The 72089-nt window shown below is 42.9% G+C and overlaps 1 protein-coding gene across 1 annotated transcript; it reads left to right on the top strand.

The window, feature by feature from the left end:
* The first annotated feature begins 26390 nt into the window (after positions 1 to 26390).
* Positions 26391 to 59605, top strand: pamr1b (peptidase domain containing associated with muscle regeneration 1b). Its single transcript, XM_080761815.1, has 14 exons — positions 26391 to 26614; positions 39050 to 39226; positions 42033 to 42158; positions 43116 to 43230; positions 47757 to 47974; positions 48289 to 48396; positions 52858 to 53031; positions 53398 to 53589; positions 53975 to 54883; positions 54993 to 55175; positions 55376 to 55442; positions 55908 to 56134; positions 56414 to 56772; positions 58479 to 59605. Exons 1-14 carry the CDS (start codon positions 26455 to 26457, stop codon positions 59052 to 59054), a joined length of 3591 nt encoding a protein of 1196 aa, XP_080617941.1. The 5' UTR covers positions 26391 to 26454; the 3' UTR covers positions 59055 to 59605.
* Positions 59606 to 72089: the final 12484 nt, after the last annotated feature.

Here is a 72089-nt window from a genome sequence, read left to right as displayed (position 1 = left end):
CACATGGTCTTTATAACACACTGCACATGGTCTTTATAACACTGCACATGGTCTTTATAACACACTGCACATGGTCTTTATATCACACTGCACATGGTCTTTATAACACTGCACATGGTGCTTTAAATAAAGAGGAGGGGGGATGCCAACAACACATAACATTACAAACACACAAAATGTTTCTGCATTCACCTCCAGGAATGTCATTACTTTACTTAAAACCCAATTTATAGTAACTTGATATATTAACGTTATTATTATGTATTTCAAGTATGATTAAAAATAATACAATAATATGATCCTCCCCAAAAATGTATGTGAGTGCCAAGTATTCTGATACCTTTGAAAGTCACCCAATGCTTAGTTTATGGTATGTGTTATGATTAGTGTTGTAAAGCGTTATGAATATATATGAGTGTAATCATCCAGTATTATGAAGATTATATAAAGCCCAACACACACCGTCTGTGAAGCGGGTGCGCAGCGACGCGGCACAGTATTGCAACGTGTCATAGCCGCACAGCAACACCCACAGGACGCGGCGTGCTACCGCGTGGCCCACGGATTTCCGGATGGACGCCGTGTGGCAACGCCTGGAAAATAGAACAGCGGCGTATCGGAGCGTCAGGCGAGGCGTGAACGCGTGCCAGCGAGCGTCTGACGCAGCCTGTGTGGGATAGGTTCACTGAAAATAACGGAGGCGGCTGTTTTGACGCACAGCGTTCACAGACGGTGTGTGCTGGGCTTCAGATTACTGCATGTTTATAGTGAATTCTAGCCATGGGCTTCATAGAAAGTGTTACCAAACATTTGAATAATTCACTATTACTTAAGGTAAATTGGCAGCAGTGCAAGAATGTTAAGCCCAACACACACCGTCTGTGAACGCCGCGCTTCAAAACAGCCGCCTCCGTTATTTTCAATTAACATCCCACACCGGCGGCGTCAGACGCGCACTGGCGCGCATTCACGCCTTGCCTGACGCTCCGATACGCGCTGTTCTATTTTCCAGGTGTTGCCGCGCGGCGTCCATCCGGGAATCCATGGGCGTGGCTGGCCAGCTGCGTGGTAGCACACCGCGGGGTGTTGCTGTGTTGCTGTGCCGCTTCGCTGCGCACCCGCTTCACAGACGGTGTGTGTTGGGCTTTGGGCTTCAGGGGGACATTGGTGTGTAATAAGAATCCCCAGAAATGACATGCATGAGTTAATGGGACTTTAAATACCGCCATATACTGGTAATAATTATTGTTGTAGAAATAATGTGTCTTTTGAGGCAAACTTGAACTAAAGTGACATACATTGAATATACAGGAAAATATTCTTTCCATTAATGATTAGTGCATATATCTTCGTCAACTGTCTCACTGTATACAGTACATGCGTGTGCTTGTAATGCCACACGTTTCTGGCAGGCCTACTAGTGTATTAGATTTCCTGCTTCACCTTGAACCAGTAGAAGTTGCCTCTCCTGTCACTTTTCACATTGGAGCACCGTAACAATAAGGTGTCAAGATTCCAGAGTCCAGACATGAGGAAATGTAGAAGGTTTGTAAGTGCACTGTTGGAATTCCGTCTGGCGGGTTTAATGCTTTTTAGGGGGTCTGGAATAACCCTATACCACCACCATACTGACTCGCTCAGTCTGCAGCAGCATTTGTGCTGGTGTCCCTTTCCCTCTCCACTAGTGCAGACATGTTCAGATATCAAGCCTATCTGTTTCCCTGCCATGTGTTATCTGCAGGTCAGTGCGCCTCTGAGCCCCTGCCTGTTACATTCCTCCCTCGGCTTTACTCATAAAAGACCCACGGGAGTCCCAGGAGGGCTGTAAACACAGGGCAAGATTCTCTCCACCAATCAGTGGCCATCTGCGGTCAGCGTAACTGTGACACGGGAGAGCCCGCACTGTCCGTCATTCTGTCCCCAACGACACAGTACACTCAATGCTGCACCGTCAGGCCACCAGGCCACAGCTGTGATGAGATCTCGGGTTCATCCGTGTGATGCCTGTCTGCCACTGTTGGATAGACAGACAGAGGGAGGAATGGAGGCGCGTGGAATGATCAGAAGAGGAGAGAGTGCGGTAGGCTTCCATCACTTCCCTCACATTCTTAAGGTTAGCTCACGCTGAGCCATAACTCATAGGTCCCCCGACGCTATGCAGCACTCTGGTTCCTGGACTGAATAATGAATGTGCGGGCCCTCCATTAGCGTTGAAAGCTCCGATCATTTCACAGGGGTCTGACAATTACTCACGCTCAGAGAATCAGGGACAGCGTGGATGGTGGAGTGGAGTGGGGTGGGAGGTGGGGGCACTGGAATAAATTCATTCTCTCTTGCTGTGTGCTATCTGTATGATAAATATATCTGTGAGCTTGCATGTGTGTAGGTGTGTGCATGTCTGTTCCCTGGACATGTGTGCGCCCCTCTTGTTTATAGTGTTGGGTTGTAGCCTCGAAATTGAGCCGTGCAGATAATATCAAGAACAAGGAGGGAAGGTAGGAAATGGTTTAATGTAGTATTCTAGTGGTGAATACCTATGCACACAAAACTGTCTGTATAGCTACCTTAAATTCACACGGCATGATGTTGCCATCAAGGCTGATAGAATTTGGCCGTGCTCTGGAAGTAGTATAGTAGAAACAAGGATGCACACTTAAACTAGAGCCTTCAACTAGCTGCACAGTGACTCAATAATGAGACATGTCCTGTAACCACTGGCGACATGGACACAGAGTGGATGTTACAAGGCCAGTAGGCCACGCTTCGGAGGAGATGACAAGTTGTCATCACTTATCTCAAGTCTGCTCGTGAAGCTTCTGAATAATGCATCCATGACAGGACCTTGCAATCATTTGTCTATATTACACACGTACTACTACTACTTACGTTTATGTCGGAAGGCGTATGTTGCTGATGTTGTAGAAACACTTCATTGTTGGCTCGACCGCAACAGTGAGGCCAACCCAGTCTGTGGCCGAGTCACTGACTCATTGTTTAGCACAAATTTGGAGTTGGAGTTTCCTCACTGGCCATTGGTCTTTCAAAATGATTCAGCACTAGCGTTTCAATTATGTTATCAGTATCTTCTGTTTTTCATGCAATTATGTCCTTAGTGTCCTTACACGGTGTATACAGCAGATCCATTCAGTTAATTCACAACTTATTACACATCACAAATACTTTGCTCAATAGTATGAGCTGAAGACCAATGCAATATTTCTGACCGGCAGAGTGTCGCCACTTCCTCTGCCATTTCAAATTAAAAGCTCTCTAGCGTTTCGGTCCAACCATAACAATACCAGGTTTTGTCAGTTTTGTCTGTATCAGTGTGTCTGAAATGCAAGAAGTTATTTAATGTGGAGCCATAGCTTTTCTGTGATAGCGCAGCTTTATAATACAGAGATTTTAAAGTTGTACAACTCTCCACCTCCAGTGTTATTATCTTTATAGAAACTCAGCACCAAGGGGTAACATGCAGAAACAAGCAGCCTAGGCAGAATCAAGAATCAAGAGGCTGATCTTCAAACAGGAAATTTGCTGCTCTGGTGGGACCTGAGCATGGCATACAGCCACCAAAATCACACGCTCACTGCAGTTTCATTAGCTTGCCGTTGCCAATTTCCTGAGGCCGATTACGGCTCCCCGATAAGCAGACTCGTGATTCTCAGAAATTATTTTCTACCCACTAATTGCTAATGAATGGGTGATTGTTAATGAATGCTAAATCGCTCTGTCAGCCATTGTGGAAACGGACACTTCAGGCTGTCTGATATACAGTTCTGCAACTCCTCATCTCCATCTGGTTTAAAGTTGTGGCAGTTGAGATAGGATTTTGTGCTCCTCAGTCTAATCAGCAGGAGAGAGAAACATTGAAATGCAATGAGAGACCTTCTCATCCATCCATGCCAGAATAAAATGCTCAATGCCAACATTTTATTCTGGCAATTGAGAGAGAAGGGGGCAGAGAGAAAGAGATACAGAGAGACAAAGAGAGAGATTGAGAGATAGAGAGGGAGGGAGGGGGTGACTGTCTTGCAAATAAATTAAAGAATCAGTGTCCAATCTCCTGGATTACACCCCCTGACCTGACACAGCAAATCCTCCATTAAATAAGTCAAGAAATCATTTTATTTTGTCTTCTAACTGGCTTAGACTCCAGTGTGCTCGAGTTTTTGTGGAAGGAAGGCTTTAGTTAGGTAAAGTTAGCTTAAGTTGTGGCAATTCTGCAAAAAAAAAAGCTTACACTAGCTTTCTTCACAAAGGTGTCTACTGTCTTCATAAAGGTGTCTACTATCACAGAAAAATGTGTTCCAACCCAACCCAACTTTGTGACAGCTGCTGAAAGTTGGGGAACCATTATCAACCAATATAAGGCAAAACATTCCAAATTTCATCATACTTGAAGTAGCATGTGACATGTCAAACTAGGGGGTTTTCAAGATTCTGAATCCATTGCAAGCCATCCATTGCAAACCATTTGCACAAAAAACACTCCTTTGCCTAAAAATGCCCATAGCATCATCACAAATGTGATGAGGTCAGCACATTTGGGCACATTTGTGCAAGTGGCTATGGCCGAAATTAGCCCAAGGAGTATTTTTGTGCAAAACTAATGCTTGCAATGGATTCAGCATCATGAAAACTCTCTAGTATGACATTCTTACATACTTAAGGTATGATGACATTTTCCCAAGGGAGTTGGGTTGGAACAATTTACTTCTGTGATAGTAGACACCTTTATGAACACATGTGTGAAGAAAGCTAGTGGTAAGCATTTATTTTGCAGATTTGCCACAACTTAAGCTAACCTTACCTAACTACTTGCCTTTATTTCAGCTAAAGACATTTTGCCAGTATGTGACTCAGAGACAGACTATTATTACGGATTTATTTATTATTTTATAGATGATTAGACAGAGCATACACCATTGATCTTGACCTGGGTCTTCCATGGGTCACACAGCCAGTTAAAATTATTGTAATTATGTGGTTGAATGGTGTTCTGATGTTCCAAGTGAAGAGTTACTTCACTCATCACGAGTTTCAACGGCTTTCAGTTTAATGGGCAAGGCAGCCTCAGCCTGAAATGTTCACTCTCATCACATCACATTGAAATGATTTTACATGGAAGGGAGGAGGGTTGTGGTTAGTGTACCCTTTCCTAACTCTCTCCCTCGTACACACATCACACACACCACCCAACCAGCCCAGCTCTTTCAGACGAAGTCACCCCAACCACTAATGAAAACCATTTAGTGTTTTTAGCCACATGAGCTAGATAGAGGGAAGATGGAGCCTGGTTGGGTTCTCTTAAATCTCTTGAATATGCGATGTGTCCAGATGTTCAAACGATGCCTCCCTAGGCAATAGTTCTTTAAACAGTAAAACAAATCATTAAAAAATCACAAGATAACCTTCAACAGTTTGTTAGTCTTTTTCCCGTTCTTTTATGTAGCGGTATATGCTCAGATATGTTGTGGTTAACCACCACGCTCCAGGGACCCAGGCACTTTTGTATTGCCTCTGCTTAGTGCGTCACAAAGCTTATGAATCGCAGATGTGCTCTTTGCACTAAATGCTTACCCTTTAAGGTTACCATCAGATTTTGAGGCCAGCAGAAGCCTCTGTACATTAATTTCTTATCTGCTTTCTGTATAGAAAGGATCCTAAAACAACAGAGAAGATGAATTAATTATGCAAAAAGATAGAAAACCAATTAAGAAAGAAATGTTAGTTATAATCACTTTGACAATGGCATTGCAATATTATTCTACCTATCCTGTCTTATCTCATTCTATATTATTATCTATTACTATTAGCTGAAGCATGACAAGCTCTTTCACAGCAAGACAGTCCCTGCTTCACAGTCTTGCTTTATGTACTGTAGTAGATTCACATGCTAAGAGAGGGGAGAGCATTTCTCATTCACATTTTCCCAGCCAGTCTGGGGATTCTGCCTTACAGTCACAACAAGCCATCTTGTTTTTAAGCTACGTACTGTCTAACAAATTATAGGCAAACGATCTAACAAATGATCATCTGATCATCAAACAAGGGACTAAATTATTTTCGCTCCTATGCCACCAAAATATGGAACGCCCTACCAATAGTCATTAAGACACTTGACTCTTTCAAAACCGCTCTCAAAGGGCACCTACGGACGGCTGCAATTCGAAACTGGCCACCGTAAAATCTGAATGCTGAAAATCTGAAAAAAATCCCATCCACTTTGTTCCTTGCTATTTGGCATACATTTATAACAGATTAACGCCTGCATCCTCAGCCGTGTCAAGTTTAGAGGGAAGTAGAAAACACAGAGAGGTCAGAATCCCTGGACACAAGAATGACCCTTGACATTCTGACCCCTTGGGTTAGTGGTGTTGACAGAACCCTGGTGGGGGAAGGTAAACAAAACAAGCTTCTTTATTACAAAGTTCATCTGTTGGAACAAAAACTATACAGAACTATACAGACTTGTATTTTCCAGAGCTTTAATAACTTTGGTTTACCACAACACTGGGACTGTTTGAAAGAATTGTTTGATATACATCTTGTGCCGCTCAATTTGAATGCAAATCTATTCGTAATACTTGTTGTGTAAGCTTGGCAAACTGCATGCAAATCAGGAATAATCCCTTAACACTTTATCTCTTAATCTTTGTTTATTATACTTATAATCCATGCTAATCATAACATCCTGCAGGTTGTTGTTGTTGTTGTTGTTGTTTTTGGTAAGGGTGGGTGAGGGGCGTCAGGTATATACAGCGACGGCTCCAGAAAATTGTGACTGGGGGTGCTATGGGGGGGCTGGCTATTTAGAGGGGGGGCTAATGAATCTTGGATTACATAGAAGTCATTCAATTGGGATTGTTTTGAGGGGGGGCTAAGCCTCCACCAGAGGGGGCTAAAGCCCCCCCCCCTGGAGCCGTCCCTGGGTATATAACAAATGGGATTGTCAAAAGCTCCACAATGCCCTGGCCATTTGATGTCAGCTGTATTTCACTGGGAGCCATCTTAACGGTATACTGTATGTATGCATAGGCTTGATTTACAGCTGAGCTCTGGCTTTGTGGAATGTCCATCTCCACATAGGCCTTATTGTTACTTCCTTGTGCTTCACTAATGCCCGGATATATTAATGTTGTGAATAAAACGACCACCACTGATAGATTTGTGTCCCCTGGGAACGGCTTGTATCACTGTTGGCTGTCAGCACATACATTACACCGTTTAAGCGAGAATGATCACCCCCATTAACAACAAAGGAGGCCCAATTGAATAATTTAATGTGGTAGAGGGTAGTGGCAGAAGCGCATTGCTGATAAAAAAGGAAGAGCAGAGAAAACGATCAAACAGTCACGCTTAGCTCAGTTGGGGGAATATAAATAATGGAATGAGATGAAAGTGATCGGTTATGGTGGCCTGTTCCACCCCACTGCCTCCTACTTACACTCCTCTCCTGCTGAGTGTCTAGCTGTGGACATCTTGATTGCACTTTGCTGCTTGCAATGGCAAATCAATATGTTCCATTACGGATTGAAATGCAACAGCATAGGATGTATTTCACGTGAAGTCATAGAAATCATTATGTTGTAGAGGTGAGGGGTAGTGGTGCAGAATTATTCATTCGGTCTGTATTGATCTGTGTGAGCAGGCCACAAAAGTTAGACGCGAATGAATGTGGAATTTCGATATGATTAGGCCAAACTACAACCCTTAATGGCTACGTCATCGTGCAACCGCATTGCTTGATGAATATCATTTGTGAAAATCTGATATTTACGATGAGCAACAAGGTCGTACAAGAGGTATAAATTAGGATGAAAACTATGATGAATTCATCACATGCAATGCCTGCAAGACTCTTTGGATTATTAGACTATGGCTCCCTCTAGAGGGAGACCACTATACTAACAACAAGCCTATTTCCCAAACCACTGTCTCTATTATGTTTCATGCAAATTTGAACTCTTTGACTCATCAAAATGTTTCTTTAACTTATTATTTTCTTCTCATAGAAAGGAAAGGGCACTTTGCTTCTTTTCTTCTTCAGTTGTAATAATAGTCTTACTGCTTTTCTGGCTGATTAGACGACAGCCTTTGCGATAAAGCGTGTTTTAATAGCTTCCACCTTTATAAAAAACATCAGCCTGCATTAGCTATCTGTCCCGTTTCAATACCTTTTAGTTTGGTACTGAAATTGTGGCTCTAACTTCCTTCCTTATTTAATTTTTGTTCATGTTGATTTTTGTTAATTCTTAGCTATTTCTGGTTTTCACTGTTTAGTTCAGTTTATTCGTTTATTAATTTCTTAGCTTTATTACACTTGCAAAGGCCTTCATTTGTGGATTGTGGCACATAATGTTCTCCAGTTGAATTCTGAGGCCTCATTCACACGTACCAAACACCAATCAAGCAAATGTTTGGTCGTTGTTTTGTTTTTTTGGGCCACCACAATGCTTTTCCAATGGGAGTCACATGGTTTGACCAAACATTTGTTTGATGAGGGGGGAGGGGCAGAACACCACCAGCAATCAAACACAAATGTTTGATCAAACCATGTGACTCCCATTGGAGAAGCATTGTGGTGGCCCAAAAAAACTACATTGCTTGATTGGTGAATGAGGCTAGCCTGGCTCCAGCCCCTGGTAACGCTCCCGAAGGAGGTCTCAGACTCGGTTGGAAATCTGTACGACGAATCAGCGTCGTTTCAACTCGATGACGTCAAACAACAGTGCCGTCCAGACACAAACAAACTGGCTGCCCCCACTGCGGTAACTCACGACCGTATCAATCTGGCTATTAAATCGACGTATGATAAATAGTTTCTTTGAAGACACGAGAGGTTTTATAAACATCATCATCCGACATATTTTACCGCTTTTGTTTACATACTAGTAGCGCTCGTTGGCTGTGTTTGTTTGGTTAGCAAACGGGTTAGCCATAGCTACATGATTGACAACAATGCCATCTGCTTTCCTACTATTCTGATTGGTTGGTATGAACCAATCACCGAAGACTGCCTCTTTGGCAACGCCCATCACAGAAACGGTTGTAGTAGGGAGGGCTTTCAGACTGAATAATGTGTCAGGCTAGAATGAGGCCTGATAAAAACAAATTACTTAATTAGTTAGTTAATCATTAAGCATAATTAAGAACACGCCTCTAACAGCCTGATCTCCCTCATGCTGTCTGGGAAACGGTTACCATCAGATTTTGAAAAACAAAGTTGTCCTTTAACAATACTCAGTTATCATCCTATCCTATGCTACTATAAATGTGCATAATCTCTGTCCATGTGTGCGTCTGTAGTTCACGTATCACAAGAACCATCTGACAGACTGACTTCAAACTCAGCATTCGCATCGGCAAGGACCTGAGGGAGTGCCGGCATCAAGTCAGTCGGATATAGGGGGTTGTCAAGAATCTCTGGTCCGACCAATACTCATGGGCATGACCATATATGAGCTTATGATGAAATCAAGGACCTACATACTGTACATGGGCATGAAATGGAGACAGACAGACATACAGGTACTCTGACAAGAGGTACAACAGGTATTGCATAAACGTGCGGCATGCATTCTGAAATTGCATCGCTCCCGACTTACATCTCTCCCGATTACTGGTTTCACAAAATACAGACACAAAAATGCATTGCTATTCATTTAGGGTAGGCTAGTTGACATTAACCTGTTGTTGCCACAGAAAGGCCAGGACTCAGTTTCCCATTTCTCACACAGACAGACAGACGAATACAAGCAGCCGGTACTCTAAGACGCATACAATGGGTATTATATAACTGGGTAGACATGCATTTCCAACTTTCATTGTTCCACCGTCTAGTCACTAGACTCTAGTGCCATGTAATGCCAGTGTTTATACTTTGATTCCTTTTTGCATCCAATTAGCATAATGCTTGTTGAGAAAAACATTCGCACACCTAGAGTAAAAGCTTAAGAGCAGGTGCATAGGCCGGAAGTTATGGGGAACGCTAGCCGCAATTTGCAACGCTAGATTTTTTAATAATGGGATGAATCTAGAGTTGCAATACCCTCCATTTACTCCCCACTCATCCAATTTGGTTTGCGATCTGCTTATCTTAAACGACGTTAAACTCACCAACATTGCAGCTGTAGTCCAAGCTTGAATTATCCTCTTTCAATCTGCCGAGCTTGTTTTTCATAAAAATCCACCGTAGAGATGTTATGAGCTACTTTCTGTCAAGACATCCTCTGCAGGTGATTCTTTTTCCAAGTGTTGCAGTTTGGAAGCACTCGTTTGTGTTAACGGGTCGCGCTGCTGCCTCCTGCATGTGCAAATTCGAAACAGTTGGTACGCAGGGCCGTTCAGTGACATACGACGAGTGCTTCCAAACTCCAGCACTTAAAAAAAGAATCACCTGCACAGAATTTATTGACAGAAAGTAGCTCATAACATGTCTACGGTGGATTTTTATGAAAAACAAGCTCGGCAGATTAAAAGAGGATAATTCAAGCTTGGACTACAGCTGCAATGTTGGTGAATTTAACATTGTTTAAGACAAGCAGATCGCAAACCAAATTGGATGAGTGGGGAGTCAATTGAGGGTATTGCAACTCTTGATTCATCCCATTATAAAAAATCTAGAGTTGCAAATTGCGGCTAGGGGAATGCCTGAGTGTCAAAAAACTACTTTCTGGACAGAAAGGTCCAATCTGATTGTATTAAATGACGTTAAACTCACCAACATTGTAGCTGTAAGGAAAGCTTGAATTATCCTCTTTCTGATCTGCAAAGTTTAAAAATCCACCATCGACATGTTATGAGCTAAGTGTCAGACTTTGGAAACACTTTTTTTTAGTAATGCAACGTCCTGCTGCAAACTGGATTATGTGCAATTTAGGTGGGACACAGGACCTCTGAGTGAATTCCAACGAGTGCTTCCAAACTCCAATGTTCCATGCTGCTCAGTGTTTTGCCACTTAGTCTAGATGAGGGGGTGTGTCCCGGTGGAAAAGTGATGCATGTGTGCATACTCTATAATAAAATAATATGCCTGCACACTGCCAAACAACTGCACGGTACAGGAGCACATTTATTGAAGGAGAGGCAACGGTTTGGTTCTTCAAACATTTTGCATAATGCAAAACTGGTCCTGTTTCTGTCATCTCAGGAACATTGTAAAGATATGCCCCATCCTGTCATTTCAAGACGCAGAGAAATTTAGTCACGCCTTTGACACATGTTGTTTAAATTACAAAAATGTTCTTTCTCGGTCGTCTTTAAATCGACTACAGCTTGTCCAAAACGCTGCAGCCAGACTCGGACTGCTAAGTCTGATCACATTACTCCCATCACAACCTTCGTACACTGGCTCCCAGTATGTTTTAGAATACATTTAAATTGCATTTTATTGATTCTGGTCTACAAACTCATAATAGGTGAGGTGAAAATAGTTGATCTACAGGCTCATAATAACGCGTCGTATTGGCTTTTTGGTGATTTGGTGCAGGGGAGAAAAAAAAGGGGGCCAAGTACAGACCCCCGAGGGAGCCTGATCCACAAAATAAATAAGGTTTAAGTGGTTAAAACCCTACAATTAAGGTCTTTTAACTGTCATTCCGGTTAAGCTCAGATCAAAAGGAGACCAAGCATTTCCACTCATGGCTGCCAAGCTATGGAACAGTTTACTGTGTACCTGATATGTTGCAATGGCTGAAATCTATATGTTTTTAACAGTTAACAACTTACCTCTATAATTGCTTAACATCTTTTTATGTAATGTTATAGTACTTTATATTTTATTGTTTTATTTGGTCATATATTCCTGTTTAGGAGGGGCATGAGGCATGAGTCTACATTTTTTAACATGTTGCACAAAATTATAACATGCTTTCATCCACTGTTTGCCTGTATGTTCTCAATGTGACCGGTTTTCTGGTGTGTAGCTCATTTGGCTCACTGAAGGAAATATACAAGTAAAATGCCTGTCAAGTTGGGTCAATGACACGCTTCTTTCCTATTATCCCACCCATGGTCAAAGTTTGCCAATGTTGAACTCTATGTTATAGACACGTTAAAGCAAATGTGTGACTGTGCGGGGGTTATAAGACAGAACTGCACTCACAGAACTTCACTGACAGAACCCAAAACCATATAGACAAAAAAGGTATCTTTCCTTCAAGTTGTACTGCTTGATTCCAAAGGTGTAAATTGCAGACTTGAAAAGAAAAAAGGAATCCAAGACACCCCGTCTTTGGTGAAAAAGGTTCATATAATGTATTGATTGATGAGCAAGGCAAATAAAACAGGACCTATGCATTTCGACCAAAATAGAAAGTGATATCTAACGAGCACTTCCAAACTCTTGACACTTATTCAAGCTTTCCGTACAGCTGCAATGTTGGTGAGTTTGATGTGGTTTAATACAATTAGATAGCACTTTTCTTTGTGGATGCATGGGCTGTCTATGGGAAGTTGCACCTAGTTAGCACCTTGCTGGCAAGATGGCCGCGGTCTGAATATCGCCAGGGGCTGTAACAGTTAATCAAACTACTTGATTTACTAATTGTTTTAAAATTAGTTCGATTTGCTTTTTGTGTTGCGTTTTATGATAATATAAAATAGTCATGTGATTAATCTCATTAATGAATGTAGTAGATTTACTAGATTATCAATCAAATCAAATATCCATGAGAATTGTTTCATGTTGATTCAATAAAGTTTTTTATATGAAAAAACAAGATTCTCGATTATTCGACAGAACTAAACTCCAACTCTAACCTATCAGTCTATCTAGTGCAGTAGGTAAGCCTGTGTAGATGTGTGTGTGCTACTGTGCTAGTGCAGTGGCCACTGGCCAGGTGTTTTACCCATACACAATTATACTTGGCCACAAGAGGCTGCTATGATGCCTTGTGGTGTATAGAAAGCTTCATTTATCATTGCAATGCTCTGCTTTAATTGGAGAAGCTAAGAGTTGAAGTGATTGTTCGAGATTTCACTTACAGGCAACATACACAATGCAGATTTCTTATGTGAACTGTCCAAAAATGTGTCCAAAATTTGTCCAAAATTTTAATAGCAGATGTTCTGTTAACAGAACATCTGCTATTAAAATTTTAATAGCAGATGTTTGAGGTGGAGACCAAAACACATGTGTAATGAATTCCCCTTAATGTTGGGGGATGGTACGGAATGGCATGAGTAAATTGCGTTTACAATACATGGTTGGATGCAGATCATGGATAATGGATCATATCACAGTTAAGGTCATCGTAATCAACTTGCATGTCTGTGTCTTTTGATACCCCCCATGATACCATGCCCCTCTCTGTTTCAGTCAGTCCAGTTCGGGATTCCCCCAGCCTGGAAAATAATATAATTAACATGGAAAACAACAGGCAATGCTGCCTTTTGCCAATTTTCTTAATTTTTTTCTTTTCTGATAAATGGTTTGCATGATCTCAGTGTTTGACATATTTTCCCTGTGCCGATTCACATTTAATTGCACTGAAGCATATACCACACTGCCAAGTTTGCCAACCCTAATATTTGGCATGGAACAAAAGGATACCACCCTGGATACACTGTTATTTCCATGGCTGTGGAGCAACGAAACCTCCCTGAAACCAAACCCCCAGTTTAAGTAAAAGTAAATACAAACTGATCAAGTTGGAGATTGGTGTGCAATGCATACATCCACACCCCTCTGTCTCCACATCCTGCTCCATGAGCACTATCCTGCTCCGTCTGACCGTCCGTCTCTCCCCCCCACCAACCCACCCCCGCTCTCTCTCTCTCTCTCTCTCTCTCTCTCTGAAAAGTAATTGCCTCTTGGAGTGTTCCACTCCTCTACCAAAAGACCACATGTCAAAGTCAAAGACTTCTGGTTGAAGTTGGGTAATGATGGTAGTTTTATACAAAGAACAGAAGTGATAGCGTTGCTGCAAAATGGGCTCTGGTTGAATGTTTTCCATTTCAAATCGGATTGGTTTCTATTCCGCTTTCTCACCCTCTCTCTCACCCTCTCTCTCTCTCTCTCTATCTCTCTCTCATAAACATAAAAGGCTCTTTCATGTACCTGGCCAAATTATTTCCACTGGAATGACACAGTTCCGGTGCTCCGCTGGATACAGAGAATGGGATGACGGGGGGCAACAAAATAGCAACACAGCAACTTTGTTGCTATGGCAAATGAAAACAAACTCTGAGAGTGTTAAAGTTCTGTTTACATCATAGCCTGTGGGAGCTTTTCAGCACAAAGGGACAAGAGTAACCGAGTCACACACTCATTTAAATATAAATATTAAACACGGGTGCAAAATCGGACCCCTACAGTGATCAAAAGCTGAATTATCTCACTGAAGGATAAAGAACTGGCTGCAACTGTCAATGTAATTGTAGTTTTTAAAGATGTGGTTACAGTTACACTAGATTACTAGATTAGGCTACTATAGTTTTTGATTAATCGAGAAGTGTGTTGTGTTTTAAAGAGATTCCAATAGATTTTTTTATAATCAACTAAATTGATTAGTCTTAATTAACCACTTAAGTGCCAAAATGTTATACTATATGTCGTACAAAGGCGCAGTGCATAAATAGAGTCATTTTCATAATGTTTGCTACTGTATTTAAAAAATAAAATGAATACAATTATAAAAATTGATTGAGTTCAATTATTATTTCGATTGCACACCTAGAAAGTACCGCTGTGGAAATGATACACTGCAGACACTAGAGCTCCCGTGGCCTGCAGCCAGGGGCTAGGGCAGATGGAACGTCTTCCTCTTCCTCCTGCATACTACACTTTTCCTCTGTCTGTCTCTCTCTCTCTCTACCTCTTTCTGAGGTTTCCATTACAAGACATTTTGTTTCCCCTCCGCGTGTTCCTGTCTCGCAGGCAGGGAGCTTGGTCAGCAGTCCTGCCATTGGAGGAACTCCCAGTGCTACTGCTTCCAACTGCGGCCCCCATTTCCTCTTTGACCGTTTGCCCCTCAGAGCATGGTGGTGAATACAGTCACACGAGACCATGCTTCAGACTTGTGCTATATGTGGCTGTAGTGCAGAGAGATCTGGAAGGAAGATCCACCTTAAAACTGAAATCTTCCTTTGATCATATAGGCTTTTAGCCGTTCGGTCATCTAGTACGGATGCCTCCTGAGCGTCTCCCTAGGAAGGGTCTTGATGCACATCCCACTGGAAGGAGACCGCCTGGCAGACAAAGGACCAGATGGCCTGGGAATGCCTTGGGATACCCCAGGAGGAAGTGGCCAGTGTTGGCCGGATAAGGGAAGTATAGAGCTCTCTGTTTGAACGGTTGCCCCCGCAACCGACTCCGGATAAGTGGATAATATCCAATATTTGGCCCATATTTTACACACTAGGGTGCACAAAGCAAATTAGATTAAAAAAAATAGTTCGTTCTTCAGTTAGTTATACTGTAATAGCATACTCTACTGCTTTAACATTGTAGTTGTGCAGGTGTTGTGCAGGCCCACTTAAGAGATATATATATATATATATATATATATATACACACACATCATTTTTTTTTTTTAGGTGAAACTTAACCTACCAACTGCTCATGAAACGCAAGTGACCTTGTGATGATTGGCTGCCCCCCCATGCCGCCTATAAGTCAATGGAAAGCTGCCTAAACGCCACCTAAGCCAATGGGAGCCGTCTAAACGCTGCGAGCCAACGCTGCCTCTTAAGCTATGACACGGGCACGGTGGAAGTCAATGCCCAGACCACACTCTCAATCATAGACATAATTAAATAAACACTGCAGCGTCTGATAACACCGCCTAATGTTATGAGCAAACTGGAGGAAGCAGGAAAGACGGAGACAGCGTTTGTTTCACCTGACCAATATGACTATGTAATATTTCTTGTTTAGTTGTTTACCCACACAAATGTATATATTTTAGTTTTATTCAATGGACTGATCAGTCATTTCCAATGTTCCTGTATTTCGTGTTCCTTCTTAATTGCGACGAAGGTCGCCTTTACTATGGAATCCTGCATCTCGCGTCCGTCACACCCCCATATATGGTTGCCAATCCATCATGCCTTGTGACATCACGTGACGTCATGTAGACCCTTAATACCTCCATATATGGTCACGTCTCATGACATCACGCCACCATATAGGGCCATCTCCATATCATGACACTGACCTCATCTAACCCTGGATAACCATACATGGAGAAGACTGGATCATCCTAGATCTGCATATATGGAGCCGGTCAACAACTCTTGTTGATCTGACCTCATCAAACCCTGTACACTCAAGACACGCTCCATATATGGCCAGTACATAATTAATTCCATAATGTTGATCTGACCCCCCATACCAAAGCACCAGTGCTCGCCCAGCAGTCTGCCGTCACCCAGGTTACGGCCCTCAGGGCATCTTACTGGTATAGGCTAATGTAATGTATGTGTAAAACGTCTTACGTGTGTGTGTGTGTGTGTGTGTGTGTGTGTGTTTTGGAAGTGGCATTTGACCACAGTCTGGAAGAGGCATACCTTACCACGGTGCTTAAGTACCAGCGTCGTATGGATGCTATTATACAGCTTGGCTACAAATGTAAACTACTTGTGTTTATATTTGGAACCCTTGGTAATGTCCATAAATCAGTTGTGAGGGGCCTGCAGATTGCAGGAATGCCCAAGCGGAGAGCTAAGGCATTGGCAAAATTCTGCTCAGTGTCTGCGATAATTGGCAGTCGCCATGAGGCTATGCTTCCTGTACCCGTGATCTGAATACTGAGGCACTTGTTATTTTTCCAAGTTTGTGCATCTACTGTTTGTCCATCCATCCATCCATCTATACGGGTATATGGCTCGGTGAGCTTTTTGCAGATAATGTGGTCCTGATGGTTGGACCAGCTCTCACTGGACCGGTTCGCAGTCAAGTGTACGGCGGCTGGGATGAGGATCAGCATCTCCAAATCTGAGGCCATGGTTCTCAGCAAGAATCCGATTCATTGTGTAGTCCAAGTAGGGAATGAGACATTACCCCATGTGAAGGAGTTTAAGTATCTCGGGGTCTTGTTCACGAGTGAGGGGAGGACGGAGAAGGAGAACAGCTGGGGAATCGGAGCAGCAGGGGCAGTATTGCAGTCGCTTTACCGCACTGTTGTGGCGAAAAGAGAGCTGAGCCAGAAGGCAAAGCTCTCATGTCTACCGAGCAATCTTCGTTCCTACTCTAACCTATGGTCATGAAGTGTGGGTCTCTCAGGTGGAGCCGTTGCCCCCGCGACCCGACTACAGATAAGCGGTTGAATATGGATGGGAAAAAAAGAGGTTAAATGTGTGTGCGTGCGTGCATGGAGGGTCAATTAACTGGTATGAACCCTGACTAGCAACAGCATCTGTACAAGTTTACAGTTGCTGTAAAGTAGAATAATTTAAAGGACCGTACTGGTGTTCTGGCATGTTTAGCCCCTTGACTACGACTCACGCTGACATTTACTGCAGACCATTTTCCAAAGCATACCGTGGTTTGTTTACTGTAATTTCCGAGGAAACCATGGGATTCCTTTCATTCCAGTATACTAAGAAAATGTACTTGCAGAGACTTGAAACTTGCTCGAGATAGGTAATTAGTCACACATTTGTCACATTGCATGTTATTTGTCAAAGTTACATTGACTAAATCATTGTGTTTTAATGCATTTAAAAAAATAGTCTGGGGAACAGTTTGGTTTATGAATATAACTTCAGCCAACATTGACTTAATTATTCAGCAAATTTGGTGAACAAAGGGAATTATGAAATCCAAAAATAAAGCCATTGATGGCAGAATTGTCCGTTTATGTACAATATATTGCTGAAGCTGTGAATAGACAATGACTTGTATTGACGCTAGTATGGTCCTTTAAATGCCCAATAAATGACAATATCAGTCAGGGACATAAATAGGAGCAGTTGCTTTATAGCAGTTTATAGCTTTAATAGGCTGCAATTACTATCAACCAGACAGTTACACTTCATTATTCAGTCTGCAGCAATGTTCCAAGATAGGCCTTGCCGGAGAGGGATTTGTTAATTCCCTAGAAAATCACAACAGTCATATAGCATAACATAAGCGACACTTGTCATCTAGCTAGCTTGCTAATTAATTAACTCTAGCCAGATACATTCTATCTATCCAGTAATATTACCAGTGTCATTGTTGTTCAACTCTCCTGTGAAGTTTAATTCCAGCTTTGCATTCAAAGGACTGGTCTTGGTTGGAATTCTAACCGAGGAAATCACACTGGATGACAGGATGACAAGACCCTGCATTCCAAGATAAATAATTTCTTTAATGGGCATGACTAGCGTCGATTCCGGGGCTGGAGCCAGGAAACTCTCCCAAAGCTCAAACCGAGCAAGAATCCTTTTAATGATGTCATCAAGACAGAATGGAAGACTGATGCTCTACAGCCCTTTTCCCATTATGATCCAAGGTGAAGAATATTGTTGTTCACTGTTATGTCTTTATATTCAGTTAAGGGTGTTCCTAGCAACACTCAAGCTGTCACCTCCTTGTGTCTATGAACCACCTCAGAAGGTTCACATTGAGCTCGTAACAAGAGAAACAGCCCTTCCAGTATGTTCAATAACACTCATATGGAACGGTTCACACATGTCGGATGTTCTTGGGTGTGGACGTTGTCGTGATGTGTGTGTGTTCCGAATCTGTGTTCATACTAACAGTGAGGTTTTCAATGTAATGAGTCCCGGGATGCATGGGTGGTCTTTTAGATGAGTCCCATGCAGGGACATGTTATGAGTCCCACTTCAACAACGTTAGGAGTCATATTTTTGTGATGCAAAATGCACCCTATTTGAATCTCTGTACTAAGTGTGTGTGTGTGTGTGTGTGTGTGTGTGTGTGTGTGTGTGTGTGTGTGTGTGTGTGTGTGTGTGTGTGTGTGTGCACGTGTGTGTGCGTGTGTGCACGTGTGTGTGTGTGTGTGTGTGCGTGCGCGCACACGTGCGTGCAGCATATAGTGTTTGCGTTCAGTTGTGGGTGTGTGAACCCCAACCCCTATATCATACATCCTTGAGCATGCTATAATAATCTGAGCTATAATGTGGTTCTGGGCTGTGGTAGTCTCCTGCAGATGGACTGTTTGGTGTGGCTTTGGGTGTGTAATGAGAGGTGAAGTCTTTGTTGAATTACAGCCAGGGCAGCTATTTCTGCATTGCTTCATGGGGTGGGAGTTTAGGAGGAAAGATTTAGAGCTCCACAAAATGTGCAGTGAAAATAGCCTGATATTAAGGAGGAAAAAAATTCAAAGCCAGGCTACGGAAATGGGATTGCCTCTGACACAGAAATATGGAACTCTAATGGGCCTTCTTGAGCTTTTTAAGTATCTGGTGTTAAGAGTACCAACAGCAAATTTGTGAAAAGTAATGTTTGGGCCATTGCATTTTTCATTTGATGTGAATTGGCTTTAATATGAAGTATGAAGTATTTAGTATGAAGTATGATGTCAATATGAGGATTAGAAGTCTGTGGGTATGAGGTCTTGATGCCAGAACAGGGCTAGACGCTAGACAGTACAGAAACTCATTTGATTAGTATCTGTATGGTAGAGCAGTGGTTCCCAAACCCTTTCATGTCAAGGACCCCCAAATTGACACTAGTTAGCCTGCAGACCCCCATTTGAAAAGATATGCCAGGGACCCCATAAGAGAAGAGTTTTACGGCTCTAGCAGTGATTCTCAACCCGTTTAATTTCAAGGACCCCCAGTTTGACATGCATATTAGTCTACAGACCCCCATTTAATGGCATTTCTATCTCTGGGACCGAAATTTATATTGTAAAATCAATGTTAATTTAACTCTGAGAGTGTACAAATGGAAGAGTGTACATTTATAGACTCTCAGAGTTACAGACCCATAAGGGTCCATTTGGTTCCAAACTATCATTTAGCTGGGGACCCCCTGGAACTCCCTTAAGGACCCCACTTTGGTAACCACTATGGTAGATGTATGTTAATCAAATATAAGTAGAACATTTTGCAGTGGTGCATGGGAGGTGTTAAAGAAATTTAGACCTAAGTGTTTGGAGGATTCACCTTAATGGCAAGATTCTTGCTTGCAGCGCACGCTTGCAACCAGCAGCAATAAGACCTGCTGTAAAACCAATTGCCCTTCAGGGACACTAATAAATAACCTTGAACCTTGTACTGGTCACTAGCTGCAATGTACCATTGACAGCCCATACATTCAAAGTCCAAAGTCCTATCTGATTGAATTAAACTATGTCAAACTCACCAACATTGCAGCTGTACGAAAAGCTTGAATTATCCTCTATCTGCAAAGTGCAGATAGGTAAGTGCAGTCTTACCCATTGTTGTATACACATTACACAGTATCTGTGTTGTATCTTGTTTTTGTCTTCCTCTCTCACATCGTGCCCATTTCTACCTCCTACTATAACTATACCCCTCTGATTATTAATGGCAGGAATTTGGATATTCGCAGTTGAGACAGACTCCTGCTTTGCCCTGGGGACCGATCATTCTTGCACAAATACAGTGGCTGGCCAGTAGTGGTAGTAAAAATGAGCTACAGTAATACTGACTTTAGAAGTGCAGTGTTTCCCCCTCTGGGGAGAGCACATTGGCCTCCTGTGTGGCTGTACCCTAGTCCCGACTCCCTACATCAGGTTCCTAAACTGTCTGCACCTTGTCATGGGGAGCTTTGTGCCTGGCAACGATAGTCAAAAGATATGCAAAAGACCAGTCCAGGCATCTGTCTCACCTGTGGAGCAGACAGCGTAGTTTCCATCCAGTGGAGACACCGGGGTCACTTGACCTTGCCATGATAGAAGGTAAGGCCATTAACAACTGGAAACAGACGGCTCTGAGCCCAAGTCCCCACGTTACCTTGTGTCCGTTTCTATGTGTAACCATAGAAACGAATAAAAGAAAAACTCCATCACAAGATTCTACGATTATCTTTCTTGATATTAAAACCACATGGTTCCAGAGTCAGACACCTTCATCTTGACTATGGCCTGACGAGAACTCTGTGACCTCATGCAGGGCTGTTAAATCCATTAATAACATCTAGAAGCATTCCACACACGGGTATTGTACTCCCTCACTGTATGCCATGGAGTGCACCAAGATCCTCTATATCTAAGTGGTGGACACTTCAAACAGCGGCATTCGTTAGTACAACAAAATAAGTTCTTACTCATTAATTACAAGCGTTTGACACTTTTAATGATGCCATGGTACATTTCTTCCGGACTTTAAATTAAGTGTTAATTGTTAATTTGCTGCCAGCCACCTCCACCCCCTGCCATATCGCATCCTTTGTTTACTTGCTAAAACCCCAGGCATTTTGGGGTGTTGTACGTCGAAGCCCGCAGTCACTGTGGCGCTAACCGATTAGACTTAAACAACAAGCCCCAGCAAGCTCAGCTACAACTCTGCAGGAGCTTCATCGTTGGGACATGAGACACATTATTTACTCACAGGAGTGTCTCTGTGTGGTAAACTTAAACTTGCAACTTGCAAGATGGATGGATGATAGAGGGAGATAGGATTTTGCTCAGCTCCTGCTTGTACAAGTGAGGACAGCAGCAACACTTACAATGAAGTAAAGCTGGTCAGACAGAGACAAATGCAACAGCAGCCAGTGTCTGCTCTTCACCAACAGTTTTATTTGATCACTTGCATTCTTACTATTCTATAGCTGCAAAAAAGGGAACATTTAACTTGAAAACAATCTAAAACCCAGAGCACAAACTCTGTCTGGTATGTTTGAAAAAGCTAAAGTGCATTGTTGAAACCCCTTAGCTATTCTACAATCTCTGTAAACCACAGCCTTGTGAGGCTTATTTCTTTTATAAAATAGTTGCTACATATACTGTACTTGTCAAGGTGTCCTCCAAGCAAAGTAGTTCTTCAGTGACATTTAGGAGAATGATTGCCAAGCAACACAATTTGGTTGCCGCAGCCAGTAATACTTATGTAATCCGATCACAGGGGTGTTTATAGAGTATTTTACGAGGGGTTCAGCCAATCATAATCACATGTATCGGAACAATCCATTTTATAACTAGAACAATTAAGTGCTCTTCTGGGCACAGGTCTCCACTAGGAGGATAGGAGTGTGTGTGATGTATGGCAACATGTTTAGGAGTAATATAAACATTTTTGCAACAATTTTCTTCATTTTGTTGAGGAAATGCAGAGCCAGATCACTCATAGCATCTCTGAGGATAGAATTCTGGATGAGCAGGACGTGTGCAGCATTTTGTACACAACGGGCAACTCCTGAAAACTTTGGAAGGCAATCTTAGCCAATCAGTGTAGAACCTGAGAAATCCAAAAGGCTCGTCTTGAGCACATGACTATAGAGATACTGTACCGATTTGTGGGAATTTTGGACAAAACATGGAGGATTAATATAAAAAAATGCTGTGTGACGGACGGACACACGGACGGAAGGGAAAACATACTCTCTCCACATGCCTTCGGCCTGGTGGAGACAACCATACTCTCTCCACATGCCTTCGGCCTGGTGGAGACAACCATACTCTCTCCACATGCCTTCGGCCTGGTGGAGACAACCATACTCTCTCCACATGCCTTCGGCCTGGTGGAGACAACCATACTCTCTCCCCATGCCTTCGGCCTGGTGGAGACAACCATACTCTCTCCCCATGCCTTCGGCCTGGTGGAGACAACCATACTCTCTCCCCATGCCTTCGGCCTGGTGGAGACAACCATACTCTCTCCCCATGCCTTCGGCCTGGTGGAGACAACCATACTCTCTCCACATGCCTTCGGCCTGGTGGAGACAACCATACTCTCTCCACATGCCATCGGCCTGGTGGAGACAACCATACTCTCTCCCCATGCCTTCGGCCTGGTGGAGACAACCATACTCTCTCCACATGCCTTCGGCCTGGTGGAGACAACCATACTCTCTCCCCATGCCTTCGGCCTGGTGGAGACAACCATACTCTCTCCCCATGCCTTCGGCCTGGTGGAGACAACCATACTCTCTCCCCATGCCTTCGGCCTGGTGGAGACAACCATACTCTCTCCACATGCCTTCGGCCTGGTGGAGACAACCATACTCTCTCCCCATGCCTTCGGCCTGGTGGAGACAACCATACTCTCTCCCCATGCCTTCGGCCTGGTGGAGACAATAATCATTTAAAACTGTTGGATGGAGAGCTTACTGAGTGATATGTTTGTCCATCACTGTTGGTGTGATATACTCAGGAAGACGTGCAACTGAGTGCAGTTCACATAATTACTTCACATCAACACATGACTTACAAGAAAAAAGAAAAGAAAAGAAAAGCAACATTGTTGACACTTTGTAGCCATACAAGTTTCGTTCTCATGTCTAGAAATGTATGTGTTGATGTCGAATGAGAAAAACAAAGCCAGTGTTGAGATTATCCCAAAAAGCCTTTGGTTCCCACATAATAAACAATTAAGCATCCGGACAAACAGTATGAAGGCGGTGATGAAAGGTGCAAGAAAACAGCAGTGAGATGGTATGTAGGACCTTTTACACAGCCTGTTAAAGCAGAGAATGTTGCGCCATCATTCCACCTAGCCGTTCATATAAAAGGTACAGAATGGGGGTATTCACAGAGACAAATCAACAAGCTGTATAAAAGGTACAGAATGGGGGTATTCACAGAGACAAATCAACAAGCTGTATAAAAGGTACAGAATGGGGGTATTCACAGAGACAAATCAACAAGCTGTATAAAAGGTACAGAATGGGGGTATTCACAGAGACAAATCAACAAGCTGTATAAAAGGTACAGTGATCTGTGCACCGCTATGTGCCTCAAACCACTCCCTGCTTCTCTTCTAATTCTCCTCCAATGTATTTTTGATTACACAAATATTCAATGCATCTATTTTCACAAGTTACTCAACCTAATCAATTTATTTTGTGAGAAATGGGTAAAAAAAGAGTCCTGGCCTTTCAGTAGCAACAACAATAGATTTAAGTCAACTAGCCCAGGGGTTCTCAATCTCAACGTTGCTGGCTGGGGACCCCCAGGAATGCTTTGGCCATGTCTCACGCATCGCATTGGCAAATCGAGTGGCAAATTGAGTGACAAAGTGGATTTAATGTTATGTTGTTTAAAGTAATGTAATGCAATCAAATAGGACTTTTCTGTTTAGATGTATGGGCTGTCAAGGCCAGAAAGTAGTTTTTTGGTAGGCATTCCCGCATAACTTCTGGGTATGATGATGATGTCACATGCATACCCTCTATAAATGCTACTGTACTACAACAGCTGTGAATGAGGCTGATGCTGTCGTGCATGTCTCTGATTCCTGAACGCTGGCATGGCATGTTAAAGGCAAGCACAGGAAGGCGGCTTTGTTTTTGTATTTTAGTTTCTTTGTAAAAAAACCAAAAACAAAGCTGGCGATACTACTACTGATTATCTGCATAAACATGGCTAATTCTCTCTCTCTGCCCTACTAGAACTAAAGAATGTTGATTGAACCAACACACTATTCCTAAAATAGACAACAGCTGGCGAGATTTCCTTGGAATGGAATTTGCTGTGCATCTTTATACTCCCCAGGGCTCACAAGTTCAAAACTTTTAATCCCTAACTCTAAACGGATCAGATTTGGATTTTGAGGAGTTCAAAAGCAAAAAGCTGGATTGGGATCACTCCAATATCCGATCGGATCAGGAAATCCAATCCAAACTGTCATCTGGATCAAATCTTCAAAATGGGTACTGTAGTTCAAAACAAAAATGTAGGATTTGGATAAGTTTGATCCAAAAAAAATCATCCCACTGGAGGGCTGGATTTGTAGTTTACAATGAATTTAAATGTGTGATATAAACAAGATGGTAAAGTGAACTTTTATGGTTGTTGTTTTTTTCTTTTCTTTTTGTCACTTACTGTATGCATGCAGACAGCAGAGGGCTCTGGCAACCTCTCAGAACGGTGTATTCAACCAAATAAAGAGTTTGTGATCATAAAAGTATCACCATATCGTTCAAAAAAATTATTATTAATAAATGGCTCTAACCTGCTATACTGTCCGGCTCCCTAATTTTGCTATTCATATCCACTAGGTGGCAATAGGTAGGATTAGATTACTGATATTCAGGATCTGGTCATCTTGAAAAATCTAAATCTGGATCAAGATGATCCTGAATTTATTTGATCTCCTGGGACAAAATCTGGCTGGATTTTCTGATCCTGGATAACTAAATATAGGATTTCAAAATTTGATCTGATCAGATAACTCATGGGCCCTGGGTGAACTTCCAATTCCAATTAAAAATTACCGCTTGTAAACGAATATCTTAAAACGTAGGCAGATTGCCATGAAATATGAAATGGAAGGATGAACTTAGCATTGTTTTGCTCCACTAATGAGAGGACAGGGCCCTAAGGCTGGCAATTCCCAGCCACTTTGGTCTGGTTGGGTGCAGCTAGTGAGGCTTCTAGAGGCTAGCTTACATTTACTTCTATGCCCACTGACTCCACCATCACTCTCCTTCATGTGTTTGGGCCTCTATTTACTCTACTCCTTCTTTTACAGTGTGTCTCTCCTTTATTCCCTCTCAGCCACGATGTGCACACGCAGAGTGGAACGCTGCCCATATGCAGCTGCTATCATCTAAATCCTGTTGTTTTTGGAAACCTAGCCAGCGATATTTGAGTCCTTTACGCTGCATCTTTGATCTGTGCTAGCCTGTTAGCTCTTGCATGCAGTGTGGGGTCCCTCTGGGAAAAGAAAACAATAATCAAATTAATTCCAGGGCTACAGTCAGATGTAATTGAAAACACTCAAAGGGCTCACAGGCGATTTCAGGACAGGTATAAAGATCATCCTTAATTGTTTTGTGATGAAAGTTTGAAAGTAACCAGATGCTTCATTTTCAGACTTGTTCCACCACCTCTCATCAAATTCCATCAAATGTGTGAGACATTCAAGTAAATATTCTTTGCTGTTCGAATGTACATGCATGCCTCCGTTTTTGCGTGCGTGCATGTGTGTGTGTGTGTGTGTGTGTGTGTGTGTGTGTGTGTGTTTGTGTGTGTGTGTGTGTGTGTGTGTGTGTCTACCACTGTTTACACATGAATGTTTACAGCTGTGCGTGAGAATAATGACACACACACACACACACACACACACACACACACACACACACACGCACACACGCACAAAGTTGGAACCTGGTTTCATTCAGGAGCAGTGACGTCGTTCACTCAGTGGTGCAAAGTGAGTAAAGTTACAGGGAGAACACTCCAAGTGGAACTCCTCATGAGGCTGGACTGTAACCTGAAGCCAGAGGGAGAGAGACAGAGAGATACATGAGGAATAAAGTGAGAGAGAAGGAAAGACGGGGAGGGAGGGGGGTAGGGAAGGACTGAGTGGAGTGAGAGAGAAGGTGATGTCAGCTGAGTTCAGAACGTAAACAGAGTTCCAGGCTGCAGCATGCTGTCTGCAGAGTGGGGACTGCAGCTGGGGCGAGCCCACGGGGGGACCCGCGCGCTCCCCGGTACCGGCACATCGACCCCCGGGAGGCAGGGCTGGTACCTCTTCATCTCCCTCTTCTTCCTCGTTTCCCTGCCCCAAGGGACATCCTGGCCCTACGGTAAGAGAGACTCGCTGAGCGCAAAGTCCCCTGGCTGCACACTTTGCCTCCTCTCTCTTCGCCTTTCCCTTTATCTCTGCTTTGCTCGCAGCCTCTTTGTCTGTTGCCTCCTTTGTTCTCAAAAAGCCAGCATCAGCACTCTCCATCACCTCTCCCCTTCTCATGAGCAGAGAGGCATGCATGCTCGTAAAAGAAGAACCACAGTTAGAGAGAGTGGGAAAGAGAGATAAAAAGATAGAGAGAGAAAGAGAGATGTATGGTAGAGCTTTTAAATTAGAAAAACAGCACTGATCAGGGAGCTTTGTGGGCTTCTAGTCTCAACAATCACCGTTATGTGATACAGAGTATAGGAGATTGGTCTGTCACTGTTGTTTTGTTCAGCTGTGTTGTTTACGTCTGTTCATTTTCCATAGAAATAAAAAATGAGTTTGGGAACTTCCCAATGCCGCCTACAGTTAATCCTGTAAGTAACTTCTTTTGTATTCTTGCTCAGTTTTAAGCAAACCCAAAGAACCCAAAGAACTGTGGTCATTTGGAATGCCAAACAAACATGCACATTCCATGAGATAGAGCAGTCGGGGTGAGCTTGCAGACTGTTATGCTGTTACAGAATATGCTATATGCAGCTGGTGGTTATTGTGTTGAACCTTCCGATGAAAGCCTTAAAGGGTGTTGTGGATGAGATCTTCTCTGAGGCATTTTGCCTGTTTGCCTTGGGTGAGCACTGCTGCAGGAGGACATGAGTCATATATGTGAGTTAATCATGCTGTGCAGTGGTAATGTGTATAGCAGACGCCGTCTCCAAAGATCCTATTCAAGCCCCTGCCCTCTGTCTCCGATTTACAACACATCTTTTGGAAATAGACACGAGAAACAAAGTAATACCTTCGGTTTGTGATATAACGGAAGGATCTTTACATTGGACTGGGGCAGAGACTACAACTGTTAGATTTCATTGGTGTAAAACCTTATGGCAAAGAATGCTCCGGCACATTTAAATATTTATTCAGTACTGAAGTACAATTACGGTACTGTATATTCATTTTCAGAGATTACATATTTATAATCAGGTGAATGAACGGATGCTTGCTGTTGAGCAACACTTTGCAAACATGAGATGATAATGGTTTTTTGTCTTTGTTTTTATAAAGCGGAATAGAGGTACGTATACCTTCCAATGCAAGGATATAACATTCTGGGAAATTAAATGGTGTGTGTTGTTGCATGCATGCATGTCTTATCTTATCTTATCTTTACGCTCTCAGAGTTAAATGCACAGAGTTTGCACTGCAGTATACCTGAGGGATCCCAATGGGGGTTCTTTTATCTATGCAAGGTTTGGCTTCCCTGCTTCAACATTCCACCCTGCAGTGGATTCTCCCAACCAATCTCAAGAGGCCATCTGGTCTTTCCGACTGTCCGGCAAACATCTTCTTATACAGTGTTTAACTAAGCACCCAAGAGACCTTAGTGGAGCTAATGAGTGTGTGAGGAGTTAGACTCAAAGACCAAGAAGTTTAGAAGAAGAGTTAGGTGTGTGCGACTGTGTGTGCATGAGTGCACACTGCACACATGTGCGTGAAGAGGCAATTGAAGGGGAAGATATAGTCCGGCATGCAGGAACGTTTTTAAAAGAGGTTAAAAGTTGTCTGTCAGTGAGCATTGGCATCTTTTTTAACTGGGAAACTTAATTCCAAGACGATCGAGGGCCAAATGCTGAAAGCAAATGTGCAGACTGACCTACATTTCATATATTTATTTAGTGTACACCGTACAGTCGCACACACACGCACGCACGCACACACACACAGACACGCACACGCATACGCACAGACACAGACACAGACACAGACACAGACACAGACACACAGACACACAGACACACACATACACACACACACACTTTCCAAGGTGGAGAAAGTCGTAATGAGGTATTTAGTTTGTGGTTTCCTACTGTATTGGACAGGACGTTTATTCAAAGAAATGTGTAGGCTGACCATCGACATCTATGTTTAGCATCACACCACTTGCATACACAATGTCCACAGATATCCTCAGGGAGTTTCCCGTTCCATGACAGCTAAATCGCCCTAGTCTCAAAATACCAGACAGCTGCTGTGGGCAGTGGGCGAAAGGAATCTCTCCCTTTCTCTCTCTATCACCTTCTGTCTCACCAACATAGGCACACATAACATGGCCACAAAACAACAGCTATAAAATGATCTACTTTTCCAAGGTGGGTTTGTGTCATACAGTATAAACACCTTTAAGCTTTGAGGAAAGGGTTAATTCAGTGGCAGATCACCAAGCGGTACTGCGTCACTCAGGTAACACAAAGGGGATTCTATGTTTGCAACATGCTGCTGAACGCACAGCCCAGCATGATCACTTCCTCAGACAATAAACAGAGCCATCACCTGCAGGATACGAGGAGGTTCAACCGAGGTGACAGGTCCCCGGGGGAATGTCTCTAACGTAAAACACCAAGCCAGCATGTTGGGCTCATCTCCAACTGTCCATTATGCTTACTTCCAATCTTCCAACTTCTATTTGTGGCTCATCAGCATGTCCTTGTTCAGAGTTAAAAACACCCGAGCTGTGGGATTGGTGCGCAGCGAGACAGGCAGACACATTTACTCATGCCGACACTATCCTGCATCTGAGCAGGGAAAGGGAGCAGTTTGTATGCACAGCTGCAGTTATGATAGAGCTTTGATGTGAAATCGGAGTTAAATTGAACCTCTGGGGCCCACAAGACAGCGTGGCTCTGCAAATGCGAAACTGGGCAAGGGTTATATTGTAGATGTGAATAATGCTCGTATAGTGATCTTGGGTTATTCCTCTCAGATGGTCACCAAGGGAGACGCTTCCAGAGATATGTTACAGCTAGGGTCACCTTCAGCACCTTTGATCCAGCCGTTTCCCGTAATATATAACCTGGGAAAGTGTATTTGTTTGTGTGTAGCACATTACGTACAGAGAGAGCGAACATGTAAAAGAAGAAACCAAGCAATCCTTATGCAAGTTTATATGGCTTGTTCTTGGCTTGTTCTTGGAAGAGGTCAGCGTCGGCCTTGTGTGAACAGTGGACAGCGGGTTGACAGAAATCTCCTGAACCCTGGAGGGAAGTGGGTGAGGCTCCATGGCCGATTCTCTGCCCCCAGTAACAATGACGTCTGTATTTGGCCCCGGTAACAATGACGTCTGTATCTGGCCCCGGCATCAAAGATGTGTGCGAGACTCTATGCCTGCTGAAACATGGCCCTGTCTGCGAGGGGCATGGAACTCGGGAAGTGATGTGAGCTACAGAGGACGGAGTCCTTCCTAGGTGAAGGGGGATGATGTCTGTCCAGAATGCTGGATTATGACTAGTTTAATTTCAAGTACAGCTAGGAAAACAACATCTGGAGCGGAAAAGCAGATACCAATGACATGAAACCCAGAAAAGCCACACCACACGCAGAAGTATCCACAAGGATCCACGGGGAGAAAAAAAAGAAAAAAACAGACGAGGCATTGTGGCTTTTTTTTTTAAAAATGCACTGTTTCATTGTGTATGTATGTATGGCTTAGTGCCAGCATGGTACCTCTCAAACAAAGGCTACTGTGCATGGTGAGGGAAGAATACAGACCCTATTATGAAAGTCAGGACTGATGTATAACAGACTGAGTTCTGTGGTAAGATTTGTAAACATAATAGTACTGTATAGCCAATATGTTAAACAGAGGTTGACTCAAATAATGCATTTTGTGGCTGTGACTACTGCATATACAGTTACCGTTATTTCATTCTGCACTGTTGAGGAAACTTGAACTTGAAGTTGTACCGACTACAATGTTTCTGCCAGGTGTATTGCATGTGACAGTAAACACCTTAGTTCAAGGTCGGAGTTTTGTTCCTGGGATTGTTGTTAAACGCTCTGGAGTTAAGAGACAAGACTTCAGCCCCGTTGTTAGGTATATGCTCACTATGCATAGTGTGTATGGCAACACGCTGCTGAGTGCAACACAATGAGCGAGGCAGCAAGCCCCCTTTTTCTTTTTTTCACGCGTGCCTCCTGCAACGCAACTTGCGTGCCTCCATCGCGGTGCTCTGCTCAGACACAGCTGTAGTTGCCCCTCCCTCTCTCTCCCGTCTCTCCACCAGTCTGGTAGTAGCAGAGTCACGTGTTCTGTCAACTATTATTTTTATTTATTAGTATTCATTATTTTGTTTTGAAACAAAGGAAATAAAATGAAGGAAACAGACGTTTAGAGGCTCCAGCATGATGCATCACTTGCAAAGTGGGGAAGTAGAAACGTGGAGAGGAGAGGAATGTGTTTTGGACAAACAGCAGTGGTGTTGATTTGTGTCAAATGGAGTCTGTATGGCTGAAGATAAATGAACACATGGCGTCGGTGGGAGAGGAGTTATTGTGTGTTTTGGACAAACAGCGAGCATGGTGTTGATTTGTGTCAGCTGAAGCTTCATCTCTTCCGGAGAGAGATGAAGATACTAAATCTCAGATGGAGAAACATGTTGTTTGCATGCATGCATGCATCACTGCCTTGCATGCTCTGTGCTACTATGCCAAGTGACTGACAAGTATTGAGTCTGTCACTCACTTTGAGTGATTTATGGCGTTATCTTTCTGTTAAAATCCAACTTAAGAACTCTGGACATATTAGGACATTATTTATTAATTGTGCACACGTGTACAGTAGCCTATTGTACGTCAGACTGTCTGTCACCCCACAGTCAGACCCAATTTAGTTAGGCAACCAGAAGATAGTTGTGAGTAGGGCAACAACAACGTCAGCTACAGCCCTGCAAGACTTAAATAAATCAGGTGAGACAATCTCAACACTAACTTTCCTGTACCTCATTTCACATGCCTGAGGAGCAAGACTTAATGAAGAATGATAGTACGGTAACAATTACGCCACGGTGTTCACATAAAAAGTTTAATTAAGGGATATAAATGCCAAAACTGCATTCCACAGAACATGTCATAATCTTTAAAAAGCTGAGTGCCAAAACACACAAACACTTGCTAGCCTATGTGATCTTAATGAATTGAATACACAGGACCACAAAGGAAACAAGCGCCTGGAGGGATTTTTGTGTTATCCTTTTAACGATCATTGTAAACCGTACAATTTGCAAACTGTTAATAAAGTATTCAATCAATCTTCTCACGTTATCTCCTCACTTGCTCAATTGCTCCCTTGCTCGATTACTCACTGACATGCAATTCCACCTGAAAGACCTCAAGGTCTGGCCATCAAAAAGGTCTATATAATTTATGAAAAGCTACTACATTGAAGTCTGTTCACAGAAGTTGTTGTAGGCTATGTGGGGATTATCCGACGAGGTACCATTTGAGTGTGCAAAACCTTACATATACTAAATAATACTAAATTGTTTATAGGGTCAATATAAGTAAAATAATATAGCCTTTCTACAGGAGTATCTTTTTATATTTTTCCAAAAAGAATACAAACAGCCAATAGCATATTACAAAGTTATCCCCCTCACTGGTGACAATTCCGGGAGGAAAAACGGGCAAGCACCGGGGCGAGTCTTCCGGTATTCCACGTGCTCACCCCCACACCTGTTCACACCTTCCTACACAGTTGCTCTTGTAAAATGAACCTCATTACGATTCTACGCATGTTCTTTGCAGGTGTGGACCTGGTTAATGGCGCAGATGTGCGTTCAGGGGGAACTATGCTTAATTTGCATAACTCTGCTGCGCCTAAGTTCTGACCATTAGGCGTAGAGCCAGAACACGGTTAATATGTAGAAATGATCACAGTGCTAAATACGGGGTGGGTGAGTGTTTGCCTGTGTTTGTGTGTGTGTGTGTGTGTGTGTGTGTGTGTGTGTGTGTGTGTGTGTGTGTGTGTGTGTGTGTGTGTGGGGGGGGGGGGACCAATGGGTCATGGTTTTGAGAGAACAACAGTCTTATCTGCAGGGCTCCAAAGTAAACTGAATCCATTTCTCAGTACAGTATGTAAACAGTGAAACCACTGCTGGTTGTGTTTTTATTTACTGGTTGAAGTTGAACAATACAAAGCATAGCGATTAAACCTGTGGAAGCCACGAAGTAATCCTACCATAACCCGGGACAGTAACAAAGAGTTGCTGTTTTGAACAACAATTGTCTGAATGGAGCCAGAGGTAGGACTCCACACAGGATATCACTTCTCTGTCAAGACATGGTGTGGTGATCAGTGTAATGACCCTGCCAGGCCAGCTCATAAAGCCTATTGACCCTTTCAAGTTTATGTCCTATAAATCAGGTCACACAGACTTGCTATACCAGCTTCAGTTAAGGAGCAGTAAAGCTGTCCAGCAAGCAGGGAAGATTGTGTCAGCACCTCTCAATCACTATAGTCACACTGCTCAGATCCCAGCGTCTGCCATTCACTGTTCATCTGCATGCCATGCAATTTTGTTCTTAAACAACTTGCAGCTCAGCTTGGCGACACGGTCAGCGAATGCGTAGAACCAGCAGCATAAAAAAAAAAGATAAATATTGACATTGATCTTTGTTTATACAGTATAGAGTTATTATCCTGGCTAATATAGCGAGCTAGTGCTGCCTTGTGACCCAGTGTAGTGCTTATTTTAATTACTAACCTGGTAGCCCCAAAGTAAAACAGATTTTTCACCATGCACATACCAACCAGTCACGGTTTGACTGGTTGCTACAACTTGGTGGACACGCACGCACGCACACATACTCAAAGTAGTTGCTTCCAACTAAATTGCAGTGTTGGAGAGTGAAAGCCATACCGTAAAACTGAAGGAAAGAAGTCGGAATATTTGTACACACTATAGAGTATACTGTACATCACTTCAAGTCTTTTCCACATCACAATCCAACACAAACAGACTACGGTATACTATTGTTAAATGTCATAACCATAGACCATATGGTTTTACTGATTTGTGGCATATGATGAGGAATTATATTAAGAAATATCTGTTGTTTCTCTCTGCTCATGTAATAACGTGGCTTTGTGTTTTATACCCATGCCTCTGGGTCTTTCCCACACGCGTTTCATACAAATGCATCCATTCCAAGGATGCTTGTGGTTCTCACGCTTTGTCTGGGGAAATCTTGAAAAATGCCAATCAGCACCAAAATTCAGGCTCAGCAAAAGGCAAAAGAAGACACCGCAACATAATCCAGAAAAATAAAATAAATCAATAGCTGACGAAAGCTAAAGCACTGTAGGTCCTTTAGCTCATAACACATACAGTACAATAATTACTAGGGATTACAATGAAAACAAGGATATTGTGCAAGGAGCTGGTGGTCGCACGCGAAATGTGGTCCAATAGAATTCCATTGGAATTGAACAATATTGCTGGAGGTCTGGTCTCGCACACAGCAGGACAATTTTGACAACAATGATGGACATCAATGGGTATTGGGTAATCCCCTTATAAAGCTCCCCTGCCTTGAATACTTTTGAACTATAGCTTGAATAACTGAACACGGGCATGATCCCATAATACATCCTACTGTATTATACAAGTTCCTGCAAATACTTCTTGGAATACTTCGTTTGGTATAGAACCTATCCATGTTTATTCCAGCTCGCGTAGTAACGGGACTCACGAGACTGTATCCTCTCTAAACTGAATGGACGGCAAGTATGAGTAGTTTCGAAAGTCACGAGCCAGAAAATAAAGTAAAAGTAAATAACCTTGAGATCTGACTAGAATGTCAATATAACAAACCTTCCGGACGGTTAGCTCAACCATCTGGGTTACACATTAAGGTTAAGTAATTAGAACACAAATAATAAAGCCACAGCTTAAAGTAAACTATCAACATGGTAATAGATGCATTTTCAACACAATGCATGTGAACTGAAAGAAGGTTAGCCAATAGAAGGACTATCTGTACCGAGTAGATCTCTAGACCTACTGCACACTAGTTTTAAGAATATTGCTGCAATTTGTTTCAGAAAGCTTTAGGCCTATACCCTGTATATAACAACATGTACACATAACGACGCAATGTGACGTAGCTCTGTTTACACAATGCTGTACCACCTCCAACTGTATGTGTGCTTTCACCATTTTCATCTGTTTTGGCAATGTAAAGTAAACGTATGTTTTCTCATGCCAATAGAGCTCCTTTGAATTGAATTGCATAGGAAGCAGCAAGAGTACAGATGAGACTGTGCTGACATCACATAGCACTTGTGTCTGCTCGATTGCCAGTACAAACTCAGACTAAGCAGCAAAAATCTAACTGCTCCTCCTTTATACTATATATCCATCATCACCGATTTAACCTACGTACTGTAGGCCTGTGTATATAGCCAGTAACTGTTCCAGGCTGGCAAAGGCTGCTAAAAAGTAGGGAGACAAATATGAGCTGGCTGCTAAGAGAAATGTATTGATCCAGAAAACAAGTCAACCAATACAACGTGTATCAAATCAGTGCAAGAGTAATGACTTGAAGAACTTCTCTGTCAATCATGAAGGATGAGGAAAGACCTTCAATACTATACATTTGAATACATGCACATGCAGGACGTGATGTCCTGCATGTGCGTAAATGGTCACGCCCACCTCGTGACTTTGCAGGACTCTGGGGGACGATGATAAATATCAGGTTGCAACTCGAACAGGGCTATGTCGGCTAAGCGAACTTCGCAACGTTCGACACGGCAACTCGACGCAACACTCAGTGGTGTCTCGTGGCTCAAGTTCACTTGAGACGGCGCCCCTCCGTTATTGCAGTCTAAAACTGTACTTTGTCCCATAGTAGGAATTGATGCTCCATTAAGACAAATCTCCTCCTCCTTTATAATGATGTAATTTTATGTTATGACTCCAACAGTATAACAATGCTGCATGGCTGTGGATGAAGCCTGTCCTTAAACAACCATTTGTGTGACATACTGTTTTGCAACCTAGCCTACATTGTGTTTGATTGATGCCAAAGCACACATGCTTCGCTGAAGCAATGAAGTAAAAGACCAGACTCTGGCTGGAGAGAAATGTGATTTATGATTTCATAATTGTTAGAAGGCCAGGGAGATGGGAGGGACGTTTCATACCAATCCAGGATATCTTTACTTCCCCTCCAGTTGACTGTCGGCAGCCACTCCTCTGCAGCCATTCATCACGGCTCCGCCAGTAGCTGTGTAGCGTGTACACATGTAGCGACATTCTTACGGTGTGGCTTTGTAGGAGGCGCCGAGGCAGTCGGTCTGTGTGTGTGTTCCGAGCTAATCTCGCAAACGGTTGTACTGATCAGTGCTAACAATTTTTTGTTTTTGTAAGCATGCATGCTCTGCTATTGCAAGCATGCATGCGTTGTTTATCCTATTTCTTTAAGACACATTTCCAAACAACAATTTTCCATTCCCAGATATTATTCAGCAAAGACTGAAACAAACATGATGCCGATTATATAGGGATTATGGGTATCTAGTCTGAAGACAGGAGCACTTGAGTCTCTGTCTCGACTCGCCCTGGTTCGCTCCCACTGTGCATACTCATCCATCACTCACACCAGCAGCTTAATTCTTGCCCGTCATTCGGCAGGAATCCAGGCCACACTTTAAATCAGGTGTGGGCGACCTTTTCGGCACATGATCACTTAAGCAATTTTCCAAGGCTGGCATCATCACCCAGTGCCAGCCAGTGAAAAGTAGTATCATTGCTTTTAAGTCTTATTATATAGGTTGCTAAGTAGAATAATACGAACATAGAATTAGTCAATACTTTAAGATGAATAATAAAGGTAAAATTCAGTCTATAGGGGGAGGGCATAGTGACGCGTTCAGTAGGATTTTGGCTTATTTGGGTTCCATCTTCCTGCCTACATGTAGGCTAGTAGGATGCTAGGCTACTTGGCTGCCAGGCAGTCTGTAGTTCATAAGTTTGCTTGTCAGTGACACTGGTGTGTATACGGTCACTGCAGTACACCACCTTCCATCTCTCTACTATCTTTGACTTGTCACAACTCTTCTACTCTATGGCTCTGGATCGGCGTTGGTATTATTATTATTTGTCGTTAGAAAATGTTCGGGTGTTCTGATCTGATAGCCGCCTCCCCTCCCCTCACGTCAAAACAGTTCTTAATGTTACTTACTTGACGATAAGACATGTGGACATGTGGAAAAACACCACGAGAGTGACGAGTGATCAGTCAAACTCTCAATGTGTTCTCTCCGCAGTAAATAAATCTGTCCGTATGCAATCTGACCATTATTATTTTGATTACACTGTCATGCTCGTTTGAGGACAGGTAGAGAGCAGAGCATACATGTGTTTGGGAATGTTGCTGAAGGTTATGATATTTTGTCAGCTGACACCCAAATCAAAGAAACCATACAGCGTGTATTTAATTAGTTGATATCTCCAACAGTCAACACACTGCAAGGCTACAATGGAAGCATAATTCTGACGGCCCGTGGTGGAATGGACAAGTTAGTGTGGTATCTGGAACCACAATTCACATTAATATAGCTTAAATAACTGTTTATAGTGTGACATTACATTGTCTCTCAGCTGGGCAAACATGTCATGACACAGAGTCCTTAGCAGTCTAGGAATCTCAGAATAGCCAGTGGCGCCACTAACTTGATGACCACAAACAAATGGTTGGGGGTTGTTTGCTATACATGTTAGGACACCTACTGTGCTTCCTAGCTCTGTGACTTGACCATTACCTTATATGGGTAATTTGGGATAAAGGGGGTTTGGGAAACCTGAGAGACCATGCACCTTTGCATTTCCCTTAGATGTCTTTGTTCTGATCTGTATAAAGCCTACTAAAAAGTCTGTAACAGTGTGTTAGTCTTCGGACGCCGTGAGGCTGCTGGGTACATGCATGGGTCTCAGGGCCCATGGCTGTGATGCTGTGTTTTGTGCTCTCTGCAAATAAATGGAACTCCGGAACAACTTTCATTTGCCTGTCTGCTGTCGACTTCATTCTCCGTATTTTTGCCTGAGTGTTTTAGTCTTTATGTCTGTGTATGGGCTATAGAGGAGAGAAAACAGTCTTTGCTCTCTTTATAGCTCATATACTTAGGGTATAAAAACGGTAAGGGCAGATCCATTAATGTTGTGGATCACGGTTATGTTATTTTGTCATCTGACACCCAAACCATACAGTGTTTATTTCATTATTATCTAGAACGGTATATGTCTCCACAGTGAGGCTGGAAAATGTAGCCTCGCAGCCTACTAGCTTACTGGTAGGCAGGAAAATGGCAACCAGAATAACCCATTCTGAGTGAAACTCCTCCCTATGCACTGGCCCTATACATACGACTAGCTGGGGAGAAAGTTTCCCCCCCACAAAACGTACAGTAGGCATGATTATCCCCAGTGGTTACTCCCAGAGCGCTTCCGATTAATGCATTTAGTAATGCATACAATTCTTACGGGGGAGGATGCCCCCAGAGCCCCCTACAGGGACTAATCTCTTCTTAAACAATGACTGGAGAAGAGGAGCTTAACACTGCAGCACAAGAAGGTCTGGAGAACACATCAACAACATCAGTGCCAAGTTTCAAACTGCAGACTGCAGTTGGAACCTCATTCCTTCCGCATCCACCTCAGAGGAATTTCCACTTGTCTCTGTGTCAGCTTTTAACTTCACTCTTACATAACCACGACCACTCGGTCTGAAAGGTCCACAAATTGCTGCGTGTCCGATCTGATAAAACTCTGATGTATTGGGTCAAATCTCGACAGAGGCGGAGAAGGTCGCTGTCTGTATAAAACAGTTTCTGATTAATGACCTGTTTCGGTTTTCCAAGCTAATCATTTAACCCATGTGTTATGTTGCGATTATCTTGACTGATGTAATACCATTTTTGAAAACCCACAGTAGATTTGCTGACAGAAGAGGTCAGCTTATCTCCTAAACAGGAGAACTGCAGCTGAGGAAATAAACAAACAGGGGAATGGAGACATGGAGACTAATTTATACATTGTCGTCCGCATGACTGAGGCCGTATGGCCATGTCATGCGCTGAAAATAACTGATTTTCAAATGGAAAATGTAGTTTGGCAAGCAAGAGTCGTACAACAAAGTATAAATAGGCTTTAGCATCAGCAAGGCAGAAAGCATACCATGTACACTATACAGCAGGCTCCAACAAAATAGCCTAAACGCATGCAGTCTTGATAACAACAGAGCTGAATCCTTCCACGGCTGCTTATGCCGTAAAATCCACAATATTAATTTAACTCTGGGAGTGTACAAATGGATAAAATGGATTCAGAAAGTTTGACTGTGTCATTTGTATTTGGGCCTTTCTTTGCGTCTTTGCTCCTGAATCATCTTCCACGTTGTATCTATAAACATAATTTCCCTGTTGAGTCTAGTTTGCAAAGTACACTGTTCTTAAAGTTGTTGAATTTTCCACCATTTGGGTTTCAGTCACTGAACTGCATCTCTTTTCCAGACTACAGGTATTTGTATAATCACTGCCCCGGACCTGAGTGGAATGTCATGTGTAGAGGCTGCTGTGAGTATGACGTCATCCGCTGCAGATGCCCCATCCAAGGGACCCCTGTTGGCTACGCTGTACCTTGCTGTCGCAATGCCATCAATGAATGTGACCCCTGCATTATCCACCCAGGTAAGACTACATACTGCAGTCAGCAACACGTGGCCATGGTAATAGCAAAGTAATGTGAAAATGGTAAAAGTCAACCAAATATAAGAACAAGATGTTTGGGCAGAATGTCCTCGTTTATCCATAAGAGTGCACCCTAGAGAGGATCCTATAGCTGGAGCCCTCATCCTAGTGCACCCTAGAGAGGATCCTATAGCTGGAGCCCTCATCCTAGTGCACCCTAGAGAGGATCCTATAGCTGGAGCCCTCATCCTAGTGCACCCTAGAGAGGACCCTATAGCTGGAGCCCTCATCCTAGTGCACCCTAGAGAGGATTCTATAGCTGGAGCCCTCATCCTAGTGCACCCTAGAGAGGACCCTATAGCTGGAGCCCTCATCCTAGTGCACCCTAGAGAGGATCCTATAGCTGGAGCCCTCATCCTAGTGCACCCTAGAGAGGATCCTATAGCTGGAGCCCTCATCCTAGTGCACCCTAGAGATGATCCTATAGCTGGAGCCCTCATCCTAGTGCACCTTAGAGAGGATCCTATAGCTGGAGCCCTCATCCTAGTGCACCCTAGAGAGGACCCTATAGCTGGAGCCCTCATCCTAGTGCACCCTAGAGAGGATCCTATAGCTGGAGCCCTCATCCTAGTGCACCTTAGAGAGGATCCTATAGCTGGAGCCCTCATCCAGTGCCATTTTGTCAAAACAAACTAATTATTAGCTAGACCAGTGGTTCCCAAACATTTTCATGTCAAGGACCCCCAAATTGACACAAATTAGCCCGCGGACACCCCATTTGAAAAGAGATGCCCTAAGAGAAGATTTTTACGGCTGCAGCAGTGATTCTCAACCCGTTTCATTTCATGGACCCCCAGTTTGTTATGCATTAGTCTACGGACGCCCATTTAATGGCATTTCTATCTCTGGGACCCCCAATTTATATTGTAAAATCAATGTTGTTAATTTAACTGTACAACTGGAACCAAATGGACCCCTTACACACTCTCAGAGTTACAGACCCATAAGGGTCCATTTAGTTCAAAACTATCATTTAGCTGGGGACCCCCTGAAACTCCCTCAAGGACCCCTGGGGGTCCCCGGACCCCACTTTGGGAACCATTGAGCTAGACTACACTACAACTATATTTCACTACCAGGACTCACTAATCATGGGTACTATTTGGTGGCACTGTCAACTTGCCATCATTTCTTTTTCCCTTTTTCTCCCAATTTAGTTGTCCGTTGGTCATGGCTGAACAGGAGCCATGACCAACCTCAATGAGTCACTAGTGTAGCAAAGTGAGTGGCAAATCGAGTGGCAAAGTGAGTGGCAAAGTGAGTTTAACGTTGTTTACTGCAATCAGATAGGACTTTTCTGTTTGGATGCCTGGGCTGTCATGGACAGAAAGTAGTTTTTTTCCACTTAGTAGGCGTTCCTGCATAACTTCTAGGTATGATGATGATGTCACGTGCATACCCTCTGTCATTTCTAAAGAGAAAAATATAATACTTATATATACATATAAATCTGATGATTGTAGCCAGCCCATGTCCACATATCCATCTCTGGTCTTTTAAAAGCCTGCCAGGTTGCTGGCAGACTAAAGCACCATCTATCATCATTCTAGACTGATGTTTAAATTCTAGTACAAGTGGTCTAATGGGAAACTTTTTTTCTTTTTTTCCCTTGATCTAGACAAGTGTGTCTGGGCCAGTTTTACACAAGATTCTTACACAAGTATTGACAGACATTCAGACATACTGCTAAGAGAGGAATACATTACAGGAATTTAGAAATGTAGCTGGAATTTTTAAATGGAATGGTTTGTGTTTTGTGTATGTGTGTGTGCATGCGTACGTGCGTGTGTGCACTGTGCGTGTGTGTGCACTGTGCATGTACATGCGTGTGTGCATGTGTGCATGTTGGTGTATGTACAGACATGATATTGGCACAACAGGGATGCAAACACATGCTCTCAAAGTCACACTCCTTAAATTTAAAGTATAACATGTTAGTTATTTTTTCTTTTTAAAGACAAAACACCTGGCTACAGGAAGTATGTCATGTTTTCTTTGCAGGTCACATGTGCTCACATTTTTTGTAATGTATTTATGGGGGGAAACAGCTGTTCATAATCAAAATAATACCTATTCATTGGGTTTTGCCGTAAAACACTGTAATGTGTTACTGTTAAATAGCCCGTAGTGCACTCATAAATCCCCCTGCCTAGATTACTGACGGCACGTGTTTTCGCTGCAGTGACATTTGACAGTGTCGGAGACTTTGGCTAGTCTTGTCTTGTTTAAGCTTACACGTGCTTATGATGATGTTCTCCGGATGTTTCTGTGCCCATAACGGGGTCTGGGGTCACCATATAGAGAAGCCACAAAGTGAATATCCATCTTTCCAAGTAGCCACGATGGAGCGTCGTCTTCCGCAATTCTATTTCAGGAAGCAGCCATGTGTTCATGCCGTTATCGTTTTAGTGGCAGGGGAGCCTGATGAGTTTCACAGCACTGATGTAAAGGAAACATGGCAGTCTGGGTAAGGAGGCCGCCGGGGTCCATAGTTGTTCGGAAAGAGTGTTGTCAACAGTAAGCCACTCTGGGGACTGCCCATAAGTCAGACATTGCGTTAGTCAGACTTGCGTGGTTAGGATAGGGTTTGGGATAGTGTTAGTAATGGTCTGACACTAACGGGAGGTCGAACCAATGTTCCAGTGCTCATCTGAGCTTTGAATTCTTGACTGCGTCTCCTTGCCTAACCTAGTTTATTTGTTTCTCTCTCTCTCTCTCTCTCTCTCTCTCTCTCTGTCTTTCTCAGGTTGCAGTATATTTGAGAATTGTAAGCGCTGTAACAATGGGACCTGGGGTCCCAGAGATGACTTCTTCATTAATGGAAAATACTGCACTGAGTGCCGACCTGGCTGGTCTGGTGGAGATTGTATGAGTATGTGTTCCTCATTCAACTAATGATCGCATCATGTGTGATTTTGTCTAAAAGATTCCTCTGTTATGTTTTTGGGAGAGTTCTTGGAGAGTTTCCATATGCCCATGCAGGAGGAGTTCAATATCAGAAGATGAAATGACAGAAGAGGGGATGTTCTCGTATATGATGTCAGGACATCCAATAACATTTGGGCACTGATTATAACTTTCACAGTATGCAATAGTGCCGTGGGGTGCAGGGGAAAGGCAAGGAAGTTTTATTTGTATAGCACATTTCAACACTGCAATTAAATATGCTTTACACAGAACATCAAGCAAAGGAAGCACAAATGGCATTTAGGATGCATAAAATGAACAGTTAAAGTTCAGGAGAAATAAAAAAAATAAAACATTAAAAGTAACTCAAAGCCAAGGCAGCAGCAAACAGAAAGGTCTTAAGTTGTGTTTTAAAAGAAATAAGAGTGGCAGCAGACCTGCAGTTTTCTGGGATTTTGTTCCAGATACTGTATGTGGTAAATGCTGCTTCCCCCACGGTTATTCTTGGTTTTAGGGACAGAAAAGGCAGACCTTTCCCAGATGATCTGAGAGATATGGATGGTTGAGAATATCGCACAAGATCAGAAATGTATTTTGGCCTGGCCTAAACCATGAGGCTTTATAGACCAACAGTAACATTTGGAAATCAATTCTTTGACACACGGAGACATTTCTGAAACCTGGCAAGCATTTGTGCCTTTGCTGCTAGAATTGAATGCATGTTGTTTGGTATTTTATAATGTATCTACCTTGAATCTAATAGTTTTTTAGTGGGAATGGTAACTACAGTAACTGCACACACAGATCACCAAAATAATAATCAAAATATAATTAAATAGTGGCTTAAATTACAGCATTTGTACATTCCCTGTTGGAATTTCCATTCCATAGGTGGAATAAGCTCTCTGTGTCTCTGTTCCAGAGTGTGGGGGAGTGATCCGCAAACGACAGGGCCACCTGGTGCTTGAGAGTTACCCCACCGACGCCCGCTGTGAGTGGACCTTACACGTGGACCGTCCCTTCACCATAGATTTCAGGTCAGCCACTGCTTTTATTATAGTCCTTTAGTTTTTACATGTATTGCATGTACTTGCTGGTCCAATAGAGTCATGGATAAATGTGCTCCAGCATCTATTACAGAAATGGAAAACCAAGAAGTTGCGCCTTCTTGTTACGTCTTGTTTCCGGGGCTTAAAATATCACCAAAAACAAAAAAACAAACAAGCATGATCAATCAAAAATGGTAAATCAATGAAAGCAAAATGGTTGTTTGGAAGCGACAACTAAAAGCAAGAAATGTGTTCTTGGTATCAATTCCTAACATTTTAACTCAGACCTAAACCCTATTTTATTCTTTCGATCTACAAGCTATCTTATATCTGACATTCTTTACATTTTTTTAAGGTAAAATATACAACCTATGACATAGTAGTTTTAAACTAAATATTGAGCTGTTGAACACCAGTTACATTACTAGTGTTGGAAGAACTGGTTAACAGGGAGCAAAGAATGCACTTTTTCCACAAGTGAAATTCAGATTGATGCATGTTTTTCTGTTTTCTGACATGAATGGATCTGTTTCAGCGATCTTTGTTGTCCATCTGTAATGGTAATTAATGGCGCTCTCCGTTCATTCAAATTTCCACCCTGTGTTGGACATGGACTGAATTGTGAGCTTATATAAACCCTTGAGGAAAGTTATTACTTTTCAGTCACGTGAAATGTTCTATTTCTATCACTTTCTCCATTACATAATTCTTTTTATAAGCAGGGTTTTGTGGGGTTTTTAATGATATACTGTAATATGCTTGAATTCAGGCTGAGTCTGCAGTACATATAGTCTAATGGTTGTTATGCATTAAAGATGTATATATTTATTTACAACTTTTCCCATATAAAGCTTAGCTTTAAATTTCACAACCATGAAGAACCGTGACACGCATAGAGAATCATGCCAAAGGCGGTTCTCTAAAAAAAACTATTAATAACTTCCACAAGTATACAATATGTTTATGATTTTTTTTGTAGAAGAAAAAATAAACACTAAATGAACTAGTGCTGTTCTGTGTAACTTGTTATGTTCAGAGATGGACTCATGGAAAGAAATAGGTTTTGGCCCTTGTCTCAGAGGACTTGTTGGCTGTACCATCCTGTATTCATTATTTGGTACTTACTCTCACTTTTCCAATATCCTTAATGATGGCTTGTAGTATACACGTGCAGCAGACAAAATATTTACCAAATTACAAGCACAGTGGGAGCTGCTAGAGACTAAAACCTAGCATTAGTTCTTCTCATTAGGGCCTAGGCCGACTTGACCCGAGGGTCTGTCTTTGATAGAACTACAAGACTTGGTATCATGCTGGTAGTATGCCTAGTATACTTTAGTCTGTAGGTACAGTATGCATTTACCATTTACTGATGATATAGTGACAACTGACAAGGATCAAATGTCAAGGTTCTACTTATTATATGGTGTCATACTTGGTGTTAAAGCCTTCTCTCTATAGCCTAAACGAGTATACAGTAATACCCACATGCATCCTTTGTTTCCCTTTCAATGTCTATCCAAAAACATTATTCTGCTGTACTGCAGGTAGAAGTATTTTTCTTGTTTCTTGTGTACATGCTCTGCACAGTGCACACAGACTTCCTCATTCTCTGACGTGGAATCCAGCTGGCAGCATTCCAATGAAACCAAACATCTCATTGCAATTTACAATTTAGCCATTTAGCAGATACTCTAATCGAGAGCAATTTAGAGAGAAATTTACAATAAGAGCAAATGCCATGAACCCTTGTTAACAAAAGGTAACTGCAAATTGTGTACAAAGAAAACAATAAAGTGTGGTAAAGCTCCTAGGATTTTCTGAGAATGCCAATGCAGAGCAATGTAATCACAATTTCTTGTTACCATTTGCAGTCTCAAATCTAGTTTTTTTAAATGAATAATACATAGCATTCCCTGTACACAGTATGAACTACTTTAGGTGAGAGTGAATATTCCTTGGCTTTCTATTTGTTTTTGTATGTTTTCCAGTAGCTTTAACATGCTTCTTCATAATTCTTTATAACTATAGTCACTCTGTGCTTAGATATTCTTAACCATGCTATTTTCTTATACTAAATTATTCCACGATTTTGCAACACATTCTTTCACCCAGTGTCTATTATCTAATGTAATCCTAGGCGCTACACTTCCTCTGCCAACCTGGGGGGGGGGGGGGGGGCAGCGGACTGACCTCATGTTTCCTTCTATGCATGAGTAGTCCAAGCTGCTTCATTTCACCTGACAGGGGGAGTTGTCCCGGCCGGACGTAGCGCGTGGAAGGAACACGTTATTCCGACCAGTTCCTTTCCCCTCCATCAGGTGCCCCGGCTGGCCAGGGGGAGGTAGTTTAGAGACCAGGATTACTGCATATTCTTTTGTGACCCTACACACGGGGAGAACATGCAAACTCCACACAGAAAGGCCCTTTCGCCAACCCCGCCTCGGGTATGGGCACTGATGAATGATGATGTGGAGGAGAGAACACTCCCCCAGCGCCCACAGCGTCCCCAGCGGGAATCGAACCCAGGGCCTTCTAGCTGTGAGGCGACAGCACTACCGACTCTTAACTATGCTATTGCTCAACTGACTTATTCATAGAGTTGACGCCCGTTTCCTCAATCTCCAGACTTGACTTTTTTGTGCCTTGACTTTTATTGCTGAAAATATGACGAATATTCTCTTACTAAGCTGGCAAGTTAACCAAAAAAGAACTCACCAACCTTTCATGCATGTAATATTGGAGTGAATTAAATGCCACACAACACCACAGTGAGTTTTATTCACTGTAGTGGGTCCAAATTGCATGCCAGTGCTATTAACATATTCAGTAGCTGTGGTTATTGGTCATTACTTGCTTGCTGGCTGCAAAGCACCCAGAGTGTCATATGGAGCCAGCTATCATGGCACTGCCAGGAAACCCAGGTGCACCTTCTCATAGTCCAGGAAAACCAAGGGTATTTCTGAAAATTCATCATGTTACAACATATTGTTTACGCCATATTCCACCTAAGTTAAGCCTGTGTGAAAAACTGTGATGTTTGGTATGGAAAATAAAGGTTTCCTTTTTGGCTTGTGGAATAAGACAGGAAATGTGTTAACTGTTTTCCTACTATGTCATTGTATTAGCAAGGAACAGCAATGTCTTAACCTATGTGACTATGAGTACCACTATGTGACTATGAGTACCAGTAGGGGCAAAAGTGGTGCTGTTGTGCCAGAAACAGAGAGAGAGAGAGATAGTGCTGCACTGTTGCCTCCTACTGAGAGAGAGAGAGAGAGAGAGAGAGAGCGAGAGAGAGAGAGGGGGGGGGCAGGGGGAGAGGGGAGTTGCACCACTCAGTTCGGTAACAAGATGACTTGCCCCGTTTCTGTTTTCCTCCCAGAATTTTCCACAGCAGACGGCTGGACTTTGAATTTCTCTAACTATAAACTTTCATGACAGCAGACAGCTGTACAGTACAGCAATACAGTACAAATATAATTTATGAAAAGCTACTACATTGAAGTCTGTTCACAGAAGTTGTTGTAGGCTATGTGGGGATTATCTCACGAGGTATACCATTTGAGTGTGCAAAACCTTACATATACTAAATAATACTAAATTGTTTATAGGGTCAATATAAGTAAAAAAAATAATATAGCCTTTCACATGGTAATCCATCAATTACATAGAAATAGTCATCAAGGCCTGGGCCGTGGCTCAGCAGTCCAGGCACCTTGGCCGGTAGCCCGAGTCTGGCAGTGTGCCGCAGGCTCGACTCCCGATCCCGATGGCCTTTACTGCATGTCACTCCCCCATCTCTCTCCCCCATTTCCTGTCAGCCTACTGTCTGTCCCTCTATAAGAATCATAAGCAAGCTAAGAACCTACCATCTAACAGTGGAATATCTATATAATAAAACTATGCGTACACTATAGGGTGCAATTGACATACGTTGAGCCTTTGCATACGCCTGTAAGGTCGTTGAGGCTAGGGCAAGTGCTATGGCAAGTGTTAATGGCTAAAATGGAGTCTGAAGAGGTGGTTTTCAGACTACTAAATAAAATATGTTGTTCATTATATCTGACTGCTTGTATTGACTGATGGAAATTTTGCCATTTATGGAGCTCATAGCTGAAGTTCAGGAGCAGGACCACACCTCCAACACAGCTACCTCCACCTCCTATCAAGCCACCTCCAATCAGGTCACCTCCACCTGTATATAAAGCCCATCAAACCCACGGTTCTCCCTCTCTTCCTGCTTTCGTCACCCCTCCCTCCCACCCAATTCTCATCCTACTACCTCTAAAATCATAATCAAATTGAATTTTGAGGGCAGTGCCAATTTAATGTACACCTCTACTGGTTCACAGACAGACAGACTCACAGAAGTGAAAATATAATTCCTCGCCCTCGGCCGTTCTGGCCTCCTGGCAAGGATAATGACCCATGCAAAAGGCATGCTGTGTTGCATTCATGTTGTATTCATCATTATGTTTGAAACTTTTCCCCCCTATTATTTCCACTTTTAGGTTCATGATGCTGAGCCTGGAGTATGACCACTCTTGTCGCTACGACTACGTGGAAGTACGAGACGGCGATAGCATTAACTCACGTGTGATCGGTCGGTTTTGTGGCAATGAGAGGCCGGCGCCGATCCAGAGCTCGGGCAACAGCCTTCACATCCTTTTTGTGTCTGACAGTTACAAGAACTTTGATGGCTTCTTTGCCACGTTCCAGGAGAGCTCAGGTACAGTACATACGCCATACTTCTTTTCACTTGCTCTACTGTAGTCTACAGTTAATTCACCCATTTAACTCCAACAGTGTACAAGAGTTACATTAAAACAGAGGGTAATTCTGTGTATACATTAATTGCAGTTGATGTTTCAATTCTTGCAATCACAAATGCAAGCTGCTATTAAACGGTGGCGATTGTTACAAATGCAACAAAATGGATTTTATTTACCAACACTACTGGGGATAGATTGTCTATGTAGACTATATAACTATATGTGTTAATAATCAATCAATCAAATGAATCTAATCTATCTGTCATTGCAGCATGCAGCTCTTCTCCTTGTCTCCATGATGGCACTTGTGTCCTGGACACGTCCTACACGTACCACTGTGCCTGTCTGGCTGGCTACACGGGCGATAGGTGTGAGAATGGTGGGTATCAGTAACTAACTTGTGTTGTGTGACAATTCGTTATGGCTATGATAGTGCCAGCTCAGTGGCCTTGTGGTTAGAGTGTCCACCTAGAGCTTGGGAGGCGGGGTTCAATCCCCCTGCCGGGTCATAATGGGACCCAATGCTTCCCTGCTATTGGCACTCAGCATCAAGGGTTGTCTTTGGGGATAAGTCCCTGCGACATGCTAGTGCCATGTCCAGGGGGTGTAGATGTACATCATAGCTTGGGGATGTAGGCTACTAGTCTATAGTGCATCAAGCCGCATCACGCTACAGAAATAGAAGATATAGGCTCCTGACCTACAGTATGGGCCACATGGCTCGGGAACCGTTGGTCTCCAAGCAGGGCTGTGTTAACATCCGAATGGGCCCTAGGCAAAGCCTGATTTTCGGGGGGCCCCCCCTACTCCTCACAATCTATGTAAAGCGCCTTGGATAAAGGCGCTATATAAATGCACTATTTACCTCCTTGATGGGGGGCAGCGCAATTATTATAATTTTTCTTTTTACAAGTTTGGATCGTTGAACTGCAGTTTACAGCACCATAATTTCAGACAGAGACAGTGTTACCAGTGCCATATTATCCATTGGGCCGGTGGGACCCAACATTTTTGTATTTAATAATAATAAAAATATCAATAATAATAATAATAAATACAAATAAATTGCACTCGCAGAAAGACATCAGAACAAGATGTCTGGTGATGCTGACCAGATCTTAATATCATCAGGTACACGTGCAGTCCACATAATGAGCTCATCCAGAAGCAATGAATGGTGCATCTGACTTCTTCCCTGGATGCTCTTTAGCACTGTTCCCTGTTAAAACTGGCAGACAGTGATTCACCATCACATGGGACAGAGAGCTCTGTGGTTTGGACTGGTTTCAGGCCAGCTGCCTTCTCCTTTCCAGAGCAGCCTCATCTATGTCTGCAGCCAATCTGCTATTTGGCAAATATATGTGTTGTCTGTATTAACAGATGAATCATGACTCAAATCGACCACCTGACGAACATAGCCTGTCTGATATGAAACAAAGCAGACACACTGTACATTATGTAAGTGCCTATGTTTTGACACTTTCAAATGTACAATTGTATTGTACATGGAATTTGTCTCTGTGCCAATGTCAACGTTAAAATTGCAATAGGTGAAGTATTCCGTTTAAAAGGGAGCAATAAAAGCAATGAAATAACAAAAAAGTGTAATCAGTGCTACATACTTTTTTTTACAATATAATTAAAGTTCTGAAGATAGCTTAACAGGGTCTGACTTAAGTAAAAGACAATTAGGAAGAGCTAGGTAGCCTATAAATTTACCCAAATGGACACTTAATTGTGTTTTGGAAATGTTAGGGTTCAGGTTGGTTTGGGTTTTCAGTATTGCGAGAGGGTGTGCCGGGAGTGACTTCCATAGGTCCGCAAGGTCTTTTATTTATGGGTGGCTGGACCTGGGCTTGTGTTTCTATGCCCGCTACACCTCCCAGAGGCCCCTGCAAAAACAGACGTACTCTCTTTTTTTTCCTGGTGGCTTCGGTTTCAAGGGTAAATTTGAGTCTATAAAACTGATGGTGAAACAATTCTGCTTCTATAACACAAGCCAGCCTTTCCATCGGAGGAGATGCCTGTAAAAAAAAAAGCAAGGCAGGAATTCCACTCTGTGCTCCCTGTGTGCATCCGCTTGCCCCCAGAGGAATGTCTCAGCTGCTCGTTTCATGGTGATCATGTTGGGGCATAAAGGGTGATTTATACTTAGTTGCATGCTGCCGTCACCCAATGAAAATAGCCAATCTAGATTGGCTATTTTCTGTCCAAACAAGTATAATTTTGGCTTAGTGTACATTTTCTTTGCATTTCTCCACCAGAGCCAGCCAGATAATTATAAATATGTTTCAGCATCTCCAATATCTGCCATTAAAAGTACATTTTGTACAAAAAATATAGTAGCATAGTAGTATAATCTCTAAAAAGCATATAATCTCTCTCTGCCTGCATTTAACTTTAATCTATTCTGTGGCCCAATCAATCTTTTTTTCAGGAGTGCAAAGTACTTAAAAGTTCCAAAGGCACTGAGGTAATAATGAATTAATGATTGTGTCATTATTCAAAGCTTATTAGCATTCCAACCTCATGTCTTTGGACTCCTCTCAATATGTGGAGAGTGAAGCAGACGGCAGCACACAGGTTTTGTGGACAGACAAATTCAAAAGTGTCCACAAGCATTTATTCCCCCCATTTAACAGGAGGTCCATTTTTCTTTCTTTCTTTTCGGATGACCAAACACATTCCCTGTCCCAAAAGGGACCGAGAGATGCTGGAAGGAAGGACTGTGATTATAGGGAGGGTTGTGTGGATTCGGAGCTGTGCAACCACAGACAGAGAAATGCACGGTTCAGGCCCAACTTAAACACAACAATACAACAAAACTGCAAAAGGAATTGCTTCACTACAAATGGCATCATTATTGTAGCATCCATATATGTGTGTGTGTGTGTGTGTGTGTGTGTGTGTGTGTGTGTGTGTGTGTGTGTGTGTGTGTGTGTTGTGTGTGTTGTGTGTGTGTGTGTGTGTGTGTGTCTGTGTGTGTGTGCGCGCGCCATTTCACTTTTGTTACTATTACCTCATTCCTTACCAGAGAGGGAAGAGTGTGTGATCCAACATGTGTTATTAGTGTTTCAGTTTGTTATTGTCTAAAGAATTAGAAGTGTTCCATACCCACATTACCAGTCTCTGCACCAACGTACTCACTTAATCACAATACAGCTTTTATAGCAGTGGAAAATTGAACAGTTCGACCAAAACTCTTTTACTGCAAGAAATCTATTTCTTCCTCAGTTACAAGCCACATGTTTTGTCACCTTGTGAGCTGTTCACACTTTACCAAGACGGGTGAAATTATTAATTAATGAGCCAGTAACCGGCTGCCGTTTATGAAGCTCTGGGCATTCTAAAGAGGCAATTACAAGTCAGACTAATGAGTTTGGAAGCTGAGACAAAATATGTCTTGAGAGTGTATACTTGACTGTCTGCAGCCCTACAGTGAACCCGTTCAGGTGTGTGGTCTTGTATTGTTGTTGAGTTGGAGGAGGTAGATGACACTTCCAGTCTTCCACACACTGTGTATTAAACAGAAGCCTTAAAGGACCACTTCACCACTTTTCAACCCATCTTCATATAATAGGTTCTCACTAATAATCATGATAAAATGGCACGATTCTTTTCTACTCAGTCTGTGTCTCATACAGTAGGAGGGCTGTGGGCAGTTTAGAAACCGTCCTCCAGTGACATCATCATTAGGCAGATTTATTTTTAAACAAGTTTTTTTTTACATAAATGTTTAGATTTTCATTATCGTGAGAACGATGGCTTCCATTTTCGCATTGCAACTTTTCAGGACTAGAAAGCCTGCAGTTTCTATTAGCTTGTATTCCCCATCGATGATGTCACTGGAGGACGGTTTCTGAACTGCCCACAGCCCTCCTATGAGACACAGAACGAGTAGAAAAAGATTGCGCAATTTTTTCATGATTATTAGTGAAGATAGGTTGAACAGTGGTGAAGTGGTCCTTTAAATGTGCCCATAATCAGATTGTTTACAGACTAAATCCGAGTTCATGACCCTGCATTCTTTTAACTAACGTTAATACTCAAGAACACGAGTTGACTTGTGTCTGTGTCTCAGCTCAGTGGTGGGATGTTAACATGTTCCCACCTGACTTGTGTCTGTGTCTCAGCTCAGTGGTGGGATGTTAACATGTTCCCACCTGACTGTCTGTGTCTGTGTCTCCGCTCAGTGGTGGGATGTTAACATGTTCCCACCTGACTGTCTGTGTCTGTGTCTCAGCTCAGTGGTGGGATGTTAACATGTTCCCACCTGACTGTCTGTGTCTGTGTCTCAGCTCAGTGGTGGGATGTTAACATGTTCCCACCTGACTGTCTGTGTCTGTGTCTCAGCTCAGTGGTGGGATGTTAACATGTTCCCACCTGACTGTCTGTGTCTGTGTCTCCGCTCAGTGGTGGGATGTTAACATATTCCCACCTGACTTGTGTCTGTGTCTCAGCTCAGTGGTGGGATGTTAACATGTTCCCACCTGACTGTCTGTGTCTGTGTCTCCGCTCAGTGGTGGGATGTTAACATGTTCCCACCTGACTGTCTGTGTCTCCGCTCAGTGGTGGGATGTTAACATGTTCCCACCTGACTGTGTCTGTGCCTCAGCTCAGTGGTGGGATGTTAACATGTTCCCACCTGACTGTCTGTGTCTGTGTCTCCGCTCAGTGGTGGGATGTTAACATGTTCCCACCTGACTGTCTGTGTCTGTGTCTCCGCTCAGTGGTGGGATGTTTACATGTTCCCACCTGACTTGTGTCTGTGTCTCCGCTCAGTGGTGGGATGTTAACATGTTCCCACCTGACTTGTGTCCGTGTCTGTGTCTCCACTCAGTGGTGGGATGCCGCAGGCCTCCAGTGCCCACCCATGGCTCCACAGAGGGGCTATTTCAGCACTCGGGGGCACGGATAACCTTCCGCTGTGACCCCGGGTTTGAGCTGCGGGGGGGCATTCGTACAGCCATCTGCCTCCAGGACGGCACCTGGAGTGCTCCAGCTCCCCAGTGTGGTAAGAGAATCTATTTATTAAGTATAAATTGTATGATTTTACAGTAAGCTCTTTTGCGAGCAGTTACAGTGATGTTGGCATTCTTTTGATTAATCTGTTCAGAATTAGTGTAATTAGGATACACACATAAACATGCATGCACGTGCACGGCACGCATGCACACGCACACTTTTATACACACAACCATGTGCATCTAATTTCTGCATCAACGAATACCAGACTCTATCCAGGGGTGGTTTAATAAGTGGAAACATACACAGTTACATCGTTTACAAGCCAGCATTGTCTCCGTCGTCCTCTCCAGTGCCAGTGGAGAGGCCGTGCACCCTCCCACTCAAGTCTCATTGTCTCTGTCTTCCTCTCCAGTGCCAGTGGAGAGGCCGTGCACCCTCCCACCCAAGCCAGCGCATGGGGACCACTTCCTGGTCTTTGGGCCCAATGATGTCATCATCGCTCTCCAGTACCTGTGCTACCGGCCGTATAAACTCAGCGGGACCTCACAGAGAACATGCCTGCCCAACAGCACCTGGAGCGGGGCTCCATCCACCTGTGTCAAAGGTCAGGTCCACATGGGGGTGGGTGCAGTTATGGGAAATGGAGTGTTGAATAGTGGTCAGCTGGCCCGGTGGGGGGGTGGGTGCAGTTATGGGAAATGGAGTGTTGAATAGTGGTCAGCAGCAGGTGCGGGGGAAACGGATGACTGCGGTCAATTCTAAACAGAGCGTGACAGGCTTTTGCTCTTGTCATTAACACAGCAGCAGTGTGAATATTGAAGCTTAAATTTGATAGTTACATAATGACTCAGTCACTCAGTACAGATGAGTCAATCCCTGCCCCCATTCATTCACCATGTCTAGTGCTTTCTAGAACAAAAGCATCATTGAGCTGTTTACTGGCCATTCAATAATGATCTCTTTTTTATGTCTGTCTCCCCCCATCGCAGTGAATAACACACTCGCTGAACCAGAAAGGGACAAAGGCAAAGCAACGGAAAGAACAACCGACACAGGGGGAGACAAAGATAGCAAAGATAACGACCAAGAGAACACAGCGGGAGGCAAAGACAGCGTGGGTGGTAAAGACAAAGACATTAGCTACAAAAATACAACAACAGTGGATGGTAGCGATACGTCTATAGATGTTATTGTGGTGGAAGCACCGAGAGAGGGTGACGATAAAGTAGGCAACACTGAAGAAGGAAACGCTGGCGTGGAAAAACCGACAGAAGGTAGCAATGATAAAGTGGCCACCAAAGACACAGACAACAGCCTAGACACTCTTGAAAAGAAAGCCCCCAAGGTGCCAAGGCTGCCAGAGAGGACATCAGAAGAGGATGGCAGGCCGGATGCCAAGGGAGGCAAAGATGGCATTCAGGAGATAGGAAAGTTCCCGGAAATAGTGGTGATAAGAGACAAGAAGGGGCAAGAAGAGAAGGAGAGAAAAGGAGAGCAGGTGGACCAAAGCAAAGATGGGGAGAAAGTCGGCCCAAATGACACCAAGGAGACGGTCCCATCCGAGCGAGAGAATGCAGTGGAGATATTTGAGCACAAGCTGAGCGAGAACAAGACGGACACGACTGATCGCAATAACATTGAGCGGGGGAACCATACGATAAAGATTCCTGAGCTGGGGAGGCCGGTCATTCCATCTCTACGCAACAACACGCGATTCACGCCATACAGGGCAGGAGGCGAGGAGACAAATAAGCCAACAGAGAAAACAACGAACAAAGAATCAACGGAAGGCAAGCGGGAAAAAACGTCAGGTGAGGCGGGAACGGACTCGGACGTAAAAACAAAGGAGGAACTCGAGGAGGAGGAGAAAGAGAAAGAACGCAATCAAAGTGTCGATGGTAAGACTCACTGGACCATCAACGGGTACACATTGCATGACCATAATTTGTGAAAATGAATAGTGCTCGTCCGTCCTAACTCTATTTTCCCCATATCATGTTCCCCAAGACAAGATCTGTCCACCCATCCCTCCTCTATATCAAGGCTATTATCAGCCCGTGCCAGGGCCAGGGCCAGGGCCAGCGACGGTGGCATTCTCCTGTAATCACTCCTATGCCCTCAGTGGTAACGCTCATCGAACCTGCCAGCCAAATGGTACCTGGAGTGGCAGACAGCCCGTTTGTGTGAGAGGTATACTGTCTGCAATAATACTTCTTATGCTGGTTAGAGGGCTTTATGTGTGCTACGGTGACACTATATATAACACTTATGTCTGTGTTGTATGTCCATTAGCGCCTGCATGAGTCCAATTACCCCTTTAGCAGTTGACCCGCAGCCGGCATTAATTGGAGATTTTGTGTGTGTGTGTGTGTGTGTGTGTGTGTTTTCAGCCTGTCGGGAGCCTAAAGTGTCAGAACTGGTTAGACAAAGAGTCTTGCCCCCTCAGGTACCATCCAGGTATGTACTGTACCCAGTAGGAGCTATAATTTGGACAATTAAATAACTGTTTGCATACTGTAGGAACCTCAAGATCCTCACACCATAATACTGTATATCATAATTACTATATAACTCTGATTGTTATCTTCCAGCTACAGTATCACCTTATTATTACTTCCTTGCAATGCATTTATAAATTACACAGTGTAGCTATCATCACACATGCAAGCAAGCACCTATAAAAAAGGTATGCATCCAATAATATTTCTTTCATGGATTCAAGTTTACATTGTTGTGTCATCCAGTTGGTTTTTCAGATATTTGCATTTCACCACACTTGAACCCCAGCATCCCTATTCTGGAGGGAACATTCGCTAAAAATAGATTGGCAATAGTATCTCTGTTATTTTCGGCTAAGGCATTTGGTGTAGATAAAACAAATATAAGTAAAAACGTTTACCTGCATCTTCTTTGTTCTCTCAGGAAGACCCCGGTCCACAAGTTTTACTCTGAGCGTGCCAGAGAGTTCCAGTCAGACAGTCCCACCAGAAGCCCTCCAGTACACCCCCAGCTGCCCCAGGGTTTCCACCAGCTGTACACACACATTGAGTATGAGTGTGCCTCTCCTTATTACCAGCATTCGGGCAGTGCACGTCGCACCTGCCTTAAGACAGGGAAATGGAGTGGGCGTCATGTCTCCTGTTCACCTGGTGAGGGCAGCAGAGGATTACTAGTTAATCTTAGGCCATTATAAAAAGGGTGAAAAATGCTCTACACAATGCAATTTCGCACACGCATGCAAAGACACAAATGCACACAAACGCCTGCAAGGGCACACACACACACACACACACACGCACACACGCGCGCGCGCACACGCACAGCACACACACAACCACAGCTCCTTTTGCTTGCCAAGTGTTGACTCAATTTAGTGAATGTCTTATGTCACCCTTCCTTCCCTTGCCTTTGCACTTCCTGCATGACAGTGTGTGGGAAGCATTCAACCTTTGACCCAGAGAAAGCAGCAGAAGCTCAGTGGCCTTGGCTGGCTGCCATCTACCGCCGCTCCGGCAACGGCCCTGGGACCAAGGTGACCAAGGCAGCCACCCTGGCAGGGTCCCTGAAGAAGGGCGGTGAAGCGGGAACCAAGCTCCAAGACCAGGCCTCCGACTGGCATCTGGTGTGCAGCGGGGCGCTGGTGAACCAGAGGAGTGTGGTGGTGGCAGCTCACTGCGTGACAGAGCTGGGGAAGGGCTACCCGCTGGGTGCACATCAGATGAAAGTAGTGATGGGGAAGACCTATCGCCATGACCTCAGGGAGGCCAAAGGCATCCAACACCTTAGGGTAAGATAGCGGTGGCGTCTCTTATAATCTGTAAATATGATGTTATGATATAGATAGGCCACTTGATGTTGATGGATATGGATATGCTATGTGTACTGTTAATATGTAGACAAGACAGAGACAGAAAGACATAATATCACCCAGACATCTGTCGTTGACCGAGGTTATCCAACTTATCCAACACATATTCTGGACCTCTGTTGGTTAAGCTTGCAACAAGGAAACCCACATTTGCACAATGCCCGTGGCCACATGCCGCTCAGCGCTTAGAGCAGTCCTGCTGGGATTCCTTGTACGGTGCGGGAGAGCAGGTGCAACTCCCCCTTGTTGGCCCTCACTGTAAGGTCAAGCATTCAGTCCTATGCCGTTCTCTTGGTACAGTATATGGCGGAAGATTACTCATCTGACCATATCACTTTTTTCCCACATCTCTGTAGACCAGCACATGTTTTTTTGCTGAACTGCACTCTATCCTATAGATTCTGTTTCTATTGAAACACTAGACTGTTGAGCATTCTTTAACAGTACACCTGTTGGCATCTGCATTCCTTACGTTTCTCCATTCATTTATTCTGTTTATTTCCTTTAATTTGTCAACCATCTGTATATGGAATACATACTGTATACATTTCATTAAAGGGACACTTCACCCTTTTTGCAAAAAAATATATGTTAATGACGTTTAGAAGCTTTAGATCACTTTCCTGGGGGTATTTATGTGTGTAATATGTGGTTTTAGATATTTTAGATTGTAGCAGTGAGCCTGTTGTCTCTGATGTCTCACTACCTTCCTGGACTACAATTCCCATAATTCTTTGGTGCACTGCTCCTCCTTGTGGATAGGGGGGAGAGCTGTCTTACTGAGACAACATGTAGTCCAGGAAGGAAGTGAGCCCAGTGTCCATGACATCAGAGACAACAGGCTCACTGCTACAATCTAAAATATCTAAAACCACATATTACACACATAAAGACCCCCAGGAAAGTGTTCTAAAGCTCCTAAACGTCATTAACATATATTTTTTTTGCAAAAAGGGTGAAGTGTCCCTTTAAACAAAGAACAACAGGGAGGAAATCACACTTACTTCCCTTTTGAATAATGTGTTAAGTAGGGCTCCATGGGTACACTGTACATCATTGTGTTGTATTGGACAGTAAAAGTCTTTACAACATGTTCCATCCTGCCACCCTGCTGTTTGCCACTGGGTCTCTTTATTCAATTCATTCATTAATTATCCAAAACCTATCTTCAGTCAAAACTGTTATTTACTATGCATGAATAAATTAATTATTTAAAAGGTCATTAAACACCCGTAGCATTTTTTCCTCTCTGTGCTATGAATTTGTCCGAAGTGAAACTGTTGTTTCATTTGAGTACATCCACACAGAACGCAAATATTAAACCATGTGGCAATAAAGCCACATAAACGCATCAACCTGTGTGTGGACGAGGAATAATTTAATTTTAGTGAAAAATCAACTGACTATTTTATTCTTCACGTTCCCAGTGTGTAACAATCTCAACTACAAATGGAAACAATTGAACCTTACGGGTTAATTTGTTTCCATTAAGTGTTAATAGTTAATACATTTAAATGAACACCAGGGATTTGACTGTGTTCCCTTTCGTATATCACACCATTCCGTTCTTTCCCCACCACATGTTTGTTTCTTACCCTGCCTGTGTCTTGCTGCTTCTCCTTTAGGTGGCGTCTGTGGCCGTCCACCCCAACTACGACCCCCTGATTCTGGATTCCGACATCGCTGTGATCAAGCTCCTGGACAAGGCCCGGATCGGGGAGCGGGTCCTCCCTCTCTGCCTCCCGGACGTCCAGGGAGGCGAGGTGACCAATGTGCAAGGCCTCGTGATGGGCTGGTCCCCTCTGGCAGCCCTGGGGGCTGACGAGAGAGCCCGGGTCGGGGTCGTGCACCTCACCGACGTGGTGCCATGCGAGCAGCAGTACGCTCGCAACGGCATGCCGGTCAGCGTTACAGACAACATGCTCTGCGCCAGCCAGAAGCCCGAATACAGCCCGTCCAATATCTGTCCCTCCGACACCGGGGGTGTCCTCATTCTGCCAGGGATCTCCACGGACTCCACCAGAGACAAGCAGGGGCCCTCTGTCGGCTCTGCAGGGAGACAGGGGGACAACAAGGGGCGTTGGACAATGCTGGGCCTTGTGAGCTTTGGCTATGAGGACGGGGAGTGTAACCCGGAGCTCTACACGGTGTACACACACACAGCTAACTTCAAAGACTGGATAGAGAGCAACATGAAGTAGAGAAACCCTACTGTCACATTCACAAGTCAACCTCTTTCTTTCACGTTCCAAAACATTTGATTTCCTTCATACCTCTTCATTACCCCTCCCCCCCCACACACACACACACACACACAAGCAGATGCAACACTGGACAGCATAGTGCTCAACCACTTATGTCCCAAGTCCCATGTGCTTTAACATACAACGAATAGCGAAAGTAGCTGGCCATTTTTAATGACATGTCAAAAATAGAAGCGCCAGGGTTAAAGTGGTTAACTGCAGGGCACACTAATATGCATTGTATTGGGCACAACCCTTCCCTTGGCAGACCACTTCAGTGTACACAGGTGTTTTGACTTGGGACTATTACTACACTTGAAAACAACCAGAAAACCAGTTTAACACTTGAAAGTTCTCTGGATGGCGATGGTTTGCATTCCATTCATTGGTATGTAACTATATGTATATACGATGTACTGTATTATTCTATCTATTCATACGATGTACATATTGTACAGGACAGAAAGTCATGGTGCTTTAAATAAAAGATAATGCTGGGTGTGTGTAAAGACTCTGGTTGAGCTGTGGGTATTATTCATCAGTGTGACTCACTGCGCTCTCAGCAATCATGCACTCGGTGCAGCCAGGGATAAATCATTACATTTAATGTTAATGTTAACATGAGAGAAGAAAAACTGATATTTGATATGCAAATCAAAACCACATTAATGGCCCGAGCTTAGCTTCCATTTCTCCGGAAAGGTGTGAATTAATTGAGGTCAAGACAGTGCAATTGCAATCATTTTAACATATTCGCGAATCAATTCCCAATCCTGTGAGAACATTAATTACATTACCTCCTTTATTCATTGAGGGGGTGTGCTCAGCTGTATATTGATGGGACGGATTGCAGTTTGTTTGACAATCACAAGGGGGCAGTATAGAAGCAAATTATTGCTACTACAAGCAAAGCCACCTTTTGCTTTGATTGATTGATATTTGTATTCCACAGTATGCAGAATGGGTAGAATTGCAAACAAAAGCACAAGTCAATACAAAAACTGTTACTTTGTGGCTTTGTGGAATATCCATGATTAAGCAACAGGGTCCACCATTTTCAATATATCAGAACATTAAAGATGTACTAATATACACTTCATCATATAAATAAAGTAAAAAAAGGGGGGAAAACATGTACAGTATGGGGCGAAAGGGGTGGGGAAGCTCAGACTTAATTTACAGTGGCCAGTTTCGAATTGCAGCCGTACGTAGATGCTCTTTGAGAGCGGTTTTGAAGGAGTCAAGGGATTCACATGTCTTAATGGCTGTTGGTAGGGCGTCCACTTTTTATTGGCATAGGAGCTAAATGGATTTAATCCCTTGTTTGAGCTGAATCTGGGTTGCACGTGGTTTGGTATTGAGAGTGTGGACTTTGTTGACATTAAGGAAGTATTTAGACAGGTACATGGGTGGTGTAACCAATCTTGTAGACGAGACCAACTGCAAGATGCTGTACTCTGTTGTCAACCCTAAGCCATTCCAGCCTATCAAAATGGGAAAGAGATGGGGGGTGAGGCTGTAGGTAATTTCATCTTTGGTAAATGGTAAATTGTGCATTTATATAGCGCCTTTTATCCAAGGCGCTTTACATAGATTGTGCATTACATTCACCCATTCATACACCGATTGCGGCGGAAGCCATGCAAGGTACCAACCAGCACATCAGGTGCAATTTGGGGTTCAGTGTCTTGCCCAAGGACACTTCGACAGGTAGACAGGAGGAACCGGGATTCGAACCGCCGACCCATGGATCATTGGCCGACCTGCTCTACCTCCTGAGCCACAGTCGTCTTTGTGTGATAATATTGTCATCTACTTTAACTGAGAAGCCGTCTGCCTAGCTGAGATTACCATTTGATCCAAAGAGAATGGATTCAGTTTTGTGTAAAGAAAGTTTGTTGTCAGCGAGCCAGGTGAAGATTCTACCGAGTTCAGAGCTGAGGGCTTCCATCCATACCATTGAGCAATGCCTCAGACAAGCTTGCAGTCGTTCTCCTTCTCGCTTTCATTGTATTCATTGATTCCACCTTACTTTCATTTCTCTAAAGTGGTAGAGAATGCACTATGGTTAATATGGTAATTATTTACTCCACCTCTCTTATATTAGATGATTAATGGGCCTTAACAAATCTGGTAAATGTGTTCACTGTAACATAACTTCATTACATTTTAATGGGATTCATGTTGGGATAGACATTATGCTGCCTGCAATGCTAACTGAGCTGGAGTATTAACAATAATTAATACCCTAACTCAAAAAGAAATGCATGTAATCAACATGAAATAGTAACAGTATATGCAAGCAAGTGAAGCAATGTTTGTTTTTGTGAAGTATAGCCTACTGTAGGCCTGCTCTCTAAAAGGGGCTAAAGAACTGTGAACCTGTGTGTTTATCAAGTTTAGATTATTGACTATAACTCACTGTATACTTGACATAATGCTGACCATTTTCAAAAGCAAACCATAGTTAGATTGAGTTTAAAGGACGCCATTGGATTCTGTTTATTTAATCACTGTATACTATGAAAATCAACCTGCAATGCAAATTAATTCCAACAATTCAATAAAGAAGGCAAGTCAAGGTGCTTTACATAAAACATTAATAACAAAACACATTATAAAAGAACATTTCAACAATATTCAAATGTCCTTTTATAATGTGTAACCCTAACCCTATAGAAGAATGGGGAAACACACAAACACGCACTCTTTTAGTTAGTCGGCCTGATTTCCAAGGGGGCAATACACTCTTTGGATTAGAAACTGTTGTCACTCTTCGTTAACTTATTATATTATATATATATAATAAGTAATATATTATCTCCGGCAGGCTGGAACAGCCAATTATGTTTTTTCCACTCACGTGACTTTCTGCCTGTCCATATTTTCATATTCCATTCCAATTGGTTACGATTCAATTCCAGAGTTTGTGTTAGGTCTTTTGCAAAAAATTATAATAATCTCATCCGAATTGGAATCCCACAAGTGGGCCTCTAAACAACAGTTAAAGGTGATTGCACTTAAACCCATAGGGTTGGTGTCACACATGCAACAAATGTCACTGTTTCTTGGCAAAACATGATTTTTTCGCTTTCCTAGTTTAGAATATAATTCAGGTTGGGAGATTTTTCCACACTAGCATTGTATTAGAAACATGTCACTTCATACATGTACATTGTACAAGCAGCAAACTGTTGGTACAGTGTATACCGTTTAACCATTTTAATATTCTACAGAAGCTAGATCAATTAAAAAGGCTGTTTATGTTCTTTCACACATTTGCTGACAATGAATAAGAGCTTCGCTTAGTACTCAAAAGTCCCAGAGGAGACAGTTCTGTCCTCATGGTCTGGGCAAAGGCCTGTTCTCAGGCCCTTGTTAGCTCACAGGGCAGCATCAATAGAGAAATGGATAACACTCGTCCCAAAACCTGACTGGCAGGGAATGAAGATCTAGCCTCGGGTAAAGTACCTGAACAATGCTGAGAAAAACGCCACCATGAAAGCTCCAGAGTTCAGTTCACAGAATAGAGGCGGCAGGGTGAGGTATTTCACGTCGGACCTGTAGGCCTATGTTTCCCACACCAGTTTCCCAGCCAGAACAGCCAGGCTGGCACCAGCAACAGTATGGAAGTGCTTTAGGTCGTTATGCCATTGCCCCATTTTGGCAATGGGCGTGTCATTAAAAGAGAAAGTTAAAAAATTCAATAACTATCCTTACATTAATTTCCCCCAAATTATTTTTTTCAAAATATCACATGAGCCTCTTGATTAAGTTCTGGGTTTTCGAGATTCTAAGACTAAGACTCCGCTTGTTTGATGTTCCGGGGATTGGAGTCAACACTGACGCCATTTGCATTCTGTTCCTCAGTCACAGGTAGGCTATACTCCAATGCGTTTTACATTGCTCACCTGACAACCCTCCCCCATTTTCCACCCATTATATGCCCTCAGCTACCCATCATCCTCTGCTCCCATCTGCCCCATGAATCATGATGAGAAGCTTTAGGCACCAAATAGAGCAGAGATATTATTCTGTCGTTGGCCTGCATGCATGGCCCATATACAATTGGAGTGCATTCATTCACATACACACACTGTACTATATTTGCGCACAGGGGGAAAAATCCAGTGCAATCTTGCTGCGTGTGTGTGTGTGGGGGGGGGGGGGGGGGGGGGGGGGGCTGGGGATTTCACGAGCATCACTCTTTCATATGCAGGTCTGTTACTGGGGTTGCAAAGGCTATGGTGACAATGTGATTTATTAAGGCAGCATTTATTTGACTGCCACAGCCACGGAAAGACCATAATGAATTCGGGTTACTGAGAACAAACTGAAAGAGAGGGGGATAATGACAGAGAGGAGGGGGAGGGGGGGGTGACAGAGCTATAGAGAATGAGAGCATGCAACATACACACAAGTTAGTGTTGTGGAAGATCAGGGGATCTGTAAACCCTGCTGACCTATATCTACATAACTAAGACATTAGGACTTTTTTATGATGTCTGATTTATCTATCTAAATAACATTCTTAACATTTGTGGTCAAGAAAGAAAAAACTAACAAAAACTAAACAAGTTACAAAGTAACAAAAAAAGTAACAATTGGCCAAGATATCTCTAAATAGATATTAAAATAAATGTTACAGAAGGGATACAAGGAGAGAAGTGAGGTGCAGTCACTCTGAAGAGAAAAGTGGTTAAACTATACTACTTTTAAGAAATTGCTAAATAGCTCAGAATCGGACAAAGCCTTTATTGTCACATTTACAAGTAGGTTTTAGAAGAAAAAAATATTACACAGTCCGAGTCATATTATACCAGCTTGAATGACTGGTACCCATTAAACAAGAACGACGTTCTGAAAACAATAATAAGCCAACCAAAGTAATAATACCTACTTCGTGGACTGTGGTACAACGGTGTCGTGTGCATAAAAGAGACAATCTACAAGCTCACTGCACGTCACGGCCCGGAAAAGACACGCTGTGATTGGCCAGTAGTCACTTGAGTGGCCAATGAGGCATCTATTTTTCATCTATGGTGATAACACCGTCATCGTTATGTCTGTAATATGTGTTTTTAGATATTTTAATATTTAATATTTCAATTATGTCCATTTCATAGACACTGGTCTCACGTCCTTCATGGCTGGACTACTTGTCTCAGTAAAACAGCCCTCCCCCTCTCCACCATAGATATTAATAAAATCAGACCGGTCTGAAGTGAGTGTTGCTGTTGGTACTGTACTTCACTACTAGTAGGGCGAAGCCCCCGCCCTACTAGTAGTAGCCAAGGAAAGTGCCACCCGTGCGGGCGGAACATCACCTTCTAATACAAACACAAAACCCCATGGATTAAGGTTGGTGAGGGATGCGTTAATAGTTTTTGGATTTAGGTTGGTGAGGGGTACGTTAATAGTTTTTAGATTAAGGTTGGTGAGGGGTCGTTAATAGTTTTTAGATTAAGGTTGGTGAGGGGTCGTTAATAGTTTTTAGATTAAGGTTGGTGAGGGGTCGTTAATAGTTTTTAGATTAAGGTTGGTGAGGGGTCGTTAATAGTTTTTGGATTTAGGTTGGTGAGGGGTACGTTAATAGTTTTTAGATTAAGGTTGGTGAGGGGTCGTTAATAGTTTTTAGATTAAGGTTGGTGAGGGGTGCATTAATAGTTTTTGAATTACGGTTGGTGAGGGGTACGCGGAAATACTCACCTATGAAATAGGTACTTCGTAGTACTGTAGTGTAGTGTACTGTACTTTGTAAAAGTTTGTAGTACTATACTGTACTGTTCTTCATACAGTAGTACTGTACTGTACTGTGAGCTTGTAGATCTGAGAATACTGTGTGTGTGTGTGTGTGTGTGTGTGTGTGTGTGTGTGTGTGTGTGTGTGTGTGTGTGTGGCGCTGTGCAACAGTGACATTTGGTGGTGAAAGAAAGGTACTTCCGTGCTTAGTCATACAGACACAGAGAGACACAGACATGACTGAACAGAAACTGCAGATATTTTGCATATTAGCAGATGTAAACAGGTAGACAAGTAATGTAGTAATGTCTTTACTTCAAATTGAAATGTTTTACTTTCAAATGTTTTATTGGGGATCCTTATTGCATTGTTTATTAATTACAGTAGAATATATATATATATATATATATATATATATATATATATATATATATATATATTCTAGCAGTGACTGACTGAGACATCGAGCATGCTTCCGCAACTGGTTGTGGCCCCCATCAAGTGACCTTTTGACCAATGCGGCCCTCGCCCCAAGTTCAGTTTGACGCCCCTGGGTTAGCACCACTCAGAAATAGATGCCTCATTGGCTGCTGCAGTTCATTGGAAGGCAAGGAAGCTTTGAGAAGGAAGAGAAGTGGCCACGTAATACTTGGTACGTTCAGAAAGTTATGTTGTGCTCTTTAGATACCATACCTATATAAAATTACAGTGTACACATGTCGAAAAGCAACACACCAGACAATAATGTGTTACACTTACATGTCTTCTGTTATTTTCCAGAAGTGATTACTTTACAAAAGGTCTCAGTCATTCATAAATAATGTTTGTTCATGAGCTGGTCACTGAGCTCTCATTGACTCCAGTGCATTCTGCCAAACTTCCGGGTAGCTTCCTTCTCAGAGCTTCCTTGATTGAAGGCAGGAAGTCAAGCGGAAGTGCCATTCAGTATTTTAGCCTGAGATACTTCCGAGTCCTACTTTTGTGTCGCTTTTGTGTCCCCATAGAGTTATACTGTGACGCTCCGTCGGACTAAATCTGAGACGAAAACAACCACGAAAATCTCATTTTACCGCTTTCCTCGCAACAACAAAGCTGCGCTGCTCTCCCAAATCTGGCGGTGACAGGGCGTCTGCCCCACATGGAATACTATCGCCATTTTATTTTATTGTGTCAACTAAATCCTCATTAATGCAAACTAGATTTAACATACTCAAGCCTGCCCCTGAAATGTTTTACTGAGCAAATGGACCGTTTGCCAGTTTGCGACCTTCAATAATAATGATAATAATAGTCTTTATTGTCTCCACATCATATATTTTTGTTGTCATGGACATTTGTACAAAACATTAATAATTATACTCGAGTTGGAAGCATTAAGACCCGTTTTAACCTTCAAAGATTAACGCGTTTAGATATGCTATTTACAATGAGTTGACGGGAGCTGGTGCCACTTGGATCCGGACATAACGTAGCACTACAAAATGACGTCGGACTTAAATACTGAATGGGGAAGCACTGAAGGCTTAGGCGCTGCCCAAGTGACACTGACTACTGGCCAAGCACAGCGAGTATATTCCGGGACTTCCATTACACACGCGGAAGCTTGACATGCTTCTGCTATGCTTTGCAGGGAATGTTGGGAAAATGCGCCCCAGAGCCGGAAGAGGTGTCTATCTTTATATTTCTATGCTCTCCACAAGCAGGAGCAGTGCAGCAAAGCATTATGGTCAATGTAGGAACTCAGCAAGAATTCAGTCAACCCTAGTCAAACACACAGACTATTTGTCTGACTCTGGACATAGGGTGCAAATTTCAAATTGTGCTACTGTTATCTACTATATTAACATGATTGACTGCAGTTTCTGCCAGGGGTGAAATGTCCCTTTAAATCAAGCTGGTAAAAATCATGTGCACTTCATTTTGTAGTTTTTCGTGAGATGTGAGAGGATAGCTAAGAGCAAATGATAAAGAAAAAAGGATAGAAACAGCCTGCGGCTGGTGGTGATTGTGGGTGAGTGGGTTGACAAATTCATTATATTCTCTACCCATCTTTCACGCTACTGTTTTAACAGCATACCAAGGTACAGCAATGGCACAGAGTGCATGTGTTTGGAGTCCGACAGGCATTAGTCCGACACCCTACCCCAAACATCACAGGGAAGGGTGAGTCTTAACCGGCTTCACATGTGTCTTAACCAGCAACGCACGGACCAACGTATGTGCCCCAATGGCACTACTATAGGGCAGGCCTATTGTTATAGCAAGTGCCAAGAATGGCCTCATGCAAAAATGAGCATCTCTGTCTGTCTGTCTGTGAGGATAACCGTCTTTTTGTCTGGAATCAGTAAAGAGCCAAATCGTAGGTTGCAACCAACAGGTGTATTTATCCACCATTGAACATACAAAACAGGACAAGCACATTATATAATATAGCCTATAGCTCTGCCCCTCAACAGACCTCAGTCAACTGGCAATGCCAGCCTTTTATGCTCAGCTACCAAGCCAGCCTGGACTATACCAGCCTGGACTATAGGCCTACCATTCAAAAGGCAACCACTCACAGTTAACAGTCTTTGTATTGAGTTGTGCTTGAATTGTACTGTCATTCTGCAAACTGTTAAATATTTCAATCAATTTAAGAAGGGTGTATTGTATTCTAAATCTGTGGATTCAATAAATAGCACAATAAATACATAAATGAACATACAATATAAATACAAGTACCGGTACATTAAAAAGTCTCCATGAATTACTACACAATATAATAACTACACTAGATAACGTTACCCTACAACAACAAAACATTGCACAATGACATATTATACACATTTGCATCTGCCCCTCATGATTGTCATGACATGAGTACAAAACAAAACACTGATGTTGGCCTACAAAGTCCCCATATCTTCAAAGTCTGATCCAATTAGGATTAGGGTTAAGGGTTTATTGTTGTAAACGGGGAACATAACCTAACCTGGGGAACATTAGCCTGGGCAGCATTCCTTTTCGTCTTTATGATCGGGAGCGGATTATCTGGTGCATATAGACTAAAAAAGGGTAACTGCAATAGCTACAATTCTTTATTCTCTCACCGACAAAGCTAGCCAGAAACCAAGGTAGCCTACGTGTTGAACTGTTTTACCACTGTTTTGCAACAAATTAAAACTCTTTGCTAACCACATGAGCAAACCGTCACAGAAGAGATAGTGTAGCCTACTGTATCTGTATAATAACAATAACCTACTGAAAAGGGAATGTGTAATTTTAAGAGGTTTACTTTATATTATAGCTTTGCTTGAACCTACCTTTGTAAGAGAAGCTCACATGCTTGACTTCTCCCGTTTCCAATGTGACGTCATGTGCCTTGCCTTCATGTTTCAAAATGTTCAACCCCGTTTTGTTGTTGGGGCCAAGCGCAAGCAGTGTCCAAAAAGCAAGCATGTGAAACAAAAACGATCTGTGTAGGCTACATTTCGTTCAGTTGATTTTCAAAATAAAATACGGAAATTGATTTATTTTTATTTATTTATTTTATTTTCCCATTTCTTGTTTTTGTTCTTGTTCTTGTTCTACACTTGATGTTAGTCCTGTTGAAACCAAGTTACACAAAATGTACGACTTTGTGTTATTTTAACATAATGTGAACGATAGTGTGCATGTCCTGTCTGTCCCCACTGCTCCGCAGTCTCTTTCACTTCAATGGTTGTTTTCCTCCAAAGATCCTGTTCATCTGCACGCAGGCAGCCATTGTTCAAAGCATGCACATGCACACAAGTAGGTGTACTTAATTGGTCAAAAGTCAATGACCTCACAGCCCTGAGAGCTTAGTCCAGAAAGAGGCATGCCATGATGACACATGTCACACAATAATAATAATTTCTCATCTTTATTCTAAAAGGTAAGCAAGCCCTTTTCACCCACTTATCAGCCACCCCTGGAAACAATTGGGCCTAACCAAAAATAATTATGTGGAGATTTTAAAAGTATTAGCAGGTTATGGCACACATATTTTCAAATGGGGGGACTAATACATGAGAACCATTGGCCTGCGCTAGACCTATAGTAGACCATCCCCCACATTGATTCCCCTTTGGGTCTAAATGCTGTTGTCACTGTTCCATCTCAGGTTTAACATGCAGCTCAATATTGGACTGACCCCTTCCCCCACTGAACCTCCTCTCTCTGTAGTCCTCCCAGGGGCATTTACAGGGACTTGCCAGCTTTATTACTCTCCTTTATTGTAATAACAGACCCATATCCTCTGATTGCTCCTATATGAGGCCATTGCCAGTGGCCCATGCCCCATTAGGAACAGGGTTAATGTACCTTTAATTTCAGGGTCAGGACGGTGCATCACAGTCACCCTGATTTCTACCCAGAATACTGCCTACATGTGTATATGTATAATATTTGACAATACTTTTGAAACCCCTTCACAGATAATATAACTGCATCATCTATTAAACTCAGTGGGTATATGTAATCTGGCTAGGTGGACATTGTCTGGAGGTTAAACTCCCTGAAAGTGAATTATATCCCGACAATGACAAGCTAGCCAGATATTATCCCGCTTTATTACATGGCTAACATAAATTAATACATTGACCCAAAGCACAACAAAAAAAGTATTCCATAAGTTCGGGCTGGCTGCGTCTTGCCAGCTGCAGCACTGTCGGAAAACAAGGAAGTGAGTTGATCAAATCAAATCCATTTTCGGGTACTGCTTCGTCTATTTCTTTCTCAAATATTTTCAAAAACATTTTTGAGAGCAATGTTTAGCTGTAAATGACATTGTGTGTCACTAGTGTGTGTGTGTGTGTGTGTGTGTGTGTGTGTGTGTTTACATGGCTGTCATGTTGGAAACAGCAGTAAATCAAGCGGGGCGCAGCCACGCAGCTGGTGCTCAGAGGGTTTGATTAGGCAGTGGTCTGTTATACAGCGGAGTGGTCATTATCATGAGATAACTCACCGCTGAATTAAGCGATTGACCAATCAGAATCAAGCATTCAACCAAGCCATGTAATAATGCATAATATTGCATTGCATTATTTAGCATATGCACAATATATCGGCCATATATTATATTTGGTACCAGTAATATCGCATCTGTATCAAACTGATACTAAAAAATAATCGCTTTTACCCGATATTTTATTTTATAATATTTATGTTCGAAGATGTGAAGTTGAAAAGGCTGCAGATACAATCAACATTTTATAGAGAAGCTTTCCAAAGGGCCAATAAGTTAACAAATAGGTTAAACCAGTAAGACGCCTGAGGGTGAGGTCGCGTGCATGCATCCACCTGGGTGACAGCAGACTGCTGGGCGAGCGCTGGCGCTTTGGAATGGGGGGTCAGTCATCAGAACAATAAGTGTTCAAATGCCCTGTATACATGCAAATCTTCAAATACTTTGACTGCTTTTGATAAGCTGGATTGGATAGGGGCTACATCTACATGGTCATTGTAAAGACCAGGCTATGAAGGAGCAGTATCCTGACTAGACTGGGATTAGTTCGCTTTGCAGGCTGAGGCCGCTTATCCAGTCTGGCTCTAGAGTTCCACTGACATTTGGGTAACTACTGTACCATGCTTGGTATATCTCTCCAGTAGATATACAGTAACATCAGGGCCAGAGCCGTTTCAGACTAGCATGCGACAGCATGTACAGTAGACAGACTCAGACTCAGACTCAGGGATAACATTTCTCATGCATATCATATAACGTGCTTCTTGAATGGGGTAGACAAGGACCAACATGACTTAAGACTGCTGAAGAGGAAATCCAGAGCAAAGATATGTATTAGAATACCAAGATGAATAGCAGCCGAACATAAAGTATCTGAATGTCCTTCAATTATGCCGCAGTGGTTCCTAAACTTTTTAGCCTGGGACCCAAACTAGTGGAAATAGCAAATCTACAAGCTCACAATGCGTTGCTGCAACACGTAGATCGGCTATTTTCACTTCATAAACATTTGTTTTCGGATTTATGGAATTTCTTTGATTTTGGGTACTTATTTTGTCATTATTTAGAAAAATGTCTTAATTTGCTTTTAATTAATGATTTGGGGGGGATCAATAAAGGGGATATTTACTCGCAAGTCGCAACCCATAAAAATGGACCCACGACCCAGAAATGGTCCCGACAAACTGTTTGGGAAATGGTGATCTGTACAGCCTGTCAAAGGAGTCAAACATGCCACAGCATATAGATGGACCCAAGGGGAATTCTTATCATGCACAAAATGCTTCTTGAAAGGGGTAGACAAGGGCCAACACGACCCAAGACTTTGACAATGCAGACAACTTGGTAAACCAATGTGTTGTGGCTTGCAGCATCTGTGTGGTTGAAGGTCAAGTGAGTTTGTCTATTCATCATCAACTTTCAACTTCTCAACTCTTTGGTTCTCAACTTCTCAACTCTCAGACAAATAGCCAGCGGATGTGTCACTTCCGCAAGTTGTTTATGTTGAGACTAATAGCACTGTAGGTGAGTAGGTACTGTATATGGAGACATAGCTAATTGTTTGCCAATTCACATAGTATTTCATGACTGACAGACACACACGGCACCTATATGATGCATGTACGTGTCCATTTCCATGTAGTCTTGCATTGCCAGACTGTTGCCTCTCGCAATTTTCAAATGCTTTCGGAGATTGTGGAACAGTTGTCTGGCTACGTGAGACTAACTTCCATGGGAGAAACCATTAAATTAAAGACCACTTAACACTAGGGTTGTCCCGATCTGATCCCGATTGGAAATAGGGGCCGATCACATAATTTTCAAATGATTGGAATCGGATCGGGAGCAAAAAAAGTGATCGGGACATCTCTACTTAACACCAACATAATAAACGTCTCTCACACACGCACACGCATGCACACACACACACACACACACACACACACACACACACACACACACACACACACACACCACATGCACATATTGTGCATTTATGATGCGCATGCATTTTTGCACATCCACTGGAGATCTCCGGCATGAGTATAGCAAGCTAGTCCAAGGCAAACCTGAGCCAGCTTTAACTATAAATTATATAAAAATTAAAGGTTTTAGGCCTCTTCAAAATAGAGAGGTTGTCTGCCTCTGGGACCAAAACTGGGAGATGGTTCTACAGGAGAGGAGGCTGGAGAATTTTTAGAGATTTCATGGACATATTCTTGGACATCTTCTAATCAAAGCTCTGCTGATATGTTAGGGTGTTGGAGGTCTAATACTGCCCA

This window comes from Protomyctophum bolini (genome assembly GCF_963924005.1).
Source record: "Protomyctophum bolini genome assembly, chromosome: 4".
NCBI classification, from domain to species: Eukaryota; Metazoa; Chordata; class Actinopteri; order Myctophiformes; family Myctophidae; genus Protomyctophum; species Protomyctophum bolini.
Note: the sequence above shows the minus strand (reverse complement) of the source record. Positions and strands in the feature narration are given on the sequence as shown.

Excerpts from the sequence above, each read along its gene's own strand:
- pamr1b (XM_080761815.1), top strand. The coding sequence starts at position 26,455 with ATGCTGTCTGCAGAGTGGGGACTGCAGCTGGGGCGAGCCCACGGGGGG. Across the intron at positions 53,032-53,397 it reads TGCTCCAGCTCCCCAGTGTG|TGCCAGTGGAGAGGCCGTGC; the intron begins GTAAGAGAATCT and ends CTTCCTCTCCAG. Across the intron at positions 54,884-54,992 it reads ACGCAATCAAAGTGTCGATG|ACAAGATCTGTCCACCCATC; the intron begins GTAAGACTCACT and ends ATGTTCCCCAAG.